Below are 70,427 nucleotides of genomic sequence, written 5' to 3'. Positions count from 1 at the left end.
AAGGTCAGAGGTTACCTTCATTAACACATCTGACTCATTAGGAGTGTTTGTGAGCATGTGTGTCCTCTTGCACCATCCACCACCTGCTTGGACTAGGTCAACTGGCACATGCTTTTGCTATTGTCATCACTGAAGGTCCCCAGATTCATACAAACTTGCTTTATATGTTATGTTAATTATGCTTTTCCGTTTCAACTTATATTAAAAAAATATATAAATATATGTTTTTAAATCTAACCCACATCCACATGTTGCAACAATGAAACCCAACAGATTTTGTGTCACCACACACAGACCATAATGAAGCTATAGGCATAGTATATCCAAATAGGTTTCTCCTTCGTGAAAGGTTTACTAATCATCATTGAACTATTTATTTTCCAAATGATCTGTGCTTGTTGATCAGTTTAAGCTTCCATAGATTTGTTATTGACGAGTGACGACTCTAGCACAAGGACACTATATAGTTTGCTCTTGGGAGAAGTTATATTTACGAGGATCTTCTTCCATGACACTGTGGAAATTACCAATACGCCATATTTCACTGATTGCGGCACACTGCTCTTAAACGTAATGACGGTCATGTCAATAGCCATGCATGGCTGAATCTGCTTGCAAAACACACACACTGACAATATGCAGCCTAATCCAACCCATCTCACCACTGTGCTTCTCCAGTCCTGTTAGTACTAAAAGTCCTTATTGCTTAAGCGCACAACTCATATAGTGACACTGCCACATACAATGTGTGAAATAATGTATTTCCTGTCCTGGTATGAGTATTGAAAGAAAATGAAACATACTGGGGAATAACAAGGGAATTCGTTGGTTAAACTATGGTTGAATATTTAACACTGAAATGTAGTACGGAGAATATAATATATGTGTTTTGTGTAGTCGAACCATGGTCATCAATTTTCTGTTGACAAATGACAAGGTTTGATCAGGAGGGGAGCTGTGGGGAAATATGTGTGAGCAATAGTTCCAGGAATAGTTCATTGCAGGAAGCAGGTGAACTTCCAGGAAGCTACGTATACAAGAAAAGGAAGTGAGGCGCCGAGCCTGGGTTCCATTTTGGGCATGTTAGAAGAGGGTTTGGTGTGGTTATTATTCTTTGTCAAACATCCTCTTTTCAAGGCCAATACTAAGCCAAATCAGAACTGAACTCAAACAACCACACAGTTTGTTTAGGGAAGGAGAGAACGTTTGGACGGACACTTTCTGAGGCTTTGAGCTCTGAACAAACGATCAGAGCTGGTGAACAAAGGACCCATGCAGCGGACCACGTCCGACTTAAAGGTTGGGTGAGCAGCATATACCTTTTCATTTTTTCCGGTAAGCAATGCATTGCCTTTAATGTTTCATAAGTTTTTTGGACTACCTAATAGAATAAAAGAGGATCTACAACGTTCGGGACAATCGGATACTTGGATTACCTTTTTCGGGGTTACTTTTGGAATACTTTGGGGCACCTTTAAAGGGACATTTCAGGGGAGAATCTGAAGTGAATTGAACATTTTCATTTACATTTTGAATGGACATTGATTGACCAATTTAATTATTTTTGTTTGATCTACCTGTAAACGATGCAATTTCAGTTAAAAGGAAATAGTTTTGTGTTTTCTTTTGCTCTACAATACTGTTCGTTTCCAGTGTTACGATTTACTGTCGTTCTGTAGGTGCAGGACCTTTATTTCTTTATTTTATTCATAACTCAGACTTATAACTTCAATAGTTCTGATTGTTATAATATGACTTAGTAGGCTACAACACAGTAGACAGAGTAGAAGTAAATACAAAATGAACATAATGAACACAGGGAAAATAAACGTGGGGAAGTGAAAATTACATTATGTTTTGTGGTATGGCTTTTCTAGAGTCGAGGAAGTCTGTCTTTTTTTTTTTTTTTTTTTTTTTTTAAGATATTTTTTTGTGGCTTACGCCTTTATTGATTTTTTAAGGGATAGAAAGTAGGCTGACAGGAAACGGGAGAGAGATGGGGGGATGACATGCGGTAAAGGCCGTGTCGGGTCCGGGAGTCGAACCCGCGGCACACCGCGACTGGATCACCAGTCCGGTGCCCAGACCGTTACGCTACGGCCTGGGCCAGAAGTCTGTCTTTTAAGACATAAAACATGCATATAGCCATTATCTCCAGCACGTTAAGTCTAGACTAGTATAGTATAGCTGCAGCACGTTAAGTCTAGTCTAGTATACTGTAATGAAAATGAAGAAACGCAAAAACGACCGCACAGCAACTAACAGCTCATTCAGAACGCATGCAGCATGCTGCTATAATTCTAACTATAACTAGAACTGCACTCTGTCGAGTGCCTACTTGCTTGTTGCACACAAGTAGGCCATAAATGGCCTACTAGTGCACAAGCAGATCGTGCAAGTACTGTAGACCGCTACAAACTTTCAAATCTCAGCCTCTCTGTGAAGGAACGTTTGCAATATTGAATTATTAGGTTTAGCTATTTGCTACGTACCTTGCTTTTGGAGGAGAAAAAGTAGTATTTTTAAGTATGGCAAAGATTACTTATGCCTGTTATGGCAGTGGTGTCAGATTACATACATGTATACATAGGGGCATTACCTTTAGTCCACCCGACACTGAAACATGTTATCGTTACGTCACCATCGATAACCAATTATACCCTGGCATTGGTACATATATTCATCACGTCATGTGCTCATATGTCTATATTATGTGTATATGTCTATGTGTATGTATAGGTAATTTCTGAGTGATTAGTGGTATAATGTGGTTACTCGGGTGGTTTGATGCGTATGTCCCTGACACTGAAACATATCATCATTACGTCACCATCGTAAACCGTAGCACCTGACTGATAACATTACTTGCACGTCTCTGCTTGCGCAAGTAACTATGAAAGCTGAACACATTACGTCAGTTCTCAGACATTTGCATTGGCTTCCAGTGAGTCTTATAATTGTTAATTGTTTTAATGGTTTTAATGTTTCACTCAGTGGTTGTCAAGACTCGTCCAGTCTGCAAAATGTTCCCAGAGTTAAACCAAAACAGGTTGAGTTGAGACAGTATTTAATTATTATGCCACATATGCACATAGTTGTAATACGCCTATGACTCAGCCTACTGTATGTTTTTCTGATGCATAATGTTGCATTTTAAGATGTGAATTGTTGATTTCGACTTAGGTACTATGGGTTAGTATACCTCAACGATAGAGGTTCATACTTGTCAGGCATAGACTATAGAGACACTCTTGTCACTCCAGAGAGTATAGTCCCAAGTGTTGTCAGAATATAAAATTAAATAGTCTTGTTCATTACTGATAGTTACAGGTTATTACACAACCTGCATGTAATAATAATAATAATAATAATAATAAGTGTAGATAGGCCTACATGTTTTGCCTCACTAGCCGCGTAGGGCCAATGGATGGCAATGTTGGTTGGCCAATAGGTCCATTCAAAGCACTTATATATAGGTCATGTGCGGGGATCTCTACTATATGGAGCTTTTGAATGCGCTAAAATGTAAGTGTGCATGGCCCCAGTTAAGTGACTAATTTACTATGATGCCCCCATTCCAATTATGTCAAACAAACAATGATTACAATAGTGGAGGTTTCATAATGAAGTTGAATAATGAAGTCTCATTCCTGACAAAGACCCGGAAGGGTCGAAACCTTACTGTAATAAACTTATTGGGAGCATAACAGACGGTGTGCCTTCTTCTGTACGACGTATATATTTTATTTTTTGTTCAGCACCCGTCAACACTTTCTGAGATTTCTGGATTTTATCCAGTCCCAGTAACGCAGATCCACAGGAGACGCCTGAATCTACTTGAGACACGTCCAGTCTGGATTGAACAGATGCTGTTTAAGTGAAGCCAGTGACAAAAATGTCTCCCGTCAGCTTTTGTGACCACCTGGGTAGCCATTTATTCCACTTCCTACAAAGTAGAGCACCTTCAAATTTCCTCTTCTGTTGAAAACAGACACAGGAGTGTTCATGGCAGCTGGCTACAGTTGTAGTACATGGCTCTTCGTGTACCTGTGCTGTTTTGGGAAGGCGGTGTGTGTGTGTGTGTGTGTGTGTGTGTGTGTGTGTGTGTGTGTGTGTGTGTGTGTGTGTGTGTGTGTGTGTGTGTGTGTGTGTGCGTGTGCGTGTGCGTGTGCGTGTGCTCGCGTGCGTGTGTGCGTGCGTGTCTGTGTAAAATGTACATTATATTGACTATAGACTGAGGTCCTAGTTGACCTCAGCCCACGGGATTGTCATGGGAGATGTAAATGCTGATGGCAGCAGAAAGAAGAACATTTAAAACTTTAAATTCTTCCCTGTTTCTCCACAGCGGTAAGGTAAATTAAACTCACTTCCAGCTATAAAAAAGGAAAGGACTTTCCTTTTACCTATGCAAAGAGTAGTCTATACCAGGGGTTCTCAACGTTTTTGGCTGGGGACCCCCGGAAATGCTTTTGCCATGTGGCAATAAAACAGAGTTAACCCTCATTGGCACCAAATCCTCACTCACCAAGCAGCCCAGTTTTACACTCACCATAGATAACTCCTCGGTTTCCCCTTCCCCCCAGGTCAAGAGTCTGGGTGTCGTCCTCGACAGCACCCTATCTTTTCATACCCACATCAATAACACCATCCGGTCAGCCTACTTTCACCTCCGCAACATCAACCGCCTCCGCCCTTCACTCACCCCCAACAACACTGCCATCCTAGTCCTTTCTCTGGTCATCTCCCGCCTCGATTACTGCAACTCCCTTCTCTTCGGTCTCCCCCACAAACTCCTCCATAAAATCCAACTGGTCCAGAACGCTGCAGCCCGCATCATCACCAAAACCCCTGCCATCTCCCACATCACCCCCGTTCTTCACCAACTCCACTGGCTACCCATCAAATACCGCATAGACTACAAAATCCTCCTCAACACATTCAATGCCATCCATAACCTCTCCCCCCCTTACCTGTCTGATCTCATCCATATCAACACTCCCACCCGGTCACTCAGGTCTGCCTCCTCCACCAACCTCACTGTTCCCCCAGCTCGTTTGTCCACCATGGGGGGTAGAGCTTTCAGCCGCTCTGCCCCTCGCCTCTGGAACAGCCTTCCCCCCGACATCCGAAACATGGACTCACTCCCCACCTTCAAATCCCACCTCAAAACTCACCTTTTCAGACAAGCCTACTCCCACCTTGAGTAGAAGTCTGCTGCAGGCCTTTTGTGTGTTTTTTAAACTTGCTGTATTTTTAAACTTGCTTTATTGTTTTGTATTTTTCTGTTTTGTTAGGCGACCTTGAGTGACCTGAAAGGCGCCATATAAATAAAATGTATTATTATTATTATTATTATGTCTCGCGACCCCGTCCCGCACCCCTTCCCCACCCCCAATACAAACTGACTGCAAAAATAACATTATAATAGAGAAAATATGTCATAAATGAATACTGAAACCAGATATAATCATTACGGAAAGTTTATGTAAACTCCATATTCCAGCCATTCAGTTGCAATTCTTTTTTTAAAATATAATTTGGGGACCCCTCAAAATAATTTGGCGACCCCCCGAAGGGTCGCGACCCACATGTTGAGAACCCCTGGTCTATACCTCTGATTGTGATCGTTGAATAGACTGGAGATCGCAAGTTACATCTCCTCAACAATCGGCAATCAGTATATGTATTATTTTAGGCTGGTGTCAGCAGCAGTAGAGACAGAGCAGAAATGGCAATTAGCAGGCAGTCAGTGCCAGTGGAAGGAGGGGGGCCTGCAGCACAGTCACAAGTATGTTTTTACTTTTCTGAAAACCCTGTTGAGGGCCGCATTGGATCTCTTTGGGGGCTGTGAGTTTGGCCGTGAGTTTGACACCCCTGATTTAAATCATTCCTTATGGGGTGATCCTGTGAGGTGGCATCTTCTTTGAAGGATATAGGACCTCACCCTGTCCTTGACTATCATGTCTAGACTGTCCAGGCTCATTTCAAAACTACTGGCCCAGCTGACTTTCTGAGCCCTTTTGCTGAGTCTGCTGACTTGAAAAGAAAAACACACTTGACACTATATGACAGGCAATATGCAGAGCAACCTGTTGCAGGTGTTCAAGTTCTTGTTATCGGCTAGATACAGTATCTAGAATTTAAAATACAAATGCGTGTTCAAAATACACACAGTGACCTAAAAAAGTGGGTTTTCAGGTCAGTAATTGAACCTCTCACTATCTGTATAACTGTATAAGCAATTCAGTCTGACTACTCCTCAGACGCGACCTATAGTTGATTTTGTAAACAAATCAACCCAAGAACACATTTCCTCTGCCCTCGTTTGTTTTTGTGCCCCGCCTCAGCTGTTTCCTCTCCTTTCAACATTGTTTGTATGGATCTATTGTTATCTCATTAAGTCCTCCAAACACTTCGCTTGCCTGAAGCCTCCATTATTCTTTTTTATCTCTGATTAGGGATTCTATTAAAAAAGTAAATGAGGTCTATGGGGTCCTCTCTCTCTCTCTCTCTCTCTCTCTCTCTCTCTCCCTCTCTCAATCTGCACTCCGTTGTAATCACATGCTTAAGCATTGCGAAGGCACACTAACGCAAGGTCCACTTAACAGAATGAAAACATGGGCGGCAGAGGCTATTCATGTCAATCATGCAGAGCCTGCTGCTGGTTAGTCAAACAATCCACATGGCACATAGCCTACTGTAACAGGACATTTGGACAAAGTTGACTTAATGAGGTAGGCCTACATGCAAAGCTAAATTACAAAAGTGACTCATTATGTTTGCTATGTACACAGTTTATTGCAAGGCAACACGTGTCACTCGGTTGGGATGGGCGTGACTAGCCTGCGTGTCTAATGAAAGCCACAGATTGGGTTAATACATGTTGTTCAGGTGAGGTAGTGATTTGGTCTTCAGTGACCACAGTTTCCTCCAGAGGATTTTTTAATGAGATTGGTGGGGTTGGAGGGGTCAGCCATGATTTTTCCCACAGGTCTCCTTGCTCTAAGATTATGCAAGTCTATAGATCGCATGGCTGGAGCAATCATGCCTGGCGTATGAAGCACTGGTCAAGAAGCACTAATTGTGGACATAATGCTGGTATTTGTGGCCTGCTCCAGCCAAAATAAGTCGGATGCCTCTGGAAATTATACTGACGCATTGTTTGAGTGGCTGTTATTTGGCTGATATTTTGTCCACAATAAAAAGTCTTGATTTTCATAATTTAGTTCGATTTTTGACTTCTTGTCTGCGTACATTCAATAATTCAACACCGTCTGGCTGGAAGCATTATTTGTTTCCTTGACTTGACATGACTCTCTCAGAAAGTGAAAGTAGGCCAGGGTGACAAATTACAGACACACCCCAAGGCAGCATCTTGCTTTTTGTTCTAATCACATACAACAGTCAGGAATAATTATATCTCAACAGACATTTTATCTGTTGGGATGATACTCTGGTTGCCCTCTGATGGGGATGTTGGGGGGGGGGGGCAGACTTTTGTTCGACATACCATTGGTCTGACTGGATTAAGGTTGGTGAGGGATGCGTTAAGGTTGGTGAGGGATGATGCGTTAAAACGACCGGATTAAGGTTGGTGAGGGATGCGTTAATGTTGGTGAGGGATGCGTTAAAGCGACCGGATTAAGGTTGGTGAGGGATGCGTTAAGGTTGGTGAGGGATGCGTTAAAACGACCGGATTCAGGTTGGTGAGGGATGCGTTAAGGACGGGTTGGTGAGGGATGCGTTAAGGTTGGTGAATGGATTAAGGTTGGTGAGGGATGCGCTAAAACGACCGGATTAAGGTTGGTGAGGGATGCGTTAAGGTTGGTGAGGGATGATGCGTTAAAACGACCGGATTAAGGTTGGTGAGGGATGCGTTAATGTTGGTGAGGGATGCGTTAAAGCGACCGGATTAAGGTTGGTGAGGGATGCGTTAAGGTTGGTGAGGGATGCGTTAAAACGACCGGATTCAGGTTGGTGAGGGATGCGTTAAGGACGGGTTGGTGAGGGATGCGTTAAGGTTGGTGAATGGATTAAGGTTGGTGAGGGATGCGCTAAAACGACCGGATTAAGGTTGGTGAGGGATGCGTTAAGGTTGGTGACCGGATTAAGGTTGGTGAGGGATGCGCTAAAACGACCGGATTAAGGTTGGTGAGGGATGCATTAAGGTTGCGGTGACTGGATTAAGGTTGGTGAGGGATGCGTTAAGGTTGCGGTGACTGGATTAAGGTTGGTGAGGGATGCGTTAAGGTTGCGGTGACTGGATTAAGGTTGGTGAGGGATGCGCTGCTTCCGTGGGAGGTTATGGGTAGGTTAAGGTTTGAGACAGGTTGTCGTTCGGACCAATGGTATGTCGGAAACTAAAGCATGTACCCGGGAGGTTGTTTAGAGAACAATGTCAGATTGGGTGATGATGACTCCCACCGTGTATAAAACATCATCACATACTAAGTAGCTTTTTTCCACATTTGACTTCAATAAAACATCAGTTGTCCCTTCAGCATTATGTAACCAAAATCAACAAGTTAATTGAAATGCGTGTATATATATATATATATATATATATATCCTGAATGTCACCAAGATGAAATGTCACCTTAATTGACCCCTTCAATAAACTCACCAATCTTCATTCCCTCACTTCCATGAACAGCTATAGCCAGTGGAGATGGTGGAAGAGTAAAACAGTGCCCCAGATGCAATCAAATTTGACTGCAAGGTAAAAGACATGTCCCTTATTCCTCTTTTTTTTTCTTTCGTGAAAAATGTTTCTACTGTATCTTAGTGTGCATTTTTTCTACTGTATATGTTTGTTTTTATGTTGTCCAGCACTTCGGTCAACCTTGGTTGTTTTAAATGTGCTCTAGAAAAAAAAATTGACTTGACTTCCTGGCTCAATGTGCAAATAAAGGGGGGCACTTGGCAGGCTGTGCTGGATCCCCAAATGACCTTTATATCAATATAATGTATACACACAAACAATCATATGTGATTTTCTCTCGACATCATTGAGCCCTGCAACTAGTTCTTGTCATCCCCCAATCTGTCAACAGTCTGAGTCAACAGTCTGTCTCGAGAGACTATAGTCGTCCTCTGATGAGCCCTCCAGCGATGTCCCAGTCATCTCCATCCTCCATACATCTGACTAGATCCCTAGTACTTTCTGCCCCTGCACTGCTCCTCAGCTACTTTGACACAATGACTTTCACCAACAAGATATGTTGTTAAAATGGAAAGCGATCTATTTAGAAGACCAGGCAGCAGTCCTCTTTCCCCATAATTGACTAAAAAATAAAGCGCAGACTGCTTATTAGAAGCCATCACAGCTATTGATTGTAAAAGGAGTGTAACTTAAGCCAGTATAGCTAATTAACAGAATACCTCCCCCACATGCACCCATGTGCCCGAACCAGCACACATACACGCACGCACACACGCACACACGCACGCACGCACGCACCATCCCTCACATAGTAAGATTCTGTCTCATTGCCTTTCTCTCGTGACACAGTCACGGTGGTTGTTCAGTGGTGGTTGCCATGGCGCTATCCCATGTCACTGTTTTACTAATGAAGGAACAGAACAGCCGATCTTCTGTCCACTGGCATTGAGGGACAGAACGCCCACTTAACCCCCCCCCCCCCCCCCCCCAGCACAAATTACCAGACACTCTTCCTTTAACTGGTGTTTATGCAAGGTTATAATGTACAATCCTACGGCTGGCGAAGGAGTGAGGAGTGAGGGAAAAGATTTGAGGGAAAGTCTTCAGAGAAGGTGGGGGCTCGACGGGAGGGGTACGTATGGAAGAGAAAAGAAAAGAGACAGGGGTAGCAAGAGGCACAAAGAGATAAAAAATGCAGAGAGGGGTCAGTGAAGGAGAGTGAGAGGGTTGGAGCGGAGGTGAGATGTTTGAAAAGTGTCTATATAACACAAGAAATACTGCATTTGTGTGGACATTTGACTCCTTGTGGAGTTCCTATTTCTTATCATAAATAGGCTATTTGTATATGTTGAATAGTTATGACTATGTCCTACTATTTAGTTTGATTGTTTTGTTACTGCTTTGTAGCAAGATCCAGCATTATTTTAATTTGAGTGATCTGGGTGATCTGAGGTGAACCAATAAACTTAAAATGGCTTTGCTCAGCACATACTGTAAATAGAACAGTCTAGAAACTGTATATTGGGACACATCCTGCAGGATGTTTACATAAGCACTCAAAACCCGCTGCGTTCATGATTTGAGGCTTTTTGTTCAAAACGGGCCAATCCTTTGAAGCCAATGTTAGCCAAGGATGGAATATGAAACATGGGTATCGCACAGATCCGTCTTGAACACATGACAATAGAGGTAGTGTGTAACGATTTGCGGGATTTTTGGACAGAATCTGGAGGAGTAATATATAATAATAATAATATAATGACACGTGCTGATCACACTGCTTGTACGCAATAAAACATAACATGGCTGCATGTCGACTCCAACAGACTCACAGAACACAGCTTTCGTTGCACAATGACGAATGGTCTAGGAACACAATTGAATGAATGGGCAGTTGTCCTTGAACATACTATACCGGTAATGTGATTCCTTTACAATCCTTACAATTAGTTTAGGAAAAAACTGTCCTTAGTTTGTGCACTGATTCGGTTAGACAACGTTATAATGCTGTTATAATTATAATGCTGTCTAACCATGAAGTCCCATGGGATTCCCATTGGAAATCCATGGTAATCCATGGGACCGGCTACCCCCATAGGAATCCTTGGCACCTATGTCGTCTCCCTGTCGTCCCCTATGACCCTTACGCATGAGAATCCATTGGACCTATATATTTTCACCGTGTCCCATTGGACATTAGCCTGGTAAACCATCAGGGTGGCGTGAATTCACACGAAAGGCATGGTTTATGGCTAATTCCATTTGTTTCTTATTAAAATCATACGTTCATGGGGGAAAATACACAATGAGAATACCAGGGAATTCCCATGCGAGTGGTATTGTGTTAACGAAAAGATCTCATGGAAATACCATGGGAAATATCCAAGGGTAATCCCATGTCCAGTTATGTTAGAAAGGTTTGAAAATTGTGACAAAGCCAGTTGATGCCAGTGTATGTTTATGCTTATAATGTATGACGGTATGTATTCTTAGCCTAGTGATTGTCAGATGTTACTGAGCATCTCTCCTCTAACATGTTTTTTTCTATGTAGACCAATATTATTATATAGTGGCCGGCCAGCACTTTTAATATTGTTGGGTCACATCTAGAATGGTCTGTAAATGCAATTGCAATTGTTGCTATTTTCAAAATGCATATCCATGTCAAATAGTTCAAATAGCCGATCTACAAGTTCACAAGGTGTCAATGTAATCAGCTATTTTCTCTTATTTGTTTTTCAAAATAGTAAAAAATGGCTAAAAGGTTTAGGCATATTAATTAAGGAGTAATGCCCTTCATTTAAAGTCACAATCTGTATGTTTTATGCAAATTGTCTCCGTCTCCTGGCAGAGAGGGGTAATTGCAACAATGTCCAAACTACAATAAAAACTGCTCAATACTAAGCATGTGTTGTATGGAGAATATAGGTTGCTACCTTCAGGAAGGAGATATGGTGTACCAGCATACAATAAGGTCAGACTAAAGAGGTCCTTTGTCCACCAGTCGACTTTGAGGCTTAATCAGGAGTTGTAGTAGCCAGGGGGGAGTCTAGGCGGTGGATATTGCTCTTTCCTTCATGTATTTATGTATGTACATTGTTGTTCTTTGTGTTATGTCACATGTGTGTATATGTGTTCTGCTTACTTGGCTGCTGGGCCGCAAGACAGATAAAGTACTATGTCATATATCATATCATATAGTGTTGCACTGGGAATATTCAAATAACAAATAACAAAAACATACTCTGTCAAACAGATTGGTTGAAATATAATCGTATCGTTCAAATGCTGTACATCCCAGATACAAACAATACATGAGATAATTGTGTTTTAGTCTACACATGGGGTAGCTAGCTACCAACACTCAGTGGCATGTTGAGGTGTGACCAGTTAATCAGTTCTTCCTTGTTCCATGATGAATCATTTTTATATATGTTTTTTTACTATCAAATATTGTGGCTTAATATATTCTGGCTTAATTGGCATGCAAGGACAAACAAACAGACAAACAGGGTGGAAAACATTAGTAGCCGATATAGTTTACACACAGTGCCAAGACTTATGCAACCTTTACTGCAAAAATCTAGGACTTGACATTCTGCTTTTAGTGTGACTTCAAAAGGGGGACACTTGCCCCTCGTGTCTCCTCTTCCCATCTCTTAAGCCATCCTTTGTTCTCTTCTTTCATCTGTTTCTATCTCTCCATCTTCTCTCCCATCCAATCCCATCTCCCCATATGCTCCATTGAGCGCTTCCTGTGAACAGTGTACATTTTTAATGAGGTCCATGGCACCCTGGGCAAGACCTACGCTGAAAAGACTATCAGCGGAAGTTGTAGGATTGTAAGTATTGCCCAAGGAAATTACGTTGATGCTTTACAAATCGGTTTACATTCTCCGCGAATGAAACAAGTGTTGTGATTGGTCGGGAAAATATCGTATCCGGGGGAAATACATTTGACGGATGTTCTGGAGGATACATCCGCCGATAGCTTCTCTGCCTTACGTTGTGACCAGGCTTTTCTTTTCGCAGATAAGTAAGCCTGGGACCGAGGCTAGGTCCTACCAGAATCTGCTTGTATTGATGCCATGTGAAGCTGGAAGCAACCCTGAATCTAAATTCTTCCAGAAGACACAAGTACAACATAATCTTAAACATCATGTTTTCCTCCCTTAGACCAGGAATATGTAAAGTGGCTTAGGCATTCAGTGAATTATCTTGAATAATGCACTTTTAGAGTGTATTCTGTCATCATTGGCATTGCACTTACACCCACCTTCTAATGAGACCGTAAAATCTGTTTTTGAAGAGCCACCCATCGACTAATGTAATATACGGCAACCTTCCCCGATGGTTGATGCTGTCATTGAGATTACAGTCATGATACCTCATAGACAATTGAGACAGTTTTTAATACAATCCAAACTCATACAGACAGAAGCAGGTGTGCACACATACACATAAATTATGCACGCACGCACGCATGCATGCATGCACACGCACGCACGCACGCACGCACGCACGCACGCACGCACGCACGCACACAATGCTTGCACACGAGGATCCATTGGCAGACACACCTGCATGTACACACACACATTCTGAATGCCCAAGAATAACAGCGGTGGGTTGTGTTCTGATTGGCGTGTCATCCAGGGGCGACGTAGAGCCTTTCTGCTACCCTCCCGCTGAGCTGTCAGTCAAATGGGCACAGGGCAGCACTGCAAAGTGGGTGCTGAAAATAGCCTTTCCTTGTGTATAGGACCCTTCAGGGGACATACGCGGAACACATGGTCTCAGCCATGCGTGCAAAGGAGAGCACATTAAGCAGCATTGCCTGGCCTATAATGTGGGAAGACCAATAAGGATTTCACTCCTATGGTGCAAAGTCGAAAGTTCTGTAATTTTCTTTTCCAACATGAATACTGTACTTTGAGCCCCATGGTAGGCTCTCTCCGCTCTATTGATCTTGGTGACCCATGGTGTTCACTCTAGCAGCACCATTATGGTCAAAAGTTCAACTTGCTCAAAATCTAATGGGTGAATTGCCATTGCACTTCAACTGATATTTCCTGTGAGGCAGGGGTGTCAAGCTTATTTTAACTTTTAACTGTACTGCAGGCTGGACCAGTTTTGTGCGCGCAAATGCACACATGCAGGCGAATGCTCACGCACTTTGTCTATTGTCTTAATTATTTTCAACCTGTTCTCATGAGTCTTTTTCCTAGCAAATTTGTGCTGTATTAACTTCATCATCATAGGCAGGCATATAAAAAGAACTATGGTATTTGGTTGTTGTCTCCATTCTCCACCAGGGCGAAGCCGTGGCCGAGACTATATTTTCGCCCCCGCCCGTCCATGTGTATGTATTCGTTCGTCCATCTGTTAACAGCTAATCTCCGGCACCATTGGACAGATTGGTGTGAAACTGTGCACACTCCCTGGAGGTCAGAGCAGAACCAGTTGTGCAAATTATTCACATTGGCCTGTTATAGCACCACCAGCAGGCCAAGTTTAGCAAAACACGTTTTTGACTAGCGATCCTACAGATTTTCTCCAAACACCACGCAAATCGGTACACATTATCTCTCTAGTCATGTGATCAAGACGGATCTGTCCGACTATATTCAGCTATAGTAAATCTTTGTCCTAACACAAACATTATATGCCATTGACAATGAATGGAGAATTACGTCATCTGTGTCTGAGCAAATCGGTATTTTTGTCCTACACAAATTCCCATTGACAATGAAGCAAATAGATGATAAGAGCGCCCCTCACTTCACACGGGTGATTTTTCATATTCCATTCTGATTGGCTAAGATTGGCATCTAAAGTATGTCTGTGCAATACTGTAACTTCATCAAGATAAATTCCTCAACTTCTACAGATACTACATCACAATGACATACCTGACCTGTGCTCTGAGCAGCACTTTTTCTAGTTTTAATATTGTAACTATTAAATAGTTACAAATATGTACAAGTATAAAATCCTTAATACATTTGATCGAGGACTTTATACTTATTACTTGCGCAAGCAGAGCGCGCAAGTAATAGTTTGTTGTTATTTTGTATTGCTGTCAGACTTGTCATGTTGTTGTTATGTGACCTTTTCCTTTGCTTCTTCTGTGTCTATTATTTGTGAATGGTTTGCACTTCATGGTTATTTGGTGGTTGGGAAAGTAACACTCTTTTGACAGCTAAACTATATGATTGCACACCAGCTGTTTTGTCAAATGTATATGTCAAATATGCCCCTGTTCACTCACTATACCCACAGTTATCACTATTTCCTCACAAAGCTGCGCAAACAGACCTGAGTCAACGGTGTGTACAATTTACAATTTACCGGTACTGTACTAGTGTAAATTGATATGGTTGATAATTTAATTTTCACATTAACCTGATTCTGGTTTTATACAATAATTGTGTAAAGGGCTTGACCGCGTTAAACATGACTGTGAATATTTATAGCTCTGTTTGTGCTGAGTGAAGACTTGGAACAAAAAAAATCCAGTCTATATTGTAATTATACAGTCTACTGGAAATGAAATGTGTGGTTGGGAGAATGGCATCTCTGACTGATCCGACCAACTTCTTTCACAAGAGTTGACCAATCAGACGAAATATGTCTACTACAATATTTACTATGGTTAAGTACTCGGGATGACTCCACGGTCCGGGAGTGCTCCAGTTGACCTTGGGCTGAGGAGAGAGTTCTACTCGGACCTAATATCTCACTGTGGCTAAAGGATTGTTTTGGCCCATCTAAACCATTGACTAAAGAAAAGAGGACGCACCGCTCGTAGTCACGATGCTACCGTAGAAACTGTAATAAACCAACATTTCGGCATGACTGGAGCCAAGATCAAAGAGATTATTACAGGAGCAGGAGCAATTTAAGGCCTAAACTCAATATTAGTGATCAAATATGAATTTAAATATAACTATGTGTAGAAATCACTTGAACAAGCAGGCATATTTGATGAGTTGGCATGAGAATTTTCTAAATAGAGACCAAGTTGTCAAACAGATTACATTTATCAGTATAATCTGTATAATCTGGGAACACATTTCTTACCAAGAATTTTCTTCACCAATGTTTTTGTAAAGGTGTCTACTAACATATCCCACATTGGTTTATATTCAACGACCCTAGGGGAAGTTTTGACGTGACACAGATCTGATTCAGGCTACATTCAGCCAGTGTTGTTTTCTAAGACTAAGACGAAAAAATATCGTCGACTACGACCTACCTCTTTTCCACTGACGAAAACTAAATGGAAACTAAATGAACTATCTATGATGACTAAAACTAAGACTAAATGTACTGACAATTTCGTCAACAAATACAAGCTGCGACGCGCTGTGAGCTTGTAGATCGGCTATTTTCAGCAAGTGTAAAAACAGTCATTACGACGGCATCAAGGCCTGCCAAAATACTTTTTAATCAACTAAATCACCTGTAGATTTAGTCGACTAAAATCTTATGACATTTAGTCGACTAAAACTAGACTAACAATAAAATATTCCGGGTGACTAAAATGTGACTAAAACTAAGTGAAAACTATTCAAGAGACTATGACTAAAACTAAAATAGAAATTTGCTGCCAAAAACAACACTGCATTCAGCCTAGATTTGGCTGCCAGTGTAAATCAGGCCTTTGAGGCACACAGGAAGAATTCACAAGTGAGTCCGGAATTATACTCGGGTTGTTAAGTAGACCTGATGAACAAGACAAGGCCTCACCAACCAACCAGGGGCCTGATACCCTCCTCGTAGAGTGAAGAACAAAAAACACGATAGATACATTTCATTTAATCTATTGAGGAAAGTCATCATGAACATGAACACATGTTAGAACAAATGTAATTTATATTACTGGTTACAGACGTATATCTTTAAACACACAAGATTCAAGGAAGTTGCAAAGTAAACTAACTCACTTGAATAGGTTAATGCAATGGATGAAGAAATTACATCACTGTGAGAGAGATTATGATAAAACATTCCTTCCCACAGTAAATAAGACAGTAAATAAGACTTTGACAGATTGGTGTCAAAACGGCGATGGGGTCAAATCTAATACAGAGGAAATACTGGTGTGTGGACTAGATCCATCACCGTGTCCCCTGTGTGAGCTGGTAGTGTTTGTTAAATCTTCTTTTAGTATCAATGCAGTGTGGCTGGTGCTCTCTCTCTCTCTCGCTCTCTCCAGTTGACTGCCTCCCATGGCTATTGTAGCAATGTCATCAGTGGACTCCTGCTGAGAGCACACCTGTGTTGGATCCTCATCAGTGTAGCCTATATAAGTTTTAGGGCTGGCAACAAGCTGTTACCAGAATCTATAGCTCTTTGCCTAGAGATATGCTGTAGCAGGTATACTGTATATATATATGCTGTGTTTGTTGCTGTAATACTAGTCGCATTCCTAGTCTAATTATTTTCAGCCTCTCAGTTGTGTTCGTTTCTCGCTACTTATGTTTTGTGTTCAGAGTGATCAGTCTATTTTATATTTATTTTGTGAATTATTCTGTAAAAGAAATATCCCACTGATCTTGTGTGTCTGTCTGTGCGTGTATGGATCCTCCACCTACCTTGTGTCAACATTATAGCCTATGGATAAAACGGTCAAGTACAAATTGGAACACAATGTTACATGACAAAACCCAGAGCACACCATTGTTTTTATGGAAACTGGGACAAAGTCATCTTAATAATATGGGTTGATGATCTGCTGATTGCAGCTGCAGACAGACAAATGGAGGAGGCGCTCACTGCAAGGTTCATAACGAAAGACTCGGGGAAAGCTGAACATTGTATTTACTTGCGCAAGCAGAGCGCGCAAGTACTAGTTTAGCCCAGGACGATATTCGATGCGTATGCACCGTCCCAGCATATTCAACTGGTATAACTAGCTCTCAATGATGACGTCAAAGATGTGGATTAAAGGACCCAATGCCAGAGTGTAATTGGTTTTTGATGGTGACGTAATGACAATATGTTTTAGTGTCGGGAGGATTAACGGTATTGCTCCTATGTATACATGTACACTCGCACAAGACGACGTCGCGGGCCACAGAATGCCCGCGGATCACCAGATTGACACCCCTGATGTACAGTATGTAATATGGCACCACTGCCGTATCAGGCACAAGTAGTCATTACGTCATTTGCTGGGACGGTGCATACGCATCGAATATGCTGGGACGTATACGCATCAAAAGTGGCGCAAAGTAAACACAGTATACCGCTAATCAACTTACAAATTACATATACATATACACAGAGGCATTTAGTATTAATATCACTATAGTCCAAGATTAAGTACATTTAAAGCAATTGACAATTTAAAATAAATAATTAAATAATTATACTGTATACGTGATAACATATTTTATTTCAGTTTATATACCTTTTTATACATGTATGTAATCTCGCACCACTGCCATATCAGGCACAAGTAGTCATTACGTAATTTGCTGGGACGGTGCATACGCATCGAATATTATGCTGGGACGAAGAAGGTGAGATTTGACAGTTTGTAGCGGACAGTTTGTAGGCAAGTCGGTAATGGGGGTGGGGCTGGGGGGAGAGGGGGACTGGGGCGCGAGGAATACGTCCTTTAGCTGTAGTTCTGTGTGAGTGTTGTTCGGCAGATCTTCAGCAAAGGCTTTCTCCAGAACCGTTAGGATGGACCCGCAGAACACGCGCTTGATAGACCGACTCGTGAATGCGTACAGCAGCGGGTTCAGGCAGCTGTTGAGAAGCGCCAGGGTGAGGGATATGGGGACCCCGAACTCGAGCACGACACCCAGTGTCTTACTGATCTTTGTCACCACAACATAAATCAGTCGTATGATGTGATAGGGGGCCCAGCACAGGAAAAACGCGGCGATAATAGCTGCTATGACCTTCTGTTGAGGTGGCGTGATCCGTCGTTGACGTGATCCCCTGATCTGACGACAGACGACAGAATTGCAAGAGACGATGACAAAGAAAGGAAACAGGAATCCCACGAGGAGGTTAGTGATGACCAGGGGGGGGTCAGGATAGTCCCAGCACAATCCAAAGTCCAACTCCCTATTGATTACGTGAGGGATGCTGAGAGCAACAGCCATCGCATTGACACCCAGCAGGACGAAGTGTGCATTTCTGACGGTGCGGTGGTTCCGGGTCCACAATGGCAAAACCGCACACAAATATCTGTCCACACTGATCAGCACCAGAATGAAGATACTGTCATACATGTTAAAATAGAAAACCATACAGTCCATTTTGCACATGAACCAGCCAAAAGGCCACTGGTTGCCCAGAGCTCTCTGTGTGATATTCAGGGGCAGGAAGAATGTAGTAAAGAAGTCGGCCACAGCGAGGTTGATGATCCAAACGGTGTTGACGGTTCTTCTTCCCTTCATCCTGAAGAACGTCACCCAGATGACCATACCGTTCCCCAACACGCCGAGCACACACACCAGGGGCCTATTTCACGAAACTTGGATTAGAGATTAAGCCGGGCTTTAACACATATCCTGGCTTAATATATCCTGGATCAGTGCTTAACCGGTTTCATGAAAGCTGGTTGATCTTGCCAGATTAACTTAACCAGTTAACCTGGATATGTTGAGGCTTGATTCGGTTTCATGAAAGTGATGCTACATAAGTTACCATGGAAACTAATGCTTTGGACTTAGCCTGCTCCGGACCAGGCTAACAGCCTGGTTTAACCTAATCCTGATGTCTTTACTGTTCATTAAGCAGTCAAACTGATCACAAACCAATGATGTTTTCCAGATTTATTCAATTATTATGGGTTTATGTTGCCTTATTTGTATCGGTCTGCATTAAAGGACTAATTTAAGCACTATATAAAATCTAATAACCAAAATATATAGGCTGCACAACATCATGACAGCTTGTGAGCTTGTAGATCAGCTGCTTTTGGTGAATGTTCCCCATGAATAGGCTAGGTTTGCTGTCGTGCAAGTGCACGGTTAAGAAGAATTATTATATTATATTATTATAAAAGAAAATTGTAAAAGTGAAAACCACTAAATATTACCATTATTCATTGTTTTACAACATATTACCATTGTAACGTTTCACCCACTACTAGTCCTACATACTTACACCTAGAAACCCCATTCAAACCTATTTAGGTTCATCCTACGGTGGACATGTGTGCCTGAAAAGGAATCTTTGAAATGTTTCATCGTTTTAGAAATATAGTGCTTTCAAATTTGAGACATTTATAGGCAGATAGTGGCACTTCAAAAAATCACTTTCACCTAGAAACTCCATTCACACTTTGTAAAATTCAGCTTACTGTGGAGACACATGCTGGAACTTTTTACTTTGAAATGTTTTGTAGTTTCTGAGTTATTTAACTTAAACGCCCAATGCATTCTCAATGGCAATAGCACAAACTTTGGCATGCTCCCATGACCCTCACCAGTCTGGCCCCTGTCTGGACAACAACCCCCTTCCCCAAAGGTAGTTCCCTCAGAGGAGGGAGTTATGGCCAAATATCACAATGCGACAATATCATTATGCTTACAATATTAAGACTTCTGTTTTAAGTTAATAGTAGTGGTAAAATGTAAACTATATTTTTGGGGTAGTTAATCATTCAGTCTATCCACTATTGAGAGTATGTTCTCTCTTTAATTACAGCAGCAGTATTTATTTTAGAAGCGTACGTCCTTGTATCAGTAAGTCTTGAATAGATTAGTAAAGATAATGAGATATACAGAAGGGGGCTGTAATGCAACTATTAAGGATGCAAACTGCCTTAATACCCCATGAAGAAGAAGGATCAGTAAATCTGTGATCCACATAATGGGTCTAGAGACAAAAAGCCAGACTGTCTATTAAGACAGGCTTGCTGATCCGGCTCGCCAAATCCACCAATTCTGAGCCTCGCTTTGCTTTAGTGGAATGGAATAAACCAGGCTGTAAAGATCAGGATTTAAAAAGCCTGGTTTTGGCCTAAATCCTGGATTAGTTAATCCAAGTTTCGTGAAACAGGCCCCAGGTTGCCAACTTTGCACTTTCCAAGCAACTGGATATATGAAAACATCATGGTTGCCATGTTTGCTTTTCCAAGTAAAAAAAACAAACAAAAAAACAGTATTGAGTATCGCCCTTCCGCTGTTGCCTTCTTCCCATTTGTGACGTGTGGCGCGAGGATGAGCGGGCCTTCGGCCCACAAAATTCTAGTATATACAGTATTCTGGAACCTGAGCACGTGTATGTGTACGCATCACCAGATAGCACAAACACTCGTCTTCTTCATAAATGTCCGTTTAATAAAGAATAAAAGTGTGAAACTGTAAATACAGAAAAAAGAAGCATATCAAAAATGTATCTGAGAGAGCGCATGCGCAGGATGTCGGAGTAGACGCACGTTTCACCGCTCCCATCAAACACAGTTTATTATCCTATTTTAGCCCTATATATCGTTCATCAAAAGTTATTTTTTCGTGAGTAAATCGAAGCCTCTAACATAGCCGACATGTCGGGAACGGGGAAGAAGAGAAGCAAACACCCCAACGTGAGTGAGAAGCCGGCGGGTGACGACGACAACACAGCCGCCATGACTACTACGCCGGTTGCGGCCCGTTCGGGTCCTGTGACTATGGCCCAAATAGCTGCATTGCTAGAGTCTAGCCTAGACCAACACAGAGAAGCACTCGCGGGGGACATTAAAGCAGCGTTTACCACCCTGGAGAAGAAAATAGACAGTATGAAAGCCACTGTGGTCGACCAAGGCAAGAGCATAAGGAGTCTCGAAACAAATGCCGAGACGATTGCACAACGTTTTGAGCAGCTTGAAGCGGCTAATGCTAAGCTACTACAGGACAACCAATGGATGAAGACAAAGCTGTCCAGTCTAGAGGGACATAGCAGGAGGTCCAATGTCCGCGTTGTGGGGCTACCAGAATCGTTGGGGGAGGGGACACGTCCAACAACCTTTTTCTCTCAAATCTTTATGGATGTTCTGGGAGCGGATGTGTTGCCAAAACCCCCTGAGCTGTGCAGAGCACATCGCACCGGTGCTGCTACACCCGGCTCCAAGGATAGGCCTCGCACCGTCCTCGTCTGCTTTCATCATTTCCAACTCAAGGAACTGGTAATGCGAGAGGCACGTAAGCGTGGCTCCTTGGAATACAACGGCCACAAAATAAGATTCTACGAGGATTTTACAGCGGACGTGCTGCAGCAACGCGGAGAATACAAAACCCAGATGGCTGTTCTCTACAAAATGGGTCTCCGTCCGTCTCTATTATTCCCTGCAAGACTACGCATAAGCCTCCCAGGCGGTGAGAAGAAGTGGCTTCATTCCCCCCTGGTGGCCACAAGCTTCATCCAGAACTACAGAAAGGACTCCGGTCGTGGTGGCTCTGCATTTGACGATTAATCACATATCACTGCCGTTTGTTTGGGACTATCGGGGCGCGCCGGAACATTGGGTCATGACGTGAGTAGATCGAGAGTATTCTGGTAGACTGATCGCGCATATACATGCGCCCCACCTCTGATGGACATCATATTTGTTAGCCTCTTTATTTCATTGTATTTGTTCCCTCTTTTTCTTTCGTGGACTCTTGTTGTTGCTGTCATATAGTATGTATGCATGTGTCCTTGTGTATGCTTGCACTTCTGTGTGTGTGTGTGTGTGTGTGTGGCTGTGCGTGTGTGTGACTGTGTGTGTGTGTGTGTGTGTGTGTGTGTGTGTGTGTGTGTGTGTGTGTGTGCGTGTGTGTGTGTGTGTATGTGTGTGTGTGTGTGTGTGTGTATGTGCGTGTGTGTATGTATATGTATATATTTTGTACTGATAGATATTTTTATTTTTACATCATCTTCTCAATCGTTGTGTATTATTATTATTACTATTTTCCCATCTATGAACCTCCTACCATACTGTTTATTTATTTTATTTTCTATCAGTGATCATGCTGTTAGCTAGGGTCAAACCTCCCTTTTGTTATCTTTCTTTGTGATTGTGGTGTTTCTATTGGTTTTGTGGCGTGCATGCATGACCGATCTGGCACAACGAACGACATCATTAATTTGTTTGAATGTGCACGTCACTATACCCCCCCCACTGCACATTAGTCATTCAATGCCAATTGGTCTCCACTGGGCGGCGGCATAGATCAATGTTAAAACCTTCACTGAAGATGTTTGACTGAATCTAATTAGGCCTGATGTGTGTGTGCACTGGGTTGTACATGCATGCTGTAATTGTGTCAATATTTTGCTATTCGTTTTATATCTTTTTTTATATATGTATCTACAAGGTATACTCTATCGAAGGTATGTGTGTGTGTGTGTGTTCATCTTTCTTATTTTATTTTTTATTTTATAATTTTATCGTTTATTTCAGGTTAATGATACTATCACTGGCAATTTTGGCAGATAACTGATGCCATTTGTACTTGGGGTTGCTGGTGTGTGGGCTCGGTCGGTCAGACGGCTTTCAACCTAATAACGAAAGCCCTTCTTTTTCTTTTGTTTGTTCTCTGATAGATTAGGTTATCAGTATACTTAATCACTACTTATCTTTATATATTATTATCTATTACCTTAGGATCGAATAGAGCGTTTATTGGAGCTATTGATTGGGCTGATATTATTGCTATCGTGCGTTGGCCCTGTTGTCTGGTTGTCCTGATGGTTCTCAATCATTATTTGATGCCTGTGTCTGTCCTTCGGGCGGGTTCAATTTGCCTCAACTCATTATCGAGTCTGACGAGTTTTGTTGTCAGTATTTTTAGTTTATTTCTTTATTTTGTTACAAGTGACAAACTTATCTCCCTTGCAGGAGGCTTTGATTTGATTTAATTCGTCTCAATTCGTTGATTGACAGACTGACAGGTTTTGCTGTTGGGTGGTTTTGGTTTCTCTTTATTTTATTATTTATTCCTTCCTATCAAGCTTTTGGCTTCCTTATAGGAAGCCTATAGGATTTCGGTTAAACTCATTGATTTATTTAATCTGGATACACTTAATATAGGGATAATATAATGTTTAATGTTTGTGGGTTATGGTGAAAGTAGTTAGAGGGTGGTCTATCCTGAATGGCCTCCACAGGACCGGAAGGGGTCCTTTTGAGTTTGTTTTTTCAGGGGTTTTTGAGTTTGGAAAGGGGTGGGTGGGGGGTGGGAGTGGGTGGCTTTGAGGGAAACGTGGCTGGGCCCAACAACAATGTTTTTGATTTAGTCTTTTATTTAATGTTTTCTCTTTTTCATGGTATTAGCTTGGCTCCTGTATCGACCTTTACATTGACTTGTAATTTTTCGCACCGTTACTCATTGTGTATGTATGGCACTGTTGAGAGATCTGCACACCCTTATAACACTACACTATGACTGACACAAATTTAAGAGGAAATGCAGTCAGGTTCTTTTCCTGGAATGTTGGAGGTATAAATGGAACTGTTAAACGAGCTAAGGTTTTCGACCACATCAAGAAATTTAAAGCTGACATTACATTTCTACAAGAAACCCATTTACGTACTGCGGATCAAATAAGGCTTTCTAGACCATGGATTGGTCAGATTTTTCATTCCAAATTTGACACCAAAACACGTGGGACAGCTATATTGATTAATAAGAATGTACAGTTTACTTCTACTGACGTTGTCTCAGACTCGTCTGGTCGCTTTGTCATTGTAACCGGCTCATTATATCAGACCCCTGTTCTTGTTAACGTATATGCACCTAATTGGGATGATGTTGTCTTTATGAAAAGATTTCTGTCTAGTCTACCTAATTTGAACACCCACCACCTGATACTGGCCGGTGATCTGAATTGTTTTATAGACAATCTTCTTGACAGGTCTAGTAGGCCTACCAGAGTAGCCGTGCCCTCAAAGATGTCTAAAACCTTTTCTACCTTTATGAACCAGTGTGGCTGCATCGATCCATGGAGATTTCTACACCCAACGGTAAAAAAGTTTTCTTTTTTTAGTCATGTCCACCATTCGTACACACGCATAGACTATTTCTTCCTTGATAGGGTTTTGCTGCCGTCCCTGGTCTCAGCAGACTACTCTGCTATAACCGTCTCTGACCATGCCCCTGTAATCCTCGATCTAACCTTTAGGTCTAGGCCCAAGGAGGCTCGGGTTTGGAGGTTGGATGTTTCTCTACTCTCGTCTGATGAGTTTTGCAGTACTATCTCACAAGCTATAGACGTCTTCCTTATGACTAACAAGAACAGTGAAACTTCACCCTCATTACTATGGGAGACATTAAAGGCAAATATCAGGGGAGTAATAATTTCGTATACGGCACATGCCAACAAGCTTCGTCTCGTTAGACAAAGAGAACTGTTAGCTCTTATCACTGATATTGACTATCATTATGCCATTGGTCCGACCCCTGAGCTTTACAAGGACAGAGTTGCGTACCAGACAGAATACAACCTTTTAACAACTAGGGATGCAGAGCGGCTTCTCCTCAGATCTCGTGGTACTTTGTATGAGCATGGGGACAAAGCGGGGCGTCTTCTCGCCCACCAGTCACAATCAATTTCCCAGATTCGTGACAGTTCAGAATCACTGACTACAGATCCCAAATTAATAAATGACACTTTTAAGACATTTTACTCCCAACTCTATACGTCCCAGGCGCCGGAGGACAACTCGACTATGCTAGAGTTTTTCTCAAAACAAACTATTCCCAAGATTTCCTCAGAGGATTGTCGTGGTCTAGATCGACCTCTGGTGCTTGGAGAGATTATATCAGCTATCCGGCTGATGCAAAGTGGAAAGTCTCCGGGCCCTGACGGCTTTTCGGTAGAATTTTTTAAGAAATTCACAGACCAGCTGGCTCCTCTGCTCCTAGAAATGTTTGAGGACTCGTTACAAGAGGGTGTGCTACCACCGACCCTTACACAGGCATCCATTTCTCTACTTCTTAAAAAGGATAAAGATCCCACTTGCTGCTCTTCGTATCGTCCAATTTCACTTCTCAATGTGGATGTAAAAATATTGGCTAAAGTGCTAGCGGGTAGACTGGAAACGGTTCTTCCCACGGTAATATCTGAAGATCAGACGGGCTTCATAAAAAATCGCCACTCTTTTGCTAATGTCCGTAGACTACTGAGCATCGTCAACTCCCCTAGTTCAGAGATCGAACCGGAAGTGGTAATCTCACTGGACGCGGAAAAGGCCTTTGACAGGGTAGAATTAAGGTACTTGTTCCTCACTCTAGAGAGGTTTGGCTTTGGGGAAAGGATCCTGTCATGGATACGCTTGCTTTACACTAACCCGCAGGCCTGTGTCGCAACAAACAACTGTCGATCAACATTTTTTCCACTCACACGTGGGACACGCCAGGGATGCCCCTTATCCCCTTTGCTGTTTGCCGCTGCCATTGAGCCATTGTCCATAGCGTTAAAAGCTGAAACTCTGTTTTCTGGGGTGAGGAGAGGGGGTATTGAGCACAGAGTGTCCCTCTATGCGGACGACTTGTTACTCTACATATCTGACCCTGTTCCCAGTATTCCACACATTTTATCCCTTCTTGACACATTTGGAAGCTTCTCTGGTTACAAACTAAATTTACAAAAAAGTGAGTGTTTCCCGATTAATGAACTGGCCCGTGATGTTTCCCAGTCTCTCCAATCTTTCCATGTGGCAAACAATGGCTTCAAATATTTGGGTATAAATATAACCCAGTCTTTTGGCTCTCTTCTTGAACAAAATTTCACTGCATTGACAACCAGGGTTAAGACTGACCTCCAGAGGTGGAATGCTCTGCCTCTTTCCCTGGCTGGCAGAGTACAGACTGTTAAAATGAACATATTACCTAGGTACTTGTATCTTTTCCAATGTCTCCCAATATTCCTCCCAAAATCGTTTTTTACTAAATTAGACTCTATGATTTCATCCTTTATTTGGGAAGGTAAAACCCCAAGAATCAGATTGCCTTTACTGCAGAGAATTAGAGCTGAGGGTGGACTGAGCCTTCCAAACTTCAGGTATTATTATTGGGCGGCATTCACAAAATAATTCTCTGGTTGAGTGAGCCTGAAGACTGCTGGTGTAGGCTTGAGGCTGGTTCTTGCATTTCGTCCTCGCTTGAAGCATTGGTGTGTAGTCCTGTACCTTTTGTGCCGTCAAAATACAGTACAAACCCGATTGTTGTCTCAACACTTAAGGTTTGGGGACAGATTAGGAAGGAGTTTGGTTGGTCATTGCTCACCATGTCAGCACCCATCTGCAATAATCATCTTTTTTTACCTGCTAAAATGGACTCTGGGTTTGCTGCATGGGGAAGAGAAGGTCTGATTTACTTCCGAGACTTGTATATAGATGGCCAATTTGCAGAATTCGGAGATTTGTGTGCAACTTATGACCTGCGACAATCTGACCGGTTTAGATATTTTCAGGTTCGACACTTTGTTAAAACCCACTCTCCAACATTCCCGCAGTTACCTATGCGGTCGGGTGTGGAGGTATTTATGCCTGCAGCAAGCCTAGCTAGAGGTGTTGTTTCTTGTCTCTACGAGACTATCCCCCGCAGAGACCCGGGTTTGGATAAGATCAGGGCAGGCTGGGAGGCCGAATTGGAGATCGCATTTTCAGATGAGTGGTGGGAGCAGGCAACGGAGAGGGTTAATTCTTCTTCTTCCTGTGCTAGGCTTAGCCTCATTCAGTTTAAAGTTCTCCACAGAACTCATTACAGTAAAGCAAGGTTATCTAAAATATATCCGGGCATGACGGATAGTTGCGATAGATGCTCACAATCACCAGGGAATCTGTCCCACATGTTCTGGTCTTGTCCCAAATTGATCCCATTCTGGAAATCTTTCTTTGACATAATTTCTGAAGTGCTGGAGACGACCATTTTGCCTTGCCCCCAAATTGCAATTTTTGGAATCCCGGAGGAGGATGTAGTTTTACCCAGAAAGCAACTTAATGTTATTGCCTTCGCCTCATTAATCGCCCGCAGGAGGATACTTTTACAGTGGAAGGCTAAGTCCCCTCCCTCGGCTAAATCATGGTTGATTGATGTTATGTCCTTTCTGCAACTTGAAAAGATCAAATTCACAATTCGAGGGTCCTCTGACAAATTTTACAACCATTGGCAACCTTTAATATCGTATGTAGGCAGTTTAGAATCACTTTCACCTGACTGAAGACACGTGGTGTGGGTGTGCGGATCTCTACTTGGTGCAGTGTATATATATAGCATAATATATCGGAAATCATTACACATGAGAGTCGAGAAATGAGCCAATTAAGCTTTTATTTTTCTTGTTTTTTATTTTTTATTTTTTATTTTTAATATTACTTTGTTTTATTTGATTTACCTATTTGTGTTATTGTTAATGTTATTTTTACCCCCCATTTGAAATTGTTCACTAATCATAACCATATGATCCCTCTCTTTATATCTTAGTGTCTTGTCTACCTTTTGGTTTTATACCTGTGTATATACCGTTTGTTATGTGTGTTGTTTTGTACTCAACCCGTTGATTTTATACCTGTGTTTATATGTTGTTTGTATGTCTGGCCTCGTGGGGAGGGATGGTGGGTGGGGATGACTGGGAGGGGAGTTGTGGGAGAAAATGTAAAAAGAAACAAAGAGTCATATTCTCTGTCTGTGAAACCTGTGAAATCTTTCTCTTTGAATAAAATGTACTTAAAAAAAAAAAAAAAAAAAAAAAAAAGAAGTATCTGACAAACATGAAATGCATGAAATGTACTAATACAGCAATGCAAATACACAGATTAATTTATCTGGCAACAATAAACTGCAAATTTTTTACTCACAAAAGCACAATGAAATAAACTTGCATTAATTGTCTCTTAAGCATGATGAAATAAACATTCCAAAGTACTCACAAACAAAGCCTCTGTGAGGTCCAAACATAGTCAGTGTGAGTGTAGAATGAAGGAGAGAAGAGCAATCCCTTTTCCCTCTCTAAACAGAGGAGGAGTGGTTTACAATCCCTTGATTAACACTAAAGCCAAATTCCAATACCCAAAATCTCGGCCACTCGCTCGCTCACACTCGGTCACTCCGGCATGGCAAATGATGGTGAAATTGGTGACTTGTCAAAATATGTGACCATTTTGTGGACTTCACACAACTTACATGGAGGTCTTTAAATACGTGGCCTGAATACCGCTATATTGAACTCTGCTAATAAACAAACTGCAACGATTTACATTCGGACACTGATGTCATGTGATGTCAACACGTCACATATTTCAGCAGGTCACCAATTTCACCGTAACACCTCCATGCTGGAGTGAGCGAGTGTGAGTGAGCGAGTGGCCGAGATTTTGGGTATTGGAATTTGGCTAAAAGGTGCAGCTAGTGCACTCTTGATTGACCTGACCTGAGTCCATGACATCAAAGGCAGAAATAAGGTTACTCTTGATTGACCTGAGGTCATGATGACCTCTAATGATCAAAGACACAGAAAATAAAGTTACATTCCCTCGTCAGCCTGTAGAAGGCCCTACTACATGGCAAATAAAAGCATGTAACATAACATACAGCAAGCACACAACGTTGTGAGCTTGTAGATCGCCTATTTTTTCATAATCCCGATGTACATCATATTGGGTTGAAGTGATACTGATTACGACGCTGTATCAACACGTTTAGCTGGGGACGGTCCCCTGGAGCCCCCTAAAGGACCCCCTGCAAATTTGTTTGTTTCCCATTCGTGTGTCATAACATGAGCTGTGAGTGGCGGTGTCGTATAATGCCTGATTTTACATCTGGTTGGTGCTGAAAATAGCAGATCTACACAGGGCCGCGGGAAGGTATTTACAGTAGGAGGTAATGAACGTACACGCCGCAAAATGCGTGTGCATGCGTATTTTCGTGCTTTTTCGCGCGGGATTTTCGTGCATTTTCCCTCTCTCCACAGTCCACACGCAGGGGTCATCACCATGCCAGCTTGTGATGGACATTTTGATCAATATATTATTTTACAAAATTACAATGGTCAAAATTAATGGTCAATAATTATATATAGCTAGCCCGGCTAAATGTATACGAATGGACTCATAATGTGCCATATAGTGCCTGTGTGCTACACATTTTAAAGGGGGGGGGGGGGGGGTAATTCAAGAAGAACAGAAGGGCCTGACATCTATTTAGCCCTTGCCTTTTCATCTTATTATAGACCGCTAATTCATGCAATTATGAAAAAAGTGTAATGCACATCAAACAATAATAATAAAAACGTTATTTATGATTAACATACTGATGATTGCGCCTGACTTGATATTAAGGCAAAATGGTTGAAATGTTCAGTTCCTTAGTTTATTTCCTTTTCACAGTTACAATCTGTGCTGGAAATGTCTAGCTTGTCTAGTTTGTCCGCAAACGTCATTCCAAGTTCTCTTTCTTCACCATCACTGTTCAGTTCTTGCTTGATGAGACAAATAATTACAATAGAATAATGAACTAACCAGTTCCATGTATGGTACACACAAATGGCTGAGATGTCAGTACTTTATTTATTTTTCTCAGTTCTCTGTCTGCGGAGTAGTGCTCTATAGTCAAATCATTTGTGGTTTGTCAGAAAGGGTCTTTCCAAGTTCCCTTTATTCACTGTCACTGCATAGTTGTACACTATATGTCTTTTGTGTCATGCCGTCTGTTCCCAAACTCATTTAACTGATGTCTTGTTGTTTAGTAGTAGCTTAATAAACAGGTCGATCCTGTGTTAATTCGCTGCCTCTATCACACTCATTTGTTTGTTTCAAGAGTAGTGGTTTCTGTAAAGGTAAAGTATTTAAAGGAGAATTCCATACTAGAAGGCTTTCTTACTTTTATTTGTAGTTGTTACGTCCCCACCAAAGAGGTTCAGCTGCTAATTTGCTTATTTCCATCGGCATAAGTAGTAATGTGTGCCGCTTGGGATACTATTTACATTATGATGAGAGATATATACAAAAAAACATGATTTTTGAGCAATGGAAATAAGCGAATTAGCACAACAATGCAATTCAATGCAATTCATTGAGGGCTTATAGGGGAAGTAGCCAATAATGCGCTTTTGCACAAAATAACACCTGGACCTCTTTGGTGGGGATGTATCCCCCCTGTGCCTGGGGGGAGACGGTGCTCCAAGCCCATACAAGCTCACAATGCGTCCCGTTTTTCTGGATCTCTTACCCATGCATGGAAGTGAAGTGGGTAAATAATATTTACAATCAAATTATAGTAACTTTGATTGTAACTTTTGTACTGTACAATAACACAAATATATATTGCAAATTTACACCATTGTGGTTCTTGCGAGAAGCAAACATACAAGCTCACATGCACGTGACTTAGTGTCACTCTGCGACGTCTGCTATTTTTGGAACATTTTTGTAAAGAAATTGAAAAGAAATCATAATTTTTGGGGGTCTTTGCCATGGCACCAAAAAGTCTGAGAAGTCTCGATTTAGTAAGTAATTATGTAGAATGATTTAGAAAGCTTTTTGAAGAACCAGGTCTTAATGACAGCTCTACTGTATATTCTCTGTCCATGATTCAATGTCATAATAACAATAACATAAAAGCATATAGTTACCTGTTTCAAAGTGTTGAAGAGACGTCAGCCAGAGAAGAGTCTTGGTAGAAAGTGTGGACCTTAAACAGAGAGGAGGCAACTTTATAGGTCCCTGTCCAGTGTCCACCAAACTTGTCGGACTTGTTCTGACTAATTCCAAATATTTAAAACTGTCACAGATAGCAACAGACTGGGTACTTATTGTGCGCACGCACGCATGCACGCACGCACGCACACACGCACGCAGCACACACACACACCACACACACCGCACACACACACACACACACACACACACACACACACACACACACACACACACACACACACACACACACACACACACACAACCTTACTATTGCATTATGTGCACACATGCAGTTCCTTGTACGTATTGCACATGCACACACTGAACTCCAATTCCAATGAAATGAGCGAGAGAGAGCGGGGCTGAAATGAATTAGGCCACATATCCTTTACTTCTAAATAATACAGAAGAGATCAATTTAATGGTAACATGTCATTGTTCCAACCTCCCCTTAGTCTGACCATTACTAACATTATCCCAAACCCGAACCTCAATCTTAACCGGCAACGCATGAGTCTTAACCGGCCACGGCAGCTATATACTTGCGCAAGCAGAGCGCGCAAGTAATAGTTTTCGTCCAGGGCGATGTTTGCTGCATATGCGCCGTGCCAGCATATGACGTAATGACTACTTGATATGTCAGTGGTGTCAGATTACATACATGTAACCTTTACCTTTAATCCTCCCGACACTAAAACATATCGTCATTACATCACCATCGAAAACCAATTACACTCTGGCATTGGGTCCTTTAATGATAATCCACATCTTTATTACGTCAGTTATACGACCAGTTATACCCTGTCATATGCTGCTACGATACATACGCATACGCAAAGTAACCACAGTATACCGCTAATCAACTTACAAATTACATATACATAGAGGCATTTCCTTTAATCCACCAGACACTGATCGACATATACGTCACCAGTACTTACTTGCGCGCTCTGCTTGCGGGCCTACTTGTGTGCAACAAGCAAGTATAGGCACTCACCAGAGTGCAGTTCTAGTTGTGTTTATTTTGATCAAGAGGATGACACAAGAAATGATGTGAAGAGGTTTTAAATGCAAAATTGTAAACCTAGTCAGACTATTGATTGATGATGCTTGCCCAATACCGAAGTAGGCCTACAATACTTTTGTTTATTTGTTTTGTGTGAAAGTGAATGATATTTTCTGTAAAAACAAAATTCTAAAGGGTTCACAAAGTGTAAAGCACCACTGTACATTTTTAAGTAAGATATTTCAAAGGTACGGTTAACCAGGAGTTATGTTACAGGAAATGTTAGTGGGTAGCTATAGGACTACAGGCAGAGGTAACAGGAAGAGTGCATGCATGGGCACTATATGGCTATGGCTATTTAAGGCTGCCTAAATGTTTCTGCTGCATGTGTTATACCCCTGGAACAGGGGAGAATAGTATGTGAAACAATACGCAGACGTGTTCTCTCATTCAAAGCTTTGTATTGAATAAAGTATCAAATAGTAGAACAACATACAGCATCTTCACGATCAATGTACGTACAAGTCATCCTCGATACAGGACGAGAACCAGGTAAGTGTACAGTATAGGTAGTTAGGTGTCCATAATAACACTTATTTAAAACTAGCTTACATTCCAGAACCCTGAGGTAAATACTGTGTGTAGCAGGTAAACATGTATTAATATAAATCATTTCAACTGTTTTCATTCATTGTATTTTAAACCAACAGCTTAGCTCTACATGAATTATATCATTTATCAATGATATTATTATATAATTTATCAATGTTATTCAAAACTTTTCATTTGAATAACATTCCTTGTCTTCTTTTCATACATTAGCATATTTCACCAATGACTTTAATTGTAATGTGACTTTAACCAGCATAAATGTACCCATGAACTATTAGTGCAATACAGAATAACAGTAATTACAACTGCATCACTTGTTCTTCAGAGTTGTGCATAAACATTCAGCAAATCATCTCAGTTAAATATCTTCTCAAACCCTCTTCAGCAACGTAACCCCTTTTCTGTGAGTGACGTCATCACAAACAGCGACGTGCAGTCTGCTGACATGGCCAGTGGCCTACGTTAGCTTAGCTTAGCTCATATGTATACATGTTGTGGTCACAGTGAGTAAGCACTACAAAGGCTATTTATGTTCTTTCCCCCGACTAAAACACACAAAACCAAGCGTGCAGAAATAGCATGAGACTATGGGCTAGATTTTGAAGGTGCGTTTTACCAATGGTAATACATGAATTGGCCTCGCTCTGCGCACATTCGTATTATGAAAGGCATATCGGCCCGTGTTGAACGCACTGGCCCGTGTTGAACGCACACACATTATGGCTTACCGCGTTCCTGAATATTTTAGCATTGTGGGAGTGTCCATATGTTAATTATTTTCGCTTTGCGCAATTTGCTATTAAGCCCCTTGACCTAAAGACACTCAGCGCATAACGATTAGACGTGGGTCTGACCACCTCATAAACGCAAAAAGCACTGTTTGATTTGACACTTGAGCGGCTCTGTGAGGCTGCTAGAGTGTTGCCATGTCTGTTTATTATAAGCGGCTTATTTTTCTGTAAAGTTGCTTTCTGTGTGGTTGCTTTTCTTGTTTCTAAAGTGGTTATTTGGGCTTTTCTCCTAATGTTGTTTAAACCAGTGATCCTCACACAGCACATTCCCATGTCAAGGATCCCCAGATGAATGCATTTGCCCAACTAAGGACGGCTAATCCAAAAATTAAATTAAAAGATTACTTTTGAAAATAGCAGATCTATACCAGCTCACAATGCATCACATTCATTCATTAAAACTATGAACTCTGACTGCAGGGGGATATATAATGATCATTATAACAATGTGCAAGAACATATTTAAAAAGAAGGAAGAACTTTATATTTGTGGACAATCAAAATATGTTTTTTTATTTTAATGTGGTGTCATTCAAATTAATCTGGATATGGCAGACTCACTATTTAGAAAATAAAAACATGGCACTTCATTTAAAATAGGTTACAGACCCCTGTTATATGCGCTTATTTTTATAGACCTATTTACTTGTTTCTATGAGACATGGCAGTTTTGCGTCTTTTAAAAAAAAATGTTGAGATTAGAAACGGACATAATTCTTTCATTTCTCAACCTTAAAAATAAATAAAAACATCTCCATAATCCGTGGGAAGTTTTCTTTCATATGCTGTATCACACCCGATTCAAGTCTTCTTCAATAAAATGCTACGAGCGAACTCAGCGAAGACCATACCATCGGGGCCACAGCATTACGCAGCACGCATTCAACTCATTCCTTCGTCTTGACTTGAATGAAATAAAATATAATAAACGTTATTTTACTGGTGTTTTTCAATAGAAACAAATAAAGAGCGTGTGTAGGCTACTGTGTGCAAGTGCAACAGTGCATATACATGCATGCACTAGGCTATATTTCTTCCGTGTCGGGATGGTGATTGAGCTCTTCAAGTTCACAGCCCGTTTGTCTTTCATAAAAAAACGTTGATATTAGCCTATAAACACTCATGGTTCTCTCATTTCTCAACCGTTTTATTAAATGTAAAAATCTCCATATTCCTTAGGAATCTTGCTTTTATTCGCTGTATGGTACATGGTTCTATCGTTATCGAATTAAACAATATCAAACGAACTTGCATGTTCGGGGGTTAGACGATTCTGGGAACATTACGCATGGATTGCCAATTTGCCAATATGCTGCTATCTACTCGCAGTTCCATTCCGATCTGAAAGGTAGGCCTATAGGTGGGTCTGTTCTTTTGAGGCATAAAGGTGATAGCATGCAGTGCAATAGGAATAATTAACCCAAATGTGACAAAGTCATGTCATGTCTTCTATGGTGCCAGCCTGAAGAAATGTAATAACACGATCCCCAAAGTGCGCATTCCGTATGTGACATCAGCTGACTGGTAAATAGAATAGTACGGACATGTTGATTGGGTACGTCTCAAACACGCCTTAAACACACCCATGACTAATTCAAGGCCGTTTTGCGCACTCCGCGGGGTGTCAAAAGCGCTTCTTAACATGCCCAAAATTGCAATATGACATACCACACGCCCCCAGATCATAATACTGTAATATGATTAGTAATATAGAAGTAAGTAAAATAGAAGTCCTAAATGGCACCCCAAGTATCCACAGGGTAACGCCAGGGCTCCACTGGGCGCGTCTGCGTTGCGTTGCGTCACGCGTGCGTGCGTCAAAAAACGAACCGGTTAAATTTTATGGTGACGGAGACGCGACGCAACGCGGGGAGTGGAGCCACCCTCCATTGATTAAAAGGGCACATTCCCGACGTTGACGGAGACGCGACGCGACGCAGACGCGCCCAGTGGAGCCCTGGCGTAACTTTTCCCACATATTTACCTGGAACAGGGGAGAATAGTATGTGAAACAATACGCAGACGTGTTCTCTCATTCAAAGCTTTGTATTGAGTATGGTGTGGTATGGTATGGTGCTGCGGTTCCCCCTACAGGCAAGCTGAAGGCATGAGCAATCGATCGATCTCACAGACATTACTAGTCAATTATCTTCACTGTAGAAATACTATTCACTGTATGCAGTTCACTATCATGCAGAAATATCATTCTATTACACATGTGTATTGCTTTGTGTTTCCATCTACTGTAGCTCTGATCCGTGTTGGAGTTCTCGGTATGGGACTTTCAATCACTTGCGCAATGTGAACGCGCACCCTCTCGTCTTTTCAGTGTCAGTGTCCGGTCAGTATTGCGCCACTGGCTGGGACGAAGAAGCTGAGATTTGACAGTTTGTAGCGGTCGACAGTACTTACTCGCTCTGCATGAACACTAAGCAAGTAGGCAAGTGATATTACCGTATTGGGGGTGGCCCTGGTGTAACTGTCCCAGAACGAGAGACAGTGGTTTCAGGTATAAACTTAAATTATATAAAATATGGTTTTGGTTGTGCAACATTTATGATCATACTTGGATAAAAAGGTTGATTTCATTATGAATAAATAGAATTTAAGAATGGCAATAAATATGTCAAAAGGTTACATTGCAAGGTAAAAATACACCCTTTGGAAGGGAGTCACATGATCAGAGTATCACGTCACTCACATGACGTCACCTGTCAGTAAGGGTCAGAGGTTTTGGGAACGTCAGAGAGAGACGATCTTAATCAATCTGCACATGGTTCAAAGGCGCACACGGTACATATTCTTTGTGATTTCATTGTGATGTGTTGTTGTGGATTGTTTAACGTTGCTGTAATGTAGAACTATGGACTTTGTTTGATCTTTTGAATGCACATGTGTGGACTCTCTAATTACTGTTTACAATGTGTACGGACTCAAAAACTGAACAAAATGTCATTGTTTCCTTATTCTAGTTTTCACGGTGTCTTGGTGACTGGAGGAGTTGAAAGTCGCATGACAAATAAAACCAATATCAGACATCTGTATGATGCGTGGACATACTTGAACCTGTACAGCTACACCTGGGGGCTGTGGGGGACTGGGGCGCGAGGAATACGTCCTTAAGCTGTAGTTCTGTGTGAGTGTTGTTCGGCAGATCTTCAGCGAAGGCTTTCTCCAGAACCGTTAGGATGGACCCGCAGAACACGCGCTTGATAGACCGACTCGTGAATGCGTACAGCAGCGGGTTCAGGCAGCTTTTGAGAAGCGCCAGGGTGAGGGATATGGGGACCCCAAACTCGAGCACGACACCCAGTGTCTTACTGATCTTTGTCACCACAACATAAATCAGTCGTATGATGTGATAGGGGGCCCAGCACAGGAAAAACGCGGCGATAATAGCTGCTATGACCTTCTGTTGAGGTGGCGTGATCCGTCGTTGACGTGATCCCCTGATCTGACGACAGACGACAGAATTGCAAGAGACGATGACAAAGAAAGGAAACAGGAATCCCACGAGGAGGTTAGTGATGACCAGGGGGGGGTCAGGATAGTCCCAGCACAATCCAAAGTCCAACTCCCTATTGATTACGTGAGGGATGCTGAGAGCAACAGCCATCGCATTGACACCCAGCAGGACGAAGTGTGCATTTCTGACGGTGCGGTGGTTCCGGGTCCACAATGGCAAAACCGCACACAAATATCTGTCCACACTGATCAGCACCAGAATGAAGATACTGTCATACATGTTAAAATAGAAAACCATACAGTCCATTTTGCACATGAACCAGCCAAAAGGCCACTGGTTGCCCAGAGCTCTCTGTGTGATATTCAGGGGCAGGAAGAATGTAGTAAAGAAGTCGGCCACAGCGAGGTTGATGATCCAAACGGTGTTGACGGTTCTTCTTCCCTTCATCCTGAAGAACGTCACCCAGATGACCATACCGTTCCCCAACACGCCGAGCACACACACCAGGCTGTAGATGACCACGGACATGATGTCGACGGATTTGAAGAATCTATCCCATTCATCTTCTTCATCCTTAGCCAGAGCATCGTGATAAACAGCAGGTGTGGTCATATTCTCCATCGTCCTGAAACCTAAACGTAACAAAACAATTAATATAAGGTACATGCTTTGTTTTGGAACAAGGAGATTTGTACTGTTAAAATTATTATATATATATATATATATATATATATATATATATATATATATCCTTCTACCCTAACCTAATGGACATAAGCACAAGCACATGGCCGTTTATCCGTGCTCCTTCTCCTACCAAACCACACTGTTAGCACACATCTCTCCATGCAAAATAGAATATGCACCCTCCCAGAATCCAGCTGCACTACATTGCATCCACGCAACTGTCATATTTACTGTACAAATATTACTTTTGTCAAACACACTGTTATTGCGCAACATTTCGCTGTGATGCAAATTACATCACAACTTTCTCATCACCCCTTTTCACTGCACACACACACGCACGTGCGCAGATACATACACAGGGCACAGCAGCACGGTACAGCACAGTATGGTACAGTAGAGTACAGTAGAGTACAGTAGAGTGGAGTACAGCACAGTGGAGTACAGTACAGTACAATGGAGTCCAGTCCAGTCCAGTGGAGTACAGTACAGTGGAGTCCAGTCCAGTCCAGTCCAGTCCAGTACAGTACAGTACAGAGGACTACAGTACAGTACAGAGGAGTACAGTATACTGTTCCCGCTAGGTTGCCATGTTTACGTATGAACACTTGGTATATAGAAACATTGCCATGCTGGCTTTTAGATGGAAATAAAAACAAGCAAAACAAACAATAGGGCCACTCAGCCAGGTTGCCAACTTTGCACTTTCCAAGCAACTGGATATATGAAAACATCATGGTTGCCATGTTTGCTTTTCCAAGTAAAAAACCAAACAAAAAAACAGTATTGAGTATCGCCCTTCCCCTATTGCCTTCTTCCCATTTGCAACGCGTGGTGCTAGGATGAGCGGGCCTAAGGCCCGCGAAATTCTAGTATATATAATTATATATATATAGCAAGCACACAACGTTGTGAGCTTGTAGATCGCCTATTTTTTCATAATCCCGATGTACATCATATTGGGTTGAAGTGATACTGATTACGACGCTGTATCAACACGTTTAGCTGGGGACCCCCTGGAGCCCCCTAAAGGACCCCCTGCAAATTTGTTTGTTTCCCATTCGTGTGTCATAACATGAGCTGTGAGTGGTGTTGAATAATGCCTGATTTTACACATGGTTGGTGCTGAAAATAGCAGATCTACACAGGGCCGCAGGAAGGTATTTACAGTAGGAGGTTATGAACGTGCGCGCCGCTAAATGCGCGTGCATGTGTATTATGATTTTCTGTCAAATGTGTGTATATGTGCTGCATACAAGGCCGCTGTGTCGCAAAACAAATTTCAGTGCAAACTGACAATAAAGTACTATATCATATCATGTCATCCCGACACTTTAACAGTCACCAAAATAATTCAAACGAATGATTTAAATATTTTGATATATTGTACACATTATAACCAACATAAAACAAATGTCACAGACATGGACAAGTCTTGCCAACATGTTGATGACCCCTGGAACAAACAGACACAGGCAAGGCAGGATAAGGCGTCAATACTGTGATACATATAGCATATTTATATTAGGCATAGAAACAGAAATCAGTTTTGAACATAGTTTTGCAAATTAATTATGTAGAATGATTTAGAAAGCTTTTTGAAGAACCAGGTTAATGACAGCTCTACTGTATATTCTCTATCCATCATTACGTCATAATAACAATAACATAAAAGCATACAGTTACCTGTTTCAAAGTGTTGAAGAGACGTCAGCCAGAGAAGAGTCTTGGTAGAAAGTGTGGACCTTAAACAGAGAGGAGGCAACTTTATAGGTCCCTGTCCAGTGTCCACCAAACTTGTCGGACTTGTTCTGACTAATTCCAAATATTTAAAACTGTCACAGATAGCAACAGACTGCATGGGCACTTATTGTGCGCACGCATGCACGCACGCACTCACACACGCACGCACGCACGCACGCACGCACGCACGCAGCACACACACCCGCACACACACAACCTTACTATAGCATATGTGCACACATGCAGTTCCTTGGTATTGCACATGCACACACTGAACTCCAATTCCAATGAAATGAACGAGAGGGAGAGAGAGGGGGGCTGAAATGAATTAGGCCACATATCCTTTACTTCTAAATAATACAGAAGAGATCAATTTAATGGTAACATGTCATTGTTCCAACCTCCCCTTAGTCTGACCATTACTAACATTATCCCAAACCCTAACCTCAATCTTAACCGGCCACGCATGAGTCTTAACCGGCCACGGCGGCTATTTACTTGCGCAAGCAGAGCGCGCAAGTAATAGTTTTCGTCCAGGGCGATGTTTGCTGCATATGCGCCGTGCCAGCATATGACGTAATGACTACTTGAGATGTCAGTGGTGTCAGATTACATACATGTATACATAGGGGCATTACCTTTAATCCTCCCGACACTAAAACATATCGTCATTACGTCACCATCGAAAACCAATTACACTCTGGCATTGGGTCCTTTAATGATAATCCACATCTTTATTACGTCAGTTATACGACCAGTTATACCCTGTCATATGCTGCTACGATACATACGCAAAGTAACCACAGTATACCGCTAATCAACTTACAAATTACATATACATAGAGGCATTTCCTTTAATCCACCCGACACTGATCGACATATACGTCACCAGTACTTGCGCGCTCTGCTTGTGCAACAAGCAAGTACTGTAGGCACTCACCAGAGTGCAGTTCTAGTTGTGTTTATTTTGATCAAGAGGATGACACAAGAAATTATGTGAAGAGGTTTTAAATGCAAACCTAGTCAGACTATTGACTGATGATGCTTGCCCAATACCGAAGTAGGCCTACAATACTTTTGTTTATTTGTTTTGTGTGAAAGTGAATGATATTTTCTGTAAAAACTAAATTCTAAAGGGTTCACAAAGTGTAAAGCACCACTGTACATTTTTAAGTAAGATATTTCAAAGGTACGGTTAACCAGGAGTTACGTTACAGGAAATGTTAGTGGGTAGCTATAGGACTACAGGCAGAGGTAACAGGAAGAGTGCATGCATGGGCACTATATGGCTATGGCTATTTAAGGCTGCCTAAATGTTTCTGCTGCATGTGTATTGCTTTGTGTTTCCATCTACTGTCTGTAGCTCTGATCCGTGTTAGAAGGAGTTCTCGGTATGGGACTTTCAATCACTTGCGCAATGTGAACACGCACCCTCTCGTCTTTTGTCAAAATAAAAAATACACTTTCGATACTCACCAAAACAAAGACAGTTTTATGGAGTAGAAAGCCTAGTGAGAATTAACACTCTGAGCCCCCCACCTCAGGTATAAAATACACTTTTTGGCCGAAATGGATGGAAGAAATTTGATTTAGTTCCCCTGCGCCGTGTACAGATCCAGTCAATGGAATTTTTCTATTGACAAGATCTGTAGAGGGCACAGAGGAGTACTAAAAAAAAATTGTTTTGTGAGTAGCGTAAGTGTATATACGTGTATATATGTAAATTGTTGCATTAATTAATTAAGCTTAGATAGATGTAGAACAGTGGTTCTCAACCAGTGGTCCGGGGACCACCAGTGGTCCTTGAGGGGGTTCCAAGTGGTCCCCAGCTAAATGATGGAGAGTTGGTAACCAAATGGACCCTTATAGATCTTTAACTCTTGAGAGTGTAAAATGAATTCCTTTTCAGGGCAAAACCCCATTTGAAAAGATATGGCAGGGCTCTAGCAGTGATTCTCATAATTTTAATTTGAAGGATGCCCAGTTGCATAGGCTACTGAACCCCATTTAATGCCATTTATATCTGGGACCTCAAATTATTATAACTTATTTATATATCGTAAAATCATTGTCAACTTAACTCTGAGAGAGTACAGACGGAACCGGACCTGTTATGGTCCATTTGGTTCCATTTGTATACTCTCCATTTGTACACTCTCTGAGTGCCAAAAGCCCTTGAATATGATGAAGGATTACTGTCATTATGGTAATCTTACACTTCATATCGCACACACCATACCTACGTTTCTTCCAAGGGCCACAAGGGGGCGCCTCGCGGGCCGCCTAGTGGGGAACCTTGCTGTATCCAATGGGTAACTTAGAATAGACTATTATTGCTGGCTCGTCGTGTCTCACGTACTGGATGATAAAAGTTACGAGAACTTTGTTCTGTTCTGTTGAGTGGCGCTGAAATTACAAATATTGCACGCAATTAAAAAATTGTGTTCCCCACTTCATATAATCAATTAATGCAATCTAATCATTTGAGTGCCAAACTGAGACCCACACACTGTATAAGTTCAATATATAGTGTATTAATTTGTTACAGCTCTATTGTGCATTAAAGTTACTTGAGTTTTAATACTGTACACTTGACATATACTGGCTCTGGTTCTGCATGTATTTTATATGGTCTAGATGTGTAATTGGAAAGTATCAGCAAGAATGAAAGGAAAGGTGCAAGACTGATGTATGTATGGTTCAGTCGCACTGAGGAAAAGATAGGAAGCAGAGATGGAGGTAGCATAAATTATGTTGAGCTTCTCTCTGGGAGTAACAAGGATGGATAGGATCAGAGTACATCAGAGGGACAGCGTATATACGTTAGATGTACTGGAGATGGCCTGGGAAAGAAGAGGAGGCAGCTAGAGGACAAGGTGAGATGGAGGCAAGATGATTCGCTCTGGTGACACCTGAAGGGACCAGCCGAAAGGAAAAGGAGAAGATTATGGCCATGATTTCATCCTGAAAATCCAGGAAATGGATGTGAAATGGAAGTGTCTTAATCACACCTGTTACAAACTCCCTGGGGGGTATTGCATAATTATGACAACTATAATAAAGTATACCCAGTTAAAAAGGTGTTGAGCGTTTGGGGTGTAAAAGACGGCAAATATGAGACGTGTGGGGACAAGATGACGTACATTTTGCCTTCATTGTCAATGGCATTTCATGTTTGTGTTGCATTTTTTGGGGACAAAAGCTGTATATAAGAGCGCCCCTCAAAAATCACACCCGTGTGAAGTGAGGGGCGCTCGTTGTCGTATGAATTTACGTCTTATTTGGCGGACATTTGATCCAATTTCTCCTTTCATTGTCAGTGGCAAATATGAGACGTGTGGGGACAAGATTTACGTCATATTTGGCAGACATTTGACCCAAATATTGAGACGTGTGGGGACCAAAGCTGTATATAGGAGGGGCTAGGGTCCAAATATATCTTCATCATAATTTTTCGACCGCGATCGAGCTCATGGATTTCACAATGCCACGCCAGACTTTCCGGTCAGCTCTGTAGCAGTGGCCGGCAAACTGTGTTCTTCTGAATTGGACTATAGTGAAGAAACACGGGGAAGGTTGCCGTATATTAGATCAGTCGATGGGTGGCTCTTCCAAGACAGATTTTGCGCTCTCATTAGAAGGCGGGTGTAAGTGCCATTTCTCTTGTTTCTTTGAAAGTGTCCATGTCTCGGAGCCATAGAGTAGAATTTGCATATATTTACGTATTCAGTTTTCGTCTCGTTGAGATAAAGACCAACACAGTTGGAGGCCTGCTCAAGAGACTGAAGGAGAGCCTGAGCGTATTCCAATGATTGACTGATAAGCGCAATGTCATCAGCGAAGTCAGTGTCGGTTAGTTATTTAGCAGGATGACGAGAGCTTCTCCTAGGGTTTAGTTGGTAGCCCTTATCATTGATAGTATGAACTGACATACGAAGAACATAATCAACAACAATAATAAATAGAAATGGGGCAAGTGTGTCGCCTTAGAGAATGCCAGCAAGGATGGGGAATGATGGTGTTTCTCCGTCAGGAGTAAGGATGAGGAATAATGCTCATGTGTGATTACGTGCTTTTATGCCCTTGGTCGAGAGGGCACGTACTATGTCCTAGATAGTGACGGGACCACCAGGTCGGTGACTCGGCTGGTCCCATTCTTGACGATAAGGCCACCAGGTCGGGGACCTGGTGATTGGTGTGAGGGTCCCGTGAGGGGTTGACTGGCGGTTGACGTCAGCGACCCTGGAGGGATACACCAGAGGATGGGTTTTCGTTCAGTGATACTTGAAGGGAGTTTATAACGTCTCCCATAGCGAACTGCCAAGCGTTAGATCTTCATATAACTGGTTAAATAAGAGACCCTTCTTGCTTGACCGCGGCAGAAGGAGAAAAGTGTCACAGAATGATGCACATTTGCGAGTACGTGCTTTTATGCCGTTGGTCGAGAGGGCACGTACAACGTCATGACGCAAGAGAGGCCCATTCTCTTGGTTTTAATAGAATGTGAGTGTATTAAAGTACTTCTGTTGTCCTCGCCCAAGATTGGACGCGTCCCATAGTGAACTGCCTCTTATATAACCACGGTTACTGCGTAACCTCCAGATATCCCCCTTTTTGAAACCATGCAGCCCCTTGACTTGAAGTGCTCTCGGGAGGTTCCCTCGTCAGGAAGTGCCCCTCCAGCTGAATCAAGTCCCCTTGATTAGGGTGTTGGGTATTAAAAAACCTTTGGAACGCACTCGCCCTTATTGTGGTCACTCCTTGTGAAGAAACAGGAAACAGACACCATTTGTTGCCATGGTTACCATCATGCCAATGTGTTACCTGTTATTTTGTTTGTGCAGTTATATTTCATTGCATCTGGTATTTGTTTGTGTGACATGTGGATGTGACAGGTGTTTTGACATGTTTGTGTGGTTATTCATTTATAGTTTTTCACGGTGGGGTAAATAAAGAACCCTTGTGAACATCAGTTGGAGCGTTGTCTATTCTGCATCAGATGAAGATTGTTTAGGAGCAGTTTATTTATCATTTATTTGTGGTGGTACTTACATTTGTATAGGTCACGGTTTCCATGAGGACACAGAGCAGGGCTGCACAAGCCAATCGAGTTTAGATTGGCATAGACTCGCCCTTGACAGCTTTATAAGCCACGTACTTCCACTCAAGGCTGCTTGGTTTCGGACGACATTTAATATGGTGCAGCCTCGTGTGAACGTGCATACCGAGTGTGTAGGCCGAGTCCTGAGGAGGCGGTTTAAAAAAGGGCCTTTATGTCAGATTTCACCTGAAAGAAAAAACCTATCCACTGCCACGTGATGCACTATTGGGAACAGGTGCGCCCAGTGAAGGATTAATCTCCTCCGGATGCAGTTTGACAAAGTAACGTCAAACTTGTGAGAGGTGTCATGTTGTTTGTGAGATGTGGACACTCACGCATGCATGCACGCACGCACGCACGCACGCACGCACGCACGCACGCACGCACGCACACACACACACACACACACACACACACACACACACACACACACACACACACACACACACACACACACACACACACACACACAACGCTTCATTTGATGTCTATAGTTAAGCTTCTGTCTACCTTTATGCCATCTCATTTTCAATCAGACGATGAAGGTACTTGACTTATGCTGCCTTTCAGGCTTAACGAGTGTACCCCCCATCATTAGTTTGAAACCTCAAGAGCACAGTTTTCACAGTTTGCTCAAGCAAACAAAGTATGTTTAACACACAAAGGAAGAAGTCGTATATGCACACACGACATATGTTGCTTGAGGTTACATTTGGTGGAAAATGTATGTGCTAATTGAAGTACTGCCCATAGAGAATAGGCCTGCAAGATGTTAACATGCGACTCATGTTATCAGCATACGCCACAATCACTAACTTTCACGCAAGCTTTTGAGGTATGATGATGTTACGGGTTACATGATGGGGAAACATGACATCCAGTGATGTTCTGCTAAATCTGCGGATGCTCTTCTGGGATTGACATGATCTGACTGATCTACACATCATCAATATTGAAAGAAAGCGGGGCTTGAATGAGCCATGGGGGTCTTTTCTTTAATGTGTAACCCCCCCGCTGTGGCTGTGTGCACCCCACTGTGGCTGTATGCCCCCTGCTGGTGCTGTGTTCTCCCTGCTGTGTCTCTGTGCATGTGCCTGTGGAAGTGCGGCTATATCCTATTGAAGAAGCAATTACTGGAGTACTCGCTTGTAAAAAATACTTGAGTAATCCTAAGTACATGCTTTTAAGCATATTTCATTAATCAAAAGTACAAATTACAAAGTTTTATTGAGTTTTATTTTTTATATCATTGTATTGGAGACACTCTTCACCTTCCTAGAAATGTACTGGAGTCAAATGTACAATATTTGTCTTTGAATTGGAGTGAAAGTGACCCAGAATGCAAATACTCAAGTAAAGTACAATTACTCAGAAGATGCATTTAAGTAATGTAATCCTCAAGTAAATGTAGGCTTGTTACTGTCTACCACATACACACTCCCTATATACACTGAACAATGATTAATTAGCTAGTGTGGTTGCCCATTGGGGAACAGTTAGTTTAAAAAAAAAACGACCACAAAGGTGCAGGCAATTTAAAATGGAAAAGACATACATTCTGTTACTAGGCTACATCTTTATTTTTAACACATACAGTAGGTCAATATGTTTATTTTCATGAGACAGCACCAGTAATTCTTTCAAAGGCTTACAGAGCCATGGCAACCAACATGTGAACGAGGCATACAGTATGAAGGCATACAGTATGAAGGCATACAGTATGAAGGCATACAGTATGAAGCGACAAGACTTGGTTGATCACCAATACTGAGAACCCACTTTTTTAGCGGCCATTTAAACGTACTGCAGTATACAGTATTAGACAAAAAAAATGCTCAGGGGGAAGTTACGGATCCTGATAATTCAATAAAATGGTAATATGGATTTAATTTGTCGTAGGCCTGTATGCTATACTTTCTTTCTTGACCCTCCCACAACACAGACTGTAAAGGAAAAATAGAGCATATTGGGAAAAGGTGAAACAAACCTCGACAGACCAGAGAAATCAGAACCCGAGGACCATATCAGCTCTCAATTCAAACATGCATGCAACATACATGCACAATCCGCACATGCAGTACATACATACAGTACACATTCATACTGTAGTTAGTAGTTACATATTGATACAGTATACAGTACAGTAGGCTACTCTCTCTTTAGATCCTTTTGTACACCAGCTGTATACTAGCCTGGGGTCCACCCATGCTTTCTATGGCATAGGCAGCTCCCGGCAGGATCCGCCGGGAGAATCTAAACGCAGCTGTGTGACATGAGACTAATTAGTTGGAGCGACAGAGAGAGAGAGAGGAGTGTGTGCATGTGTGCGTGTGTGCGTCAATTTAACAAAGGTGCAGACGATCAGAAATCAGCAGAGAGTGATCGACGTTTGCGCTACTCTATGCCGAATTGAAGTGGTCTCAGACCCAGACTTTTTTTTTTCTCTCCCTGGAAATAAAAACGTCAGGGTTTCCGAGGCTAGCTGTATACTGTAGCTGCCCACCTTTGGTGTCGCTAGACAGACCAGGCAGCATCGGCCAACTCACAGAGGCTTATAATGACTGCATGAGGGCTGCTGCTGAGAGCTTCAAGAAGCTCCAGTACAAGTCAGATGATTGTTAGTGTCGGGTACCAACCTGCTCTGCTGTGCTACGCAACCTTACTTATAGGTAGGCCACCTGAGTGGCCTACCCACTATCTTGCACAGTTTTGTCAGGTTCTCCTCGACTGTGGAACCATTGGCGCACATGTTTGTATGTCCGGAACTGAACAATCTGTCTATCAATCTGCCACAAGGCGTTAGTTACACATGTGCTGCCGCTTACAACTAACCCGTGCTGCGGGTTAAAACTCACCCGTGGCTCAGACATGGTGCGACAGGTTAAAACTAACTTGTGGCAGGTTAAAACTAACCCGTGGCTTTCCTGTGAGGTTAAGTTTCAGGTTGCGTTTTGGGTAGGTGTCGAACTCATGACTGTAGGACGTCGGACAGTCAAACACACCCGACATAGAGAGAGAATAGATGTGTGTTAAGCAGCTGTCTGTCTGCCTTAGTAGGAGGAGGCGATATTCATAGCAAATAAATACACAAATAGCTGCCTGGCTGAGGGGTGGCACAGCTTAACACATTGTATGCTAGAGTTTTCTATTTGCTCAGGCTTGCTGGTGCTAAGCGATTAACATTGGACTTTTGAACTTTTTAGGGGCCCACAGCGAGGGGCCTCTTATAGCTAGAATCACATCGCATAAATAAAAAGTAGGCCAAACATGTCCACTTCAATTTAAAAAAAAAATTATGATTCTACCATCTTCCATTCTGGAGATATTGACCTTTTTCTAAAACCTGCTTTTGAAGGCACGCTGCTCGCTTGAAAAAACAGCAGAGATATGGAAGGTTGAAGTTGACAGACATTGACAGACAGATATAAAAATGAACACAAATAATATCATATACATACTACACACTGAATGAAAGCCCTGAATGTCTACTTTTAGGAGGAAAACAAATACACATGGTCCCATGTATAGTTTGTCAGTAATTGGCTATTGAATGCAGCTTGCGCCCACCAGAGAGGATTTCAGAAAATGCATGGACCAGAAGAACTATTATTCACAAAATAAGGCCTATAGCGAAATGTACATACTATATACCGTATGAAACAGAAGACTCTCTGCTTTCATAAGAAAAATACTTCTACTGTAATAATAATGAAAATCACACCCCTGTGAAGTGAGCAGTGCAATGTTGCGCAACATTGCACTGATAACTGGCTGCTTTGTTGGACAACGCTATCTTCACTTTGTTTGGGCAAAGAAGCAGAGATCAGCGATGGAAAAGAGTTTTATCCACGGCAGATAAGTAATGACGTATTATCGAGGGACCGCCATGATCAACTAACTGCCTGGGACCGAGGCTACGTTGTCACCAGCCAATGCAGCCATCGCTATCCGTTGTGTGATTGTAGCCTTTTTATTCATTATAATTGCAGTGATAAGACCTATATCACAGCCGGGCGTCTCTCTCGATACCGTGGATATAGCCTACACCCTACATCCACAATCACACAACGGATAGCGATGATGGCTGCATTGGCTGACGAAGACGTAGGCAGTAAGTTGATCATGGCGGTCCTTCGATAATACGTCATTACTTATCTGCCGTGGATATAAAGCTCTTTTCCATCGCTGATCGTGCTTCTTGCCCAAACAAACAAAGTGAAGACGCGATGGCGATACACACAACGGATAGCGATGGCTGGTGAAGACTGAAGACGTAGCCAGGCAGTTAGTTGATCATGGCGTGTGCCGTGTGCGTGTTGAAAACGTTATGAAATGGCGATCGTTGAAGATTATTCTTGGTTTATATACTGGCAGAGGGCAAATCGACACGACTGCGTTATATCTTTTTCCGAGAATGAGTGAGCGGTGCAAGGCGATCGCAAGGCGCAGTGGGGCCTGGGGGGGGGAACTCAAACTGCCAAAGCGATCAAGAGACTCCCCCCACAAAGCTTCCTCGGGAGAAACCATGTAGAAACAGGAGGGGAGGGGGAATCGAGTGTATTCACAGACACTAGAGTATGGGTAACTCCATTTTAGATGCCCTGACATCTGCGTTGGTCTATGCCGTTGCCGTGCAGACCCATACGTGTAATGGAGGCATTGGAGGAGGGAGCGTCTTCGCCACAGACAGACCTCTTTTCAGGAGGGAGGGGCTTTTTACTCCCGGATCACATATTGGAGCTTCCTGGAGACGAAAGCTGTTATTTTCTTCGGTGTCCTGGAGCATAGGACGTTGATGTACAGTAAGCAATAAAAAAACGTATAAAACGTATACATACGCTTCGCGCGTACGGCGTTCGATATTAATAAAGCGTATGGATACGTTTCCAGCATTTTTTGTGTTAACTGAGGTAAGCCGCTTCGGCCTCACTGTGCCTACAGTGGATCTGCCACACTCAACAAAAAACACTGTCCTTGGTTCTGGTGACTCATACGCCCTTCTAATACGGGAGGGAGCCATGTTATTTCAATTACTTTTTTCATTTATGTAATTTCTTTCCTTTTTTTCCATTTTCCAAGATTATTTTAAAAAAAAACGTTATTGGATGAGTATGAGTCACCAGACCCAAGGATGAGTGTTTTCAATGAATCTTTCATGGTTAAAATGGAGCTTGAAGTTACAATGGGTTAGTAAGGGGGCGTGCCAGATAACATGAATAATATAATACTGAATCAAGCAACTTAAAAACTGCCTGTGGTGCTCACAAAAGTAAGAGTAGACATTAAAATGACCCCAAACATATTTGAAAATGAAATAAGCATTTAAGTCAAGTCCTTGCAGAAGCAAACAGGGTGTATGACATGGTACAGATTAAAACAAATAAGCATCATTAACATTTTGTCAATGAGAAAGCTGGAGTATACACTAATGTTGCTCGATCTAACGGCCACGATACTCTCTGGCACGATGGACTTCACTATGGACTGCTAAGGACAATCCCAGACCGGCATATGGTGAAGTTCATAATTGAGATGCGGACCAGCGATGGCTTCGCTGGTCATCGCTGTTTAACACCGGCTGTTCTCCACCTGGACACGAGCATCTTGGCTGACTACCTGCGCAAGTGGCGTCTGCAGCTCAGTACTGGGAAGACAGTGGCGGCTCAGCTGCATACCACCTGTGCAACAGAGAGGCAAAGAGGGAACTGTCGATGTCCGTAACATCAAGGGTCTGCTAATCCGCCGCCTCAATGGCACAACTTGGGAAGCCTCCGCCAGGACACTACAGATCTCCACACAAGCCCTGTTGTTCTCTGCTGCTGAATCCTTTGCCCCAGTCTGGAGTAGAAGCCTACGTACATGTGAAGAAGGTTAATCCTGTCATCAACAATGCCCTTCGGATCATAACTGGCTGCCTGAAGCCCACCCCGGCGTCCTACCTGCCAGTCCTAGCGGGAATTGGCCTGGCCTCCGACGAGAGGCCGCGACCCTCGCACTTGCAAGGAAAACCCAAGAACACGACTGGCATATCCTGCACAAAACGACAACTAAGGCATCAAGTCTGCCAAGTCTGCCACCCCTACAACAGGACAGCACAAGAGATGCTGGGTTCCATCCCTGTCACGGGCCAGGCCAGCCCGAGACACAATGATTTAAAAAGTTTTTATATTTGTATTGACACTGAAGTTGCATTGTTTGTCACCTGTCTCCCCCCTGCAGTGCTGGCACACCTCTCTAGATTGGAGGGTGCCAAGTACTGGCGAGGAGGAGGGGTGTTTGTTCCTTTTATGTTGCATTTTCATTGTATTTTGTTTGTTGTCTTAGGCTTTGTAAATGAAGTGTGTGAAATATCGTTGAGGCTAGTAGAGACAACAGGGGAGAACTGCAAGCCAGGGAAAAGCCTGTAACAGTTCATGCTTGTCTCTTGAGTGTAAATAGTTTTAAAGTGTTAATTTAGTTTTTTGTGGAACATTTACTTTTGGCCAGTATTTATCTATTTTTGTATTGTTGCCGACTTGCACTGCACTTTTGAAGGTAAATAAAAAGCCTAAAGTGTAACCTTGTGAACCTGTCTACTTTCTGGAGCCCACACACCTGCACAGCTACATCCAAGACCCAGGAGATGGAGTCGAAGGAGAACATCTACCACGCCGGTATTGGACCCTGCTGAACCACCTCTGTACTGGAGTTGGTCGCTTCAAATCGTCCATGAAGGAGTTGGCAGACAGCGCAGCATGCGAGTGTGGCGAGCCTGAGCAGACTGCTGACATACTGTAATCACCACCATGTCCTCTGTACAGACCCGCTTCAGAGGCTGGCCTCTTCCAAGTGGGACCGGAGACAATGACGTGGCTTTCTGACACTGAACTGGACATAATATGACGATACACGAAAGATGATGATGATTATTATTATTATTATGTCTATTATGTCTATTATTATTATGTCTATTATTATTATTATTATGTCTCTTATTATTATCTATTTTTTGAACAATGTACGCAAGAAAATACATTTAGTGCTCTGCCAACCCTTAGTCATAGCCTGTCTTTTCTCCTCTGGGCAACCATACAGTATGCCTCTGGTTAAGTGCTACCTCTGTCATATAACATCACATATGGGTCTTCCCCACATACATACGTTACAAATCCTTCATAATTCATGTTCCAGCTTATTTTGTCTTACTGTATGTTTAATTAATCTCTATATGTGCTGTTTTGAAGCCAGGGGCCATGTGAATGAATAATTGACTGACAGAGAAGAAGATTGCAAAAGCCCTGTGAGATCACATTAGGTCAAAGCAGGCCTTGAAATGTATTTGACCGTGTTACCCAGTCAGTGTTAGATTTAGTCTGAAGTGAATATAAAAGGGTTGGGCTTTCGTGAATGGGGTCAAGCGGCAGGCGTGCTATTACTTTTATATTGGTTGATGCCCGGTCAACGTTGAACTGACAGGTTGAATGTGACATATGAAGGTTTTCTTTCTTTAGTTTCCTTCCAAAGAATGGACATGAATGAGACTCGATCTTCTGACGTGTATGTGTGTGCACTTTCATGCAGTAGGGCTTAGGCTATGGCTGCCATGAAAAGAGAAAGACCCTAACCCTGAGTCGTTTGGAAAAAAACGATTATATTGCAAGCCAAGTTACATGTTCCGTTCAAGCGAGTGTTTGGGAGCAGACATTATTACACAGATGGATAGTTCAATGGACTGCATGGACTTTTGCCTTTTATAGTCAAGTGAAGTTATAGTGTACTGGAAGTATACTCAGAGTGTACAACCCCCTTTTTCTTTATCATTTTTTCTTTATTATCTCTTACAAATCTCTGTATTTTATAGATTTTTGCACAGACAATAAAAACATTTGATGAGTGATACATGAAAAAGAGGTTTGTCTTTTAACAAAAGAAAAACAGAGAAAGACTATACTCAAGCTTTGGATTCATAGAGACGTTCCTACACTGGATGATGATTGGTACAAGGAGGTAATGACTGTGGTTCCTCTGGAGAAACTGACTTAACATGGAAGGGTTCACGAAGGTATGGGAACCAGTCTTAGATACAGTGGACCCTTCTAGACCGCGCTTCAATTAAGCAATTATTACACGAGAGGGTGTGGTTTAACGTGATTATTGCCACGACAGTGATGCGGTCAGGAACGAGACGAAGTCGAGTTCCGCAACCTGTATAATGTACCTTATTGAACGGTAGTGAATAACCAAGACTCTGGTGACCTGTAATGTACAATCATGTCAAGACTGTGGTGTACTCGTTTTGTTTTTTGTCTGTGCATTGAATGTCCGTATTGTGGTACAGTTGTGACATTTCAGAGCCTCAATAAAAACACCAAAACAGAAACAAAAAACACTGAGCAATGAAAACACCTTTAAACAGAGAGCATAAACGAGTTGAAATAGGTGTGTTAATACAAAGCAAAGTTAATAATAATAGACAAGACAAGACAATAACCAAACAAAATCAATCATTCATACCGTACCAACCCCATGTTGTAGACATTTCCAATTAACAGGTCACATGGACAGCAGGTACAGTAAACACAGACACAGAGCTCGTTCTCCTTGGTGGACGTCTGGCGTCTGCCCAGAGTATGCTTTTTGTCCACTATGCTAGCTCAAGACCCAAAAAATAAATGAGGTCACAATGGTGAAAATAGCAGACATAAGTAGTGGAAATAATAATAGATAATTTGTGAGCTTTTAGATCGTCTATTTTCACTAATTCTTAAACTTTTGTCTTCTAATTTATAAAATGTATTTTCTTTACATTTTTATTTATTACATAAATCATTGACATTGATTCTAATTCATGACAAATGTTGCCTTTTAAAATGTTTTTTAAATTAATTAATAATAATTAACAACAAAATTTAGGAGAAGATAAATAATTGTATTTATTTATTTATTTATAATTATGTATTTACTCGTGACACATAAAAATGTGTATGCGAGCAGACATATAACATCAATTAACATACTCACTGATCATCATCTGATTATATTCAGGCCAATCCAACCTAAGTCGCTAGGCCTACTTTGCCGTGAGTACTACTCCGCACTTGCAGTCTGGAAAATACCAAAAGTCTGCCGCCACTCCTTACCCGCTATGCCACTGACTGTGCTGCATGCTGGTTTGCAAATGTCCTCAAAATAGTACCCTATGCCCACATCAACAAAGTCTACTGTCAAGGTTGTTCTATATAGGAAGAAAGCCCTAGAGAGGATTAATTCTTATCCATCCCAGCTTACCTTATATGATTTTTGCCATTTGAACAGACACTAAATGGAACTGAAGGCAGATGTACATTGTACAGTGTGCCTCAACTACTTAGACTCATAGGTGTTGGGTTACATTTTATTTAAAATTATGTTTTACCATTTCAATGTTGTTACCGCAACATCACGCAGGTAGGCAATGGAAGATGGCTCTCCATTTGTTTTGACTCTGTCACAGGGCTGTATTTTGCGTCTCTTAAGTACCAGGTCTTCCCTAACTTGAGTAAACTAAAGACCTGGAGGCGTGGTCAATGCTCTTTGGCCTCTCAGAATAGCCAAATGGCAGTTAGGGAATAAGACCTGGTACTTAAGACACGCAAAATACTGACTCTGTTTTCACATTACAGTGTGAAAATGAAGTTGTGTTGCCTAAACAGCAACTTCTACTAAGGGACTCAACTTTAGACTTCATCTGAGACATTACCCCAGGTGAAGGAGCTTAAAGGAGACTTCCGCCCAAAACAGACCAAAATGAATAATTCCTTAGATTTGTTTCCTCATCTATCAGTCTCGTCTAGAACAACTTCCGGGTCTTAGATTAAAAGAGGACGGAGAAGGAGATCAGCCTTGTAATCGGAGCAGCAGGGCCGGTATTGCAGTCGCTGGCCACACTGTTGTGACAAAAAGAGAGCTGAGACAGAAGGCAAAGCTCTCTGTCTACCGAGCAATATTCGTTCTTACTCTCACCTTTTTGGTCATGAAGTGTGACCGACAGGATAAGGTTGTGGATACAAGCGGACAAAATTAGTTTTCTCAGACGGGTGGCTGGCATCTCCTTTAGACATACTGTAGGGTGAGAAGTTCATTCATGTGAGAGAGACTCAAAGAAGAGTCGCTACTTCTTCGCTTGGACAGGAGCCTGCAGCTTAAGTAGTTCAGCCATCTGGTTATGAGGATTAGAGCTGGGATCGGGCCGACTTTATAAAGCCCGACCCGGGCCCGACACTGACAGCTTTGTGTCCGAACCAAAACGAGCCCGACCTTAATTATTAGAATGCGCCCGGTCCGGGCCCGATACCGACACTTTTTCCCCCTTCATTTTTCTTTGAGGAAGGCAGTTTAATAATTAGGCCTACACTGACAGCATACAGCTTGCCTGGCTGTTACCTTTAGACATATTATGACACACTATGTCTTGTAAATTACGATGAAAGGGGTCCATTTTATATAGCCTACTACTATGATAGTATAACACGTCGCACCGCACGCACTCACAACACACACACACACACACACACACACACACACACACACACACACACACACACACACACACACACACACACACACACACACACACACACACACACAATTCAATTAAATTCAAAGGGCTTTATTGGCATGAGAAAACATACATTTACATTGCCAAAGCAGAAAGAACAATACAACAATACAGCAATACAATCAAAACAAAAATTATGTACTTTGTCAGAATCTTCAATAGATCAACTTCTATGTACCAAGATCACTCGATGCAGGTATAGTGCAGGAATATACACAATGATTATTCTTTACGGTGGTTGTGTTCCATTTGATATCCTTCTCCTATCACAGCAACTCACAAATCTTGTTGCTGTGTTTGCACATTGTTGTACTTCGCCCAGCAGATATGGGAGTTTTTTGTCATTGGTCATGTTTTCAAAATCTCCGTGTGTGGTTGTAATCTGTGGGAAGTATGTGTCTCTGATGTCTTGGTACAATGGACAGATGGTTAGGAAGTGTCGGTTTCCACTTCATTTAGTGTGCAGTGGGTGCATAGTCTGTCTTCTCTCGGGATACAGGTCTGCCTATGACGGCCTTTCTCGATCGCGAGACTGTGCTCACTGAGTCTGTACCTAGTTAAGATTTTTCTTTGTTTTGGGTCGGTCACAGTGCTCAGGTATTCTGCCACTGTGTATTCTCTGTTTAGGGCCAGATAGCATTCTAGTTTACTCTGCTTTTGTGTTGCTTCTTTCCAGTGTGTCAGATAGTTTTCCTTTTGCTGTTTTATAATTTGGTTTAGTCCAATGGGTTTTCTATCTCGTGGCTCTGTTTGTGTTTGTGCCCGGAGTTCCAGGGCCAGCTGGCTGAGGGGGCATCTCTCTCTCTCACTCACACTGTGTGTGAGTGCCTTGTTATGGAGTGCATCTAGGTCACTTTCTTTTAGGTGGTTGTAGAACTTAAGTGCTCTCTTTTTTATTTTGATTATGAGTGAGTATCGTCCTAATTCTGTCCTGCATGCATTATTTGGTGTTTTTCGCTGGGTACGGAGAATGGATTTGCAGAATTCTGTGTGTAGGGTCTCGGTTTGGTGTTTATCCCATTTTTCAAGGTCATGGTTTGCTAATGGTCCCCAGATCTCGCAACCATAGAGGGAAATTGGTTCTATCACAGAGTCCAGTATTTTAAGCCATGTTTTAATTGGGATGTCTATTATTACACACACACACACACACACACACACACACACACACACACACACACACACACACACACACACACTGCATTGACAATATTTAATCCACACAGCGTGTTCGTGCAAAGTTGCAAACTCTTAATAAAGTGCTATTCAATCAAACAATCCACGCCAGCCAAGGGCGATTATTGGTAGCCTAATTTGCCATGGTCCATGGGCAGGATCGAGTTATTTACTCATACTCAACTCTTCACTGTTCAACAGCTAATGAATCAAACTATTTATATACATGTTGTCATGGAGGAGGAGGATCACATCCGCCGTGGGTGAGTTCAACCTAGGCTAACGCCGTCCTCCTCTCTTCAGAGGTTCTTCCAGCTGCGCCCCATATGTAACCTCAGTCCCTACGCTCATTCTGTAGCTCCTGACCTACAGAATTAGCGTAGGGACTGAGGTTCACATGGGGCTACGTTCACTGCTGCTGGTGGCTGCTGCTTGCAGCACGTGCGTTGCGAGTTTGCAACAACAAGCGGTGCTGCTGCTTGCAGACAGTGCATTGTCACGCTGCACCTAATATATAGGCTACTCTAAAGTGCACCATGCGTCCTGGTTAACCAGGAAACACACAGAGAGACAGACTAGTCAGGTCGTTTTTATTCATATTTACATTTTATTTTCTATATATCAACAGCATGGCCGGCCCGAACCGAAGCCCGACCACCAATTATGGTAATGAGCCCGACCCTAGCCCGACCCGTCGGGTTTCGGTCGGGTATCCCATCTCTAATGAGGATGCCTCTCGAGTGGAAGGAGACCGTGGGGCAGAACAAGGATGAGTTGAAGGGTTTATATCTCCAATATCCCCCAGAATGAAGTTACTAATGTTGCTCTGGAGAGGGAAGTCTAGAGCTGTTGCCCCTGCGACCCGACTACGGATAAGCAGTTGAAGATGGATGGATGGATTGGGTACGTACACAATAGGCAGAATAACATGCGGCCGAGCCATGAGGCCTATAGGGCGGGAGCCTATTTCCTGTTTCTGTAGCGTGAGGCAGCTTGATGTACAAGTACACACACACACACACACACACACACACACACACACACACACACACACACACACACACACACACACACACACACACACACACACACACACACACACACACACACACACACACACACACACACACACACCCCCAATCCAACCCTTGATGCTGAGTGCCACACAGGGAGGCACTGCGTCCCATTTGTCAGAGTCTTTGGTATGACCCGATCTCAGGGCGGACACTCTAACCACAAGGTCACTGAGCTGGTGCAATTTGCAAAGCAAATACATAAAACATTCTTATCACACCAAATAGCATACTCCTGCAAAACTTGTCAGTCCGTCCGTCAATCCATCACGCCACCATATATGCCCATCAGTCCATCACGCCTCGTGACACGCTCCATAGACCTATATGGCCATCTCCATAAATATTAAGATCACAACACTGACCTCAGCAAACCCTGAACAGCCACACGTAATGTACATGTACACTTGTAGAAGACGGATCATCACCTAGATCTGCATATATGGAGCCGGCCAGCAACTCTACATCTGGCCTCAAACCTCAAACCCTTAGATCTCCATATATGGAGCTGACTTGTTCTGACATTCCATTTCCATGCACACAAAAGTGGATCTACTGTACATGCATGATGTCACAAAACTTTAATAAAAATAACTCACAAAGAGCATTGTAGCTGAAATCATTCTTGTGAAGCACTTTCTTTCCAATGTATATTTAAAAAGATCACTGACTCACACAACATTCTCAACATTCTCAGTCAGTATAGTGTAGCATCACCACTGCTGATTTGTGTGGCTTCGCTCACAAACCACACACAGCACGCACGCACGCACGCACGCACGCACGCACGCACGCACACACACACACACACACACACACACACACACACACACACACACACACACACACACACACACACACACACACACACACACACACACACAGTAACTTAGCATTGATAGCTACAGGTTGGAGAGGGAGGTCACGCTGTTGTGTCTTGTTCGGTAGTGGTCTAGGCATCTGGCCAGTTGGCACAAAATACATGGGGAGGGAATGTACTGTAGTGACCTAAACTACTTTAACATTGGCATGTCTTTAAAATACCCTCCCACTGTGCGCTGCTCGCCAGAGAGATGTGCCTCAAGAGGTTATTATGGCATGACTGAATTAATACTTAATATGAACAGCATCAGATAAACCAGATTAAAAGTTGCTAGCAGAGCAAAACACATCATTGTTTTCTCTCACCGCACCCCATGAGACAATTCTAATTAATTTTTTTTGATGAACTGCTTGAGGATGCATGAAATGTATTCATTCTGAGTCCTATGAGAGGTATCCTGGCCATATCTGAGAGGGTAGCAACAGGTGATGGAAGCAGGCTCTTGGCGAGCACAGTGAGACAACTAGAAAAAGTGCCCTTCTGGGCACAGGTCTCCACCAGGTTATCCACAGATCCGTGCAGTTAGAGGTAAAAACACTTTTCGGCCAGTTATAGTGCCACCTTGAGGCTGAGTTGAAATTGTTCATGTGGCATTTTGTCCTCGGCCTAGTGGGAATGTGGGTGCAGAATTTCACGGAAATCACGCGATGTGTTCATGATTTGCAGCATTTTGTTTGAAACTGAGCACTCCTGTGAACTTTGGAAGCCAATCTTAACCAATCAGGATGGAGTCTGAGAAATCTGAAAGACCGGTTTGGTTGAATGGCTCTAGAGAGACTGTGTACCAATTTGCGTGATGTTTGGACAAAATCTGTAGGTGTGCTGTGCAAAAACGTTTTGCACAAAGCGGCCTCCTGGTGGCGCTATAACAGGCCGTTCTGGAAAGTTTGGGGCAGAGGTTCATCGTTGGCCTGGTGGAGACAATGAAGAGAGTGGCACGGCACGGGGCCATCAAGGTTTCACATAAACCCTATAGAGGACAGAGCTGGTGAGGTGCTGGGGAACATAGCGTCCTAATAATGACTGAGTCAGCACTGCGGGAAGAGCCACGTCGGACGACAAACCATCCACACAGAATAAATGTTCCTCAAATATAAGAAAAAGGCCAAAGCAGAGCAATGCCCATGCATAATTACAACCGTGACTCTTCTCGAAGTATTCAAAAGCAAAATCTTCTTTGTCTATTAATGTAGATGTAGATGTAGCTTGATGGATAGCTGAAAAGTGAAGGTGATGTATGAGACCCTCAGAGAGAGAGAGAGAGAGAGAGAGAGAGAGAGAGAGAGAGAGGGAGAGAGAAAATGTCTGATTGGTTGCTAATCCAGTGCTTCTCAAATATTTTCATGTCAAACCCCAAAATAATTGGCCTATGTATTTGGCCAAGGAACCCCATTTGAAAATATTTAGTGCAATTAATGGACCCCCAACAATGTAAAAAATAAAAGAAAGAAAAATAAATCAAGAATAAATAAGAAATGACCAGTCATTATATTCATTTTAGTCATTAAATGCAGTGTGAATTTCCTATAATATAGCCTAATACTAATAGGCTAATAAATAATATCGTAACACAGTATAGATCACCTACTAGGATAAATCTATTTACTTGCCTAACTAGTGTGATACATTATTTTATATTGTTTATTATTGTCTTATTTCTTATATGAACAAACTTTGTTCAGTTAAAACTCAGTATTTTTCAGTATTTCTCTTAATTGTTATTGTTATTCATTATAAAATATAAATGTATAGTCAAAGAAAGAAAGAAAGAAGACAGAAAGAAAGAAATAACTAAAACACAGCATAGTTGCTTCTTTTGGGCTTGTTTTCATAGACCTGGCCGCTTGCTTCTGTTTGCAAAATCTGGCAACATTAGTAAAAGCAGCAACAGCAACACAGTGTCTTCCTGTCTGGGAGAGTGGGAGTGAAAACGGCTTAGCTTGTCTGTTACTGTTAGAGACGTTAATTACAGTAGTTGCAGTCACATGTAATGTTCTGCTCTGGACATTTCATTTGCAACTGGATTCTCCAGGTGAGTTAGCTACCTATACAGGTAGCAGTTAGCTGCTTAGCAAAACAATGCAATATAGGCCCTATAGCTTGAGTAACCGAACGGTGCCACCTCTCTATTGAAATCAATGTCAGGGCCGTCCTGTTCTTTTCTGTCACCCTATTATTTTGTCTTTGAATGGTGTCCTTATTTGTGTGTAATTTTTTCACTTTTAATATTTCACTCCCAGCAGAGTAAGAAAGTACTGGCAAAGCTAACCAGATGGAGGATGGAGATGACTGGAAACACCGCTGGTGGACTCGTACAAGGATGAACTAGAGAGATAGGGGGGCTTGAGTTCCAATGTTTGACCCTGACATCTTACACAACTGATGAAGTCAAATTGGCCTAGATCAGACTGCAAGGTAGGAACCTTGTTTTTATTTCCTTTGCTGTCACCGCTTGTGTTGTATGCTGTTTGTATGCAACTGTTGTACTATTGCTGTCATTTTGGGACCCCTTGACTAGGTGGCATGTTGCAGTGACTGTTTCTGGCTCTCGAATTTGATGCTAGTGTGAGTGTTGTGTTGTGTTGTGTTGCGGCTATGCTGTTGAAGGTTGTGAGTTGTGACAGGGCTGTATTATTTCATGACTGGCTTGGTGGCAAAACCTATAGACCTATGTAGGCCTATATTCCACATGGCCATTATTCTTTCTTTCTTTCTCTCTCTCTCTCTCTCTCTCTCTCTCTCTCTCTCTCTCTCTCTCTATTATATGGCTACCTACAATCATGGATGTTGATGATGTAGGCCTATCTGGGAAAAACAAATCCTGAATCAGAATTATTTTGGGGTAAAAATGTCTGAACTATGCTTGTGTCAGACTGAAAGTCTAGCGATAGGGCGAGTGAGAGAGCAGGAAGAGAAGAGAGAGGGATAGCGAGGAGAGAAGAAGAAGAAAGTTTGTTGTCGTACTCATACGGTTTCCAGACCTACTAGCGCATTAAACGGTTTCGCGCTGTGGACAGAAGAAGCTGTCCGCAGCTTCTTTTCCGAGTTTTTAGACAGCTGGTGGATGAAAAGAAGCTCCACCTCCACGGACGACTTCCGCGGAGAAGAGCGTTTCCGGGAATCTGGCCGTCGCGGCAGTCGTCCGCGGAAGTGGAGCTTTTTTTCCATCCACCAGCTGTCTAAAAACCCGGAAAAAGAAGCTGCGGACAGCCGAGAACGTCCGCAGCTCTTTTGATAGTGTGGCAGTAACCATAGATATACACCAGTATAAGAAAGCTGGATGGCTCCAAGCCCACAGTGCAGCTCTCCAACGGAGCTGTCGCTCCGATTCAGTCTCTATCCTTTTAATACTCTTATTAAAAGGATAAAGATGGATGGCTTACCAAGGTAAGAGCCAGAAGGGAGAAGAGTTTGGGACGTGTGGAGCGTTGTCCCAGCGACCGGGAGCCAATGGAGGGAGTGGAGAAGGGGGGAGACGTGTGATAATTAATTTAATTAATTAATTTAATCTGGGCAGTTAAAATAAATAAAATAGGGCCCTAAGAGTTTGAATCCACAGTGCATCCAGCTTGGCCAGGCTGTGTGTGAGAGGGAAGACTGAAACTGTTCGTTGTCACAAAATATAGGAGGACATTGATTCGTCATTTCTTCTTGGATGACACACAAGAGTAGAGGCTGTTCCCACGATGGTCTTCACTACTGATTGCCCCTATGAGGAGAATAGATGATTTATTTTGTAATATGAAGTGTAATGATGTAGCACAGTGGTTGAACAGTTTTCTCCTGAAGCTATATAGAAAGCACAGAGTCAGTCCTCTAATCTGAGAAGTAATCACCCGAGAGTCCATCACTGACAATAAATGAGAGAATGGCTTTTCACATGCTGTCGATTTGTAGTACACAGCAGTTTAATTACCTAATTTAACGGAGCCAATAGCCAAAATGGTATGAGGGACGCCTGCTCCAGAGGCAGAGCTACAGTATATCAAGTCTATGAGTTGACAAACAATTCTCAAATCAACACTGGTCAACTCAACACCAAATAACCACATTTGGTTGACACAAGTATCATCTGATTATGGGGGATTTTACAGTATTGTAATCCTCTGCGCAATGGATGAAACTGAATGAGCAATGGAATCGTGCATGCACAATGCACCATGGCGCCGCAAAAATCACTAAACAATTAAACACAATGGACAAAAGGAATTGACACTGAATTTACCGACAGCTGTGAATGTTCTGCAACATGCGTCAAGCCGAGGCAGCTCTAACTCGGGTCTCGGGAGCACATTCTTTTATCAAGCGGAATTCGCTTGATACGGGAGGTTTGAGGAGGCACTTTCCGTTGTCCTAAACCTGTGTGCATAAGCGTGACGTATACAATTTACAATTTAGGCATTTAGCAGTCGTTCTTAATCCAGAGTGATTTACATTAAGTAAGAACAAAAAGCATGGCAATACATACATAAAAAGTAGTTATCATGAAACATGCTTGAGGACATGCTTTGAGGAGGCGCTTTCCGTTGTCCTAAACCTGTGTGCATAAGCGTGACGTGTACAATTTACAATTTAGGCATTTAGCAGACGCTCTTAATCCAGAGCGATTTACATTAAGTAAGAACAAAAAGCATGGCAATACATACATAAAAAGTAGTTATCATCAAACCTCCCGTAATGCGAATTCCGCTTGAAGTCTGAAAGATAGCAATTATAGGGAAAGCGCATCAACACGCCTACAGACACACCTCCACCCGCAAATAAATGTGTCGGCATAATGTATAGTGGATATAGTGGCTGCAAGATACCATTTATTTTATGCATCAAAATATACCTGTACGTGTATGTATACTAGAGGTTTGCATTCCCGATCCGACTGATCGACATGGTTGTATCAGAGGCACCCAGGGGACACATGCTAAAATCACTGTGTCCCAAACGACAGATCTAATAATAAATACATGGTTTTGGTTGTATCTGACATCAGTGCATGTTGGAAATCTTCATATTATGTGCATTTGACACGGTTTATGTTGGGCGCGTTCGAATATGTGCACCGGGAGTGGGCACTCACACATTAGTTTGTATTGCACAGTGCGCTCATTCTGAGTGCGCTATATTCGAACACACCTGTTTGTATGACATCAGTGTATGTTGTGTATGACATCAGTGCATTTTGATCTCCATTTGACTTCATTTTTTGCATTTTTGACGGTGGGACCCATTGCATGTTTGACGGTGGTATTTCACAGAGTTTGTGTCAAGACATGCCATACTTTAGTAGAACTACTGTCAGAACTTCTGGTACAGGGTGCTTGGGAACCTCCTTCGATAATGTATTAACTCAACCTTTTCAAAATAATGATGGGCTCATTATCCCCTGACACTCCACCCTGTCCTTCCATCTCCGGCTTTCCACATATTTTTGCTCACCTCTTTACCTCACTACCTAAAGTATTTCACCCCTTATCTTTTCCTCACCCTTTTCTTCACACCTTGCTCTGCTGAAGCACATGTCAGGGACAAAATTAATGTGCCTGCTGGCCCCTTGATCCTGGATTCCCATATGAAAAGGGGATTAGCATGTTTTAATGAGAGACCAGAAGCAAGATTTTTTGCAAAAGTTTAGTAACCTTCGTGGTGTTCATACATTCATTTTCTGTCCCGCAAGGTAAGAATCTGATTCAATTAAATTAGCAAAATGGTTGTACCGATAGCGTCCCCTTCAATCCCTTCATCTTTCAATGCTAAACTTTTAACCAATATATCTTGTTCTCGTTCTTTGTGTGTAAACCCAACATTTGGTTACAATCGGCTATTTTTGAAAGGTTTAAGACTTTAAGTGGTTAACAAATGATTTTCTGTAACTTGGCAGCATTGGAAAAGAATGACGTTCTCCCTCAATGAGTGTATGCATGCGCATGCCCTGCTTACTGGGACTGTTATCTGAATGGTTCACTTGTACTGCATTAGTGTGATTACAGAAACAATACAGCAACAACCTGTGTATCTGCAGAAATGTTTAAAAGGTGTACACATGGTGTTGTTCATGGTGTTTTCCAAAAGAAAACAATCCACACTGAGATGTTCATAAAGTTCAACCAAACGCTTTGATCAGAAAACTAATTTACATTCAATCGGGACGAAAAGAAAACGTCGAAAGAGAGTACGACAGAGCACGGTACAAAACCTTTTGACTCTCTACACCTAGAAAAACTGGAATGAAAAGCCTTGCCTCCTACAACCTGATTTAGTCAGTGTTTCTCTGCCTAAAGGCCTCATCGTCTAACTGGACCTTCCATGTAGTTTTCTCAGTTTTTAATGAAACTTGGACGTAGAACTTTGATATATTGTACTTGGTACAACTTTGTTAATCCAGAAAAGTTCAAACGGGCTCAAGTTTAAAAAGAAATCGACTGTGTGTGTGGAGGGTGGAGGCCTACATGCCCAAATAAATCCTTTGATTTTAGACTTCAAATTATTGAAAATCAGATAACAGTGTTTACCTGATCATTCATTCACACAGAATTTGCTATAACCACTTAAATGCATACGTACTTGCATACACTAGGTGTCTGTCTGTCTGTCTGTCTGTCTGTCTGTCTGTCTGTCTGTCGCAACACATGCATTATAATTACATTCCTGAGGTTTTAAATGATGGTGTGTTTCTCGAGAACATTTTTCAGGGACTCTGTGGGATAAATAACAATTCTCTTCTTCCATTCTATCTGGCTGACCAATGACCATGCTGTGGCTACTTCCTCCTAAGCAAATATAACTCTCTCTTCTGTCTATTTTGCCCCACCTTTCATCACAAATCCCCCAGTGCACACCCCACCCCCCTTCTGTTTCCTGCATCTTTTCCCACCACCTGTCATGTTCTGCAGTGGATTGTTTGGCTGCTGAGAGATTCAGTATGCTGTGCATGTTCGGCCAGACACTGATGGCTGACTGACGCCCTCAGCAACCGCTCCCTGGGAGTTACGAGTCTAGTGAACACGCAACAACACAGTACAATGCTGAAAAAGGCATGCGGATGGGGGGGAACATAAACTAAAGCAAAAAATAGTTGAACATAAATAAATGCATGCATACACATGCAGGCATACAGTTGAACATGCATGTCAAATGCAGCATAAGCACATATGCACGCACGCACTGATATCTCCACATGGGTAGATCCCCACATATTATTATATATATTACTATATAGATGATGGGGTGTTGCCAGTAGAGTATTACTGCAAGAATAATCTTGAATAATAACAGGTGTTGCACAAAAATATGCCCTTCCCTGGCTGACACATGTTCATGACTGACAAGCTTAGTAGATATGCTTCTACCAAGCAGAGAAAATAACATATTTGAATAATGGTTTTCCATCTTGCCAGAATGGTGTAGTTATCACTAACATTTGATAGCAAATACCGTGGTTAACTTCCCCTCCCAGGAAATGACTGAAAATGCTTTCCTCTGACACAGGCTAATGTTCTTACTGAATATAGATTATTATACCCGGCCCGGGCATTCCTTGATGCCCTAAGGTTATCCAACCGAGGGCTCACACACCTGGGCCCGAGGTTGGATTATGAGGGCATCAATTAATGCCAACGAATAGTGGATGATTTTTACATTTTTAAACGTACCGTACGTCTTTTATTATCTCTAGACTGGTGCCCGGCTGTAGAGCACCGAGTCGGTAACGATGGAAGTTGGAGATCCATGCCCCACCCGCGTATGCAATACCCGTTGTACCCGTGTCAGAGTACCCGTTCCACCCATCTGTCTGTGTCCCTTTTACTCCCCATATGGAGATTTCTGTATCTGTATCTCTGTGTCCTTTTATATATACCGTATATATATATGGAGTTCTGTGTCAGGCATGCCCAAATATGAAGTGTTGTGATGTCATAAAAGGCCAGCTCCATATATTGAGATATAGGGGTGATCAGGTCCAGAGCAGAGGATTTTGTTGCTGGTTCTGGACAACCGGCGATCCGTTGGATCGCAAAAATAAATAAAATTAAATAAAAAATAAAACATTAAAAAAACGTAAGAAAAAAACGTTTAAAAAAAAATCCTAAAAAAATAAAATAAAAATGAAGCTCTGTGTGTGTGTGTGTGTCAGACTGCCACAACAGCTGCGTTCGCTTCCCGCGTTCACGCGTCTTACTTGTACGTATACAGACACTTGTGCAGACTTTATAGATATATAAAGACATTTATAGATATATAATGCCCTCCGGCAGGCTGCTGGATGGCTCGTCGGACGACGGCCATGGTGGTCCAGAGTCACAGATCCGACTGCTTTGCCCAAATATGGTTGTGTGAATATATGGGACCGACCACCGTCTCACATCATCAAATCCAGCAATCTACACCACTCTTGCTATGTGGAGCTGGTTGCTGCTGCCTACCTCTCTCACACTGAAATGTATAGGAAATACACACTGAGGCAGCGGTGGCCGAACGGTTTGCGGAGCGGTCTTGATATCGGAAGGTCGCTAGTTCGTATCCCCGGACCAGCACGTTAAAATTACCACCGCTGAAGAGCCCTTGGACAAGGCATTGAACCCCTACCATGAAATGTTCTATGAGCAGGGCCTGGGTGTAAACAAGTTCTTGAGCTTAGTTCAGTTACCCTGGGTAAACATAGTACCTTTCCTTTCCTTTCTGTGTGTGTGTGTGTGTGTGTGTGTGTGTGTGTGTGTGTGTGTGAGTGTTGTTTACAGCAGTACATTTCAGTGCAAACTACGCGCTTCCTGTTGTGCACAATAATTTAAATGCAAATTATCCAGGAACTCACAGAAAATTATCAAAGTTATTGCCAGATGGGAACTGCAGAGCTAAAATACAGAAACATACAGTATGGAGACCATGTTTTCATTACAGTGAATTGACAATGGCCTAATATTCATCTCGTATTAACATAAGATCTGCACGTTACAGTAGGTTAAGCATGCATAATCTGCATAACAAGATCACATTTAAATGGAAGGTGTAAATGCGTGCAGGGCGCATTGTGGTTGAAATGTGATTGAATCGTCCAGACGTCTGAAGGTCATCTCAGCTAGAGTCCGACAGGTCTGAATACAATCTGTACAGCCTGGCTGCATTTATTAGAAATGATCTACGTACCTGCATGGCATAGTGATGTAGTCATCAAGGATGCTATTTAGTGGGGCACGGTGGCACAGTTGGTAGTGCTGTCGCCTCACAGCTAGAAGGATCTGGGTTCGATTCCCGCTCGTGACACTGTGGGTGCTGGCGGCGTGTTTCCTCCTCCGCGTCATCAGTGCCCATACCCGAGGCGGGGTTGGCGAAAGGGCCTTTCTGTGTGGAGTTTGCATGTTCTCCCCGTGTCCCCTAGGGTAGGTACCCTCACAAAAAACATGCAGTAATCCTGGTCTCTAAACTGCCTCCCCCTGGCCAGCCGGGGCGCCCGATGGAGGGGAAAGGAACTGGTTGGAATAACGTGTTCCTTCCACACGCTACGTCCAACCAGGGAAACTCCCCCCTGTCAGGTGCAAAGGAGCAACTTGGACACTCAGGCATGAAGGAAGCATGAGTTCAAGTCCGTTGCTCTCCCCAGGTTGGCGGAGGGTGTGTAGAGCCCAGGATCACATTAGATGATTGACACAGGGGTGAAAAATGGGTTACCTTCAGACCTTCAGAGATGACCTTCAGGGATGACCTTCAGACGTGGGATAAAAAAATATATATATATAAAAAAAAGGATGCTATTTAGTGGACAATTTATTTACCACACTAACCTTAGCCAATGGATATTATGCTGCTATTGTTTGCAATAAAGATGATGTTGCAGCTGTTGGGCAGAAACTTTGCAAACTCATTTGTATATTTCTTCATGAATTATAATTACCTACTTTATACTTTGTCGTAGGCTATTTTCGTTATTCTTCTTAATGTGGGTTTATCCAGGGTAGGTTTGCTGCACAGAGATGCTCTTTTTTTTCAACAATGCCCTGCTTTATAATCACACACACTTTCACACCTGGGAGCTATACCTAGCTGCCCACTAGTAGAGGGCAGCAGTCCTACTCTTGGCCAGGCCACTGAACAGCAACACTGGAGCAGTGTTGGGAGTATGAACCATTCGACTGCAAGCTCACTCTTCTAACCGTTAGGGGCAGCCACTGCTTCTACCATTGCCCATGACGCGGTACTAATGTTGAACATTAGCACAAGGACTGCAACATGATTGACTCCTACTAGTGACCAGTCACATCTTTCCTCACACATTTGCAAATGCCTAGACAGACTTGCCACATTCACATTCACATCTACATCAAAACAAGCCAGCTCTCTCCCTCATACCCACTGAACAATCAATTAATTGTTATCAATGTTATAAGTATACAGTGACCAGAAGAAAAAAGTGCAAACAGTAGATGGGCAATCATGATTATGATCAGGAACTGAATTAATGTGGAGATGTTCTGTCTTTTCATATACATAAACTGACTGGTGCATATTATTTTAAATGTGACAGCACAGACAATTGGTGTCATTGCAGTATGCAAAAATAAGGTGACTCTTCAGTCACCTTATTTTTGCATACTGCATACATGGGAAATTCAAATAGTTTATTTTATCAGTGAAAGATTCCAAGGTTTCTCATATTTCTTTGACAAATCTAACCAAACCAAACCCTACAGGTGACCTTAGTGCATCTCCAACGGCTGCAGGTCCATTCTGCTGGATCTTTTACAGTATAATTTAAGAATAGCCAGACTTTGTGTAATGTACTACTATAGCACATGGTTGCAAAAGAGCCCTTAATTGTTTTAGATCTGATCATCACAGAGATGCTGTGTGGTTTCTGGGAATCCATAATTCTATACAATATCTCAGGTTCTTGAACAAATGTAAACTGTTGTATTCAGCAGGTCTGTCTGGCTTAATTATCCAAGTCAGTTCGTCTCCAAGGTCTGCTCCAAGGCTGCCTTTGTTATTCAAAGTCAGGGTGTCGATGGTTTGTTCACGGTTTGCTGTCTGTTCATATGGCAATTTGTTTAACAAAATAATTGGTGTTGATAGCTGCATGGGAGCATTATGGTTGATCAATGGGTCTTCAGAGGAACAGTGAACACGCCTACATTCTCACCTCAGTTGGTGAAACTGTACTTAATTCCATGACATTCAATGTAACTGGGGTCAGTCGAGGCTGGTCACTACCTGTGGCCAGCTGGCTCCTGTGTGAGCTTATGCTGTATGCTGCTGTGTACTCTGAAATATCATGGAACATCATCTCGTCTGTCTGCCGTGCACATTTTCTCTCCTGTATGGTATTTTTCTGAAAAAGCTATGTTTCTATCAGTCGTTCTTCGATAAAAACAAAATAGCAGACCTACAAGCTTGTAGCGGCGCGCTATGAGCTTGTAGATCTGCTATTTTTCAATAGCTAAACATAGCGTAATGCTAACACCAAATGGGGTTCCCGCCCAAAATGGGTTAATTGACACATGGTATTCTACTGCAGTGCAGTTTAAGCGTTGGATATGATGAGTCTCATGGCAAGTGGACCCAGTGGAATCGTGTAAAGCGGTTCTATCAGTCAGTTCTTTTGTTTGAGGCCTGAAAACACCAAATACCCAAAACAACAACATAGAACATGATTTTTTCTTTCTTTCTATCGACAAGACTGTCAAGGGAGGACAAACAAGGTTGGCAATTTATCCACTGGCACCATATTCTGCCCCCACATTCTTTTTTAAAAAAATATCCGAAAAGTCATTATTACATAATACCGAACAAAAATAATACAATTCTCCGCATAATCCCAATGCAACTGAACGTGTCCCACGCTCTCTGAATCCAAAAACAGCTGAGGGAGCTCTAAAAATAGAGCAGGGATGTTTGAGAGATGGGGCCCTAGCAAGTTAGTATGATTCTTTTTAACATAAGACATTCCGCTTCAATGAACACAGATGAGCCGAGACCAGCATGCCTCTGTAACCTCTACCACCCTCTGATGGCTCTTCCATGCCATCCGGCATG

General features: G+C 42.3%; 2 protein-coding genes across 2 annotated transcripts; both read right to left on the bottom strand.

The window, feature by feature from the left end:
- Window positions 1-16,320: 16,320 nt before the first annotated feature.
- On the bottom strand, window positions 16,321-19,110 carry LOC310865804 (chemerin-like receptor 1; the record flags this gene model as incomplete). The annotated part of the gene is made up of 2 exons (XM_083775013.1): window positions 16,321-16,326; window positions 18,286-19,110. The coding sequence occupies 2 exons, from the start codon at window positions 19,108-19,110 to the stop codon at window positions 16,321-16,323; spliced, it is 831 nt and encodes a 276-aa protein (XP_083631139.1).
- A 17,622-nt stretch (window positions 19,111-36,732) lies between these two features.
- LOC310865803 (chemerin-like receptor 1) lies at window positions 36,733-37,788 on the bottom strand (the record flags this gene model as incomplete). Its single annotated transcript, XM_083775012.1, has 1 exon — window positions 36,733-37,788. One exon carries the CDS (start codon window positions 37,786-37,788, stop codon window positions 36,733-36,735), a length of 1,056 nt encoding a protein of 351 aa, XP_083631138.1.
- Between the last annotated feature and the right edge of the window lie 32,639 nt (window positions 37,789-70,427).

Source organism: Protomyctophum parallelum (genome assembly GCF_964188405.1).
Source record: "Protomyctophum parallelum genome assembly, chromosome: 10".
In the NCBI taxonomy this organism is placed as follows: Eukaryota; Metazoa; Chordata; class Actinopteri; order Myctophiformes; family Myctophidae; genus Protomyctophum; species Protomyctophum parallelum.
The sequence above is the reverse complement of the archived record's forward strand: the minus strand, read 5'-3'. Positions and strand labels throughout refer to the sequence as shown.